Below are 50,925 nucleotides of genomic sequence, written 5' to 3' on the forward strand. Positions count from 1 at the left end.
AAAATAAAAAGTTAAAGAATAAGATAAAGACAAGTGGTCTCTGAGCTATTAGGAATTTATTACACTGGTTTTTATTACTATTAGAAAAATCTCTGCTTATGGTTTCATTATCTTAGGTAAAAGGATTCAAAAGAATAGTTGAAATAAGGGTGAAAGCAGCTTTCCTTAATGGGCAATAATATTGGTATAACATTCTGCTTAATAGTTTAAAATGCACAATGCTCTGAATCCTCATTAAACATACTTCTTTCTTCCTGCATCTATGTCTCCTTAAAAATAAAAAAACTCACAAATATGAGATGTTGAAAACCATGAGAATTTGAATTCTGTACATTTAGGATAAGGAATTTGTTTTTTTCTTATAACTAATAAAGGATTTACACAATCTCTTTAGACATTTATGTCTGTTGATATTTAAATATGAAATTTCAAGCTGGACATGGTGGCTCATGCCTGTAATCCCAGCTACTGACTCGGGAGGCTGAGGAAAAAGGATTGCTTGAGCCCAGGAGTTTAAGACCAAACTGAACAACATAGCAAAACCCTGTCTCTACAGAAAAAAAAAAAAAATGCATGTGGTGGCAAGCACCTGTAACCTGTAGTCCTAGCTACTTGAGAAGCTAAGGCAGAAGGACTGCTTGACCCTAGCAGTTCAAGGTTACAGTGTGCTATGATCATGCCAGTGCACTCCAGCCTGGGTGAAAGAGCAAATCCCTGGGAAAGAGGGAGGGAAGAAGGAAGGGACACTGGATTCTATAGAGTATAAGGCTGAGTTCCAATCCCAACTCTGCCTTTAACCAGCTGTACGGATCACAAGCAAATCCCTTTCCTTCCACAGGCCCATTCATTCAATACTAAAATAAGTGGACTGACCTAAGTGAGTTTTACAGTCCCTTTTAGCCATAATATCCTAAGATTTTAAGTTGTAAACTTCAACTGCTACCCCCTACATTAAAAGTTGGGTTTTAGCCCAGGCGCAGTGGCTCACGCCTGTAATCCTAGCTAGCACTCTGGGAGGCCGAGGTGGGCAGATTGCTCAAGGTCAGGAGTTCGAAACCAGCCTGAGCAACAGCGAGACCCCGAGACCCTGTCTCTACTATAAATAGAAAGAAATTAATTGGTCAACTAATATATATAGAAAAAATTAGCTGGGCATGGTGGCGCATGCCTATAGTCCCAGCTACTCGGGAGGCTGGGGCAGAAGGATTGCTTGAGCCCAGGAGTTTGAGGTTGCTGTGAGCTAGGCTGACGCCACAGCACTCACTCTAGCCTGGGCAACAAAGGGAGACTCTGTCTCAAAAAAAAAAGTCAGTTTTTATGCAGAAATTCATAAGCTGATTCTAAAACTCATATAAAAATGCAAGATGAGTGACAGGTACACCAAAAGCCCAGACTTCACCACTATACAATATGCAAGTGTAATGAAATTCAACTTGTACCCCCTGAATCTATTAAAATTTTAAAAACAAAAAAAATGGCTGGGCGTGGTGGCTCACGCCTGTAATCCTAGCACTTTGGGAGGCCAAGGCGGGCAGATTGCTCAAGGTCAGGAGTTCGAAACCAGCCTGAGCGAAACCCCGTCTCTACCAAAAATAGAAAGAAATTAATTGACCAACTAAAAATATACAAAAAATTAGCCGGGCATGGTGGTGCATGCCTGTAGTCCCAGCTACTCGGGAGGCTGAGGCAGTAGGATCGCTGAGCCCCGGAGATTGAGGTTGCTGTGAGCCAAGCTGATGCCACGGCACTCACTCTAGCCTGGGCAACAAAGTGAGACTCTGTCTCAAAAAAAAAAAAAAAAAAAAAAAATATATATATATATATAAGGAACCCAAGACAGCCAAAAACAATCCGGAAAGAGAACAAAGTTGGAGAACTCATACTTCCTGATTTCAAAACTTATTACAAAGCTACAATAATCAAGACAGTATAGTACTAGCATAAAGATAGAAATATAGATCAATGTAACAGAATTGTGAGTCCACGAACAAACCCAAACATTTATGGGCAACTAATTTTCAACAAGGGTGGCAGGACAATTCATTGGGGAAATATAGTCTTGTCAACAAATGATGCTGGAACAACTAGGTATCCACATACAAAAGAAAGAAATTGTACCCCTACCTCACAGCATATACAAAAATTAATTCAAAATGAATCAAAGACCTAATGGTAAGAGTTAAAACTATAAAACTGTTAGAAAAAAAAATTGGCATAAAATTTCATGACTTTGGATGAAGGAATAGTTTCTAACACATGAAACTAATAGTATAAGGAACCAAGGGGGGTTAAAAACCAAATAAACTGAATAATAAACTCTGGGAGGCCCAGGCAGGAGGATCTCTCAAAGTCAGGAGTTCGAAACCAGCCTGAGCAAGAGCAAGACCCCGTCTCTACTAAAAATAGAAAGAAATTAATTGGCCAACTAAAAATATATAGAAAAATTAGCTGGGCATGGTGACACATGCCTGTAGTCCCACCTACTACAAAGGCTGAGGCAGAAGGATTGCTTGAGCCCAGGAGTTTGAGGTTGCTGTGAGCTAGGCTGAAGCCACAGCACTCTAGCCTAGGCAACAGAGTGAGACAATGTCTCAAAAAAAAAAAAAAAAAACAGACATTACTCCAAAGAAGATATACAAATAGTCAATAAGGACATAAAAAGATGCTCAACATCATTAGTCATTAAAGAAAGGCAAATCAAAACCTCAATGAGTGGCCGGGCGAGGTGGCTCACGCCCGTAATCCTAGCTCTCTGGGAGGCCGAGGTGGTTAAGATTGCTCAAGGTCAGGAGTTCAAAAACAGCCTGAGCAAGAGCGAGACCCCGTCTCTACTATAAATAGAAAGAAATTAATTGGCCAACTGATATATATATAAAAAAATTAGCTGGGCATGGTGGTGCATGCCTGTAGTCCCAGCTACTTGGGAGGCTGAGGCAGAAGGATAGCTCGAGCCCAGGAGTTTGAGGTTGCTGTGAGCTAGGCTGATGCCACGGCACTCACTCTAGCCTGGACAACAAAGCGAGACTCTGTCTCAAAAAAAAAAAAAAAAAAAAAAAACCAAACCTCAATGAGATACCTCTTTACTCTCATTAGGATGACTATAAAGCAGCATTCTTTATAATAGCCAAAAATTGGAAACAACCCAAATGTCTATGAATGGACAACTAGATAAACAAAATGTGGTATATCCATACAATGGAATATTACACTGATACATGCTACAACATCAATGAACTTTGAAAACATTATGCTAAGTGAACAAAGTCAGACGTAGAAGACTATATATTTATACCATTCCATTTTTATGAAATGTCCAGAAAAAGCAAATTCAGGGAGACAGAAAGTAGATTAATGGTTGTCAGGGGCTAGAAAGAAGGGAGAATGAGGAGTGACTGCTAATGTGTATAGGCAATATAGGGTTTCTTTTGGGGGTGATAAAACTGTTTTGGAATTATATAGTTGTAGTGGTCGTACAACTCTGTGAATATACCAAAACCAATGAATTGCATATTTTAAAAGTGAATTTTATGTTATGTGAATTGTATGTCTATTAAAAAAAAAGGTGACTTGCCCACCTTAGAAAATTGACTTCCTTACCTGTTTCAGGCCACAGAGATTCATGAAAATACAGAAATGTTTGCAATGATATCTGACATTAATAATCTCACTGTAACAAACACTACAATAAAATTTCTTTTTAACCAAATAATTCGCTAATCAGCTGATAGTCTATATGTTGTGCTTATTCTTGCTTCTAAACAATAAAGGTCTGAAAGTTCCTCTGAGTTCATGATTTCTTTCATAGTCATTTTTAAAATTTATATTTTTCTTAAGCTAAGTCTTCATGTTAGAAATTTTAGTAATATTGTCATCTAGAAACAGGTACAAGTATTACTCCTGCAATGACATTATTTAGCATAGCCATCTTCAAGCAGTACTTTAAATTTTAATTCCTGCTCACAGGACAATAAAAAGGCTAGGCAAGAAACAATTTTTCAATATTGCTAGTACAATGTAATATGTATAACCAGATGCTTTAAGCCATGAAACAAATGCAGATTTTCTTGCCTCTGGAATATAAATGGGATTATAGGCTTATTCCATATATTAATAAGGGTTTAAGTGAAATTTTTTCAAAGCACTAAAAAGAAAACATACTTTTTATATTCATCTTTTGTAACGTTTTATATATCTGCTTTTCAGTATCAGAAGGCTGTTAACTTTGCATTAGCACTATAATCCACAAGAGAGGCTTTGTAAGCATTTGAAATAGAATAAAATATTAATTCTAGTCTGATATCACTGGGTTGTAACATACGTAGTTCTATATAAGTTAAACAAGAAGATTGATCCTTCTAAAAATGCTAAATGTAAAAAGGAAGCCTATATACTTGCAAAATAAACACCAAAGTCTGCCATGATTCAGGTACTTTCTAAAAAGTCATCAACAAATTACAATAAAGCGACATGGTTTTCATTACTTAGTTCAATAAAAATTCCATGTATTGTTTCTACTCTTGAAGACAAGTGGTTTATATCAAGGTGGTTAGCCACAAGAAAGACATGAACACAGAAAGGATAACCTTATCCAACTTCAGCATTATTTTTGTAGTAATGTGTACAAAATCCAACTACTACTTGGGTAATCTTAAGAGAGCACAAGCCTAAGAGATGAAAACATTTACACCTTTTAATTAAATTATATTGTTACCTTATAAAAAACATGAGGTTCAATATTTGTAGTCTTAAAAACTGAGCACTAAACAGTTTCCAATATAGTAACCTAGCTGATGGTTAAGATGTGTCTAAAATGTATGCTATGCCGAGCCCTTAACACTTTAACACATCACAGAGTTCTTTTGAATTATGTACATTCAAATGATGATATAATTCAAATTGAAAAACAAAATCATAATAAAACAAGAAATAGGAGAAAGAAAAACTGAGTTCTGAACCAAATGTGTACTACCTTACTCTAGAGTGAATCATTAGGAAATATAAGCATGGAACAGATGTGCTCCATGTCAAAACAATCACATATTCAAATTAGAAGAGTCATAGCATGTATTTTGTTGTTGTTTTTTTAAATAAGTGTCAAAAACCTGTTGTTTCTGCTTCGTTTTTTTGTAGCATGATTTTTCTAAATAATTCTCACTTTTCATTCCAGAAAATATAAGAAACAGTTTGCAAAAACTCATGCAAACATATTTCTCTAAGGCCATGAACTGGTTTGCGAAGTTGCATTGTTTTATTCAAGTAAAAAGCCCTTCTAGAATAAGGGGTCTCCAAAGGAAACTGATCGCCTTCCATTCTTGGGCCTGTACACTTGCTAGGAGCGCTATCACTCTGAAACCGAAAAGCTATATAATGCTCATTCGAGCATTAGCAAAATGTTCTCTATTAATATTTACATTTTAAAAATCTAACACATGTAAGTTTTTCTGGCAGATTCTTTTCATATGTTACAAAACAAAACAGTAAAAGCTTAGAATAAGATAAGAATCCTTTTTTCTTAGAAAGGTCAAGCAGATACTTCTTGACATCATGTCCTTTACACAATGGCATATTGTTCATATAAAAGGTCTCTTATCCTATAAAAATCTTGACAAAGGCAGCCTTCTAATCCGATGCGTCCAGTTTCCGTCTAGAAACCAAGTTAAAAAAATTCTTTAGTACATTTTCTATTCATTAATAAATATGCAGATATAATAACCAAAATATATGAAATAGATTACTTTATGATTAGTCAGGAAATGGGTTGCTCTGGCTCACAGAATATTTAAGTCATGAATTTTACATAGACACATAAATGTCAGAGGATTCAAATAACAAAAATTTCCAATAAAATTATATATCACTGCTTATAGAGCCTTCAATAAGACTTTTATAAGCCTCCAAGGTCATCATTATGAATATAAATTATCGATCTTCAGTTTTATGAAATTACCAATCAAGTATTACAGAATTCAAAATGACAAAACATCAGAAGTATGTATTCTGTTCAGCTCCTAGTAAAAACACACTTACTCTACGGACTGCTACTTGATTGTTGCAAACAAGCACACCTCCTACAAATTCAGCTTGAATCCCCTCCCGTAAAAGAACTTGCTTGAAGTCTGATAGTCTTGGTTCATTCATAAAAACTGACTGATGTCCAGGAACCTTAGATAAGGGCAAAGGGGAAAGAATAACTTCAAATAAAACACCAGACACACAGGTCTACTAAATAAAGTAAAACACCACACGATCTCTAAGATATCTTCTATTATTCCCTGAAGTCCTTTGACAGATTTCAAGACTATAAATCACATGCCAACTTGTTATTCTGAATTTTACCCCATTACTTAACATTACAAAGCCCTTCACATTTTCTGAATGTTTCACAATCAATTTTATTAGTCATGCTTCACAATAACAGAGAGATGCTTGGTAATGTTATGCTCTTCACTCACCCACTTGCCTAAGGGGGTCAACTAGAGTGCCAGCAGGCAGAACTGAACCAAAAAATTCATTTTCCAGATCCCAGTCCTTTGCTTAGTTCAGAGGATAATTCTTCCCTAATCCCATTTCCACTGTCCCTTCATCCTTAGAGGAACTGCAACAGATGCCACAGGTTTTATAATCAGAAAGGAAAGTGGTTCTTGCCTAATGCTGCTCTTTTGAAATTGCTTAGAAAAGCACTAGCTTTAGCACAGAGAGAAAAAAGATGCTAATTCCTCCTCCCAATTTCAAGAGTAGTACTAGCAGGGAATCCAAAGAGACAGGAGGTTATCTCTCTATCCTCAATTTCATAGAGGGCTGAAGACATCAGTTTATGTGCATGTAGGACTCTTACAGTTTTAATATTGTTTTAAGTTTAATAACCTAGAGTATTTGTTAATTAACTAGATACTGCTTGAGAACATGTAAATACTAGACTAAAATTGTATCTATATTTAACAAAAGATTTCTAACTATAACAAAACCAAAAGTGATTTGAACAGAATTGACAATATACACAAATGGAGTGCAACAGTAAGGCATTCTTAGAAAATTATAAATCTCCTGATTAGAAGCAGGTAGGTGAGCCTCACAATCATCAAACTTAATATTTAAAAATTCATACTGAAAAAAGGTCACAATTATGTACCTTAAAAGATTTGCTAAAGGTTTCCTGTACATTGTTATCATTCCCTACACATACAGAATTGCTGCACACAAAGATGCACACAAACATGTCTTCAGTGATCTTTTTTAAAAACTCCCAAATCAGCCTAAATGTGATACATACTTTAAAAACACAAAACGAAAACTAGAAGGATGACAAATTAAGAAAGAGAATAAGCACATGCTTTTTAAATGTTTTACCTCATGGGGTGGCAAGGGTTCCAAAGTCGGAATGATTTCACTTTCTTCACCTGTTTCTTTCTCATCATCTCCAAACAGACTTTTCATGGCCTTTTGTTGTGCTATAACGCTAGAATCTGAAGGGGCATCTACTTGCATTTCTGAGTCTTCTCCATCATCCTTCAGTTCTCCTTCTTCTAAAATAACGCCTGTGTCCACTTTGGAAACTCTCATGTCCAAAACACCGTCTATCCAAGCTAATTCAGCATCTTTTGCCTTACAAAACTGAAGGGAGCTGACAAGAGAGTCCTTTAATCTCACCTAGATATGCAAACGGGAGGGAAAGAAATAAAACCCACAGAATATAGATTAACAAATTAAATATAACCAATTATTATCTTTTTCTAGCTCTGGTAATGTGATTAAAATTTGAAAATCTTTCATTCATCGGATCCTCACAATGACCAAGACCTAATTACCTGTAAGATCATTAAGGCCCCTGTCTACCTGCCAAAGTAGAGGTTCTTAATCCTGACTACACATTGGAATCACATGGCAATTAAAAAAAAAAAAACAATGAATGCCAGGGCCTTCTCTCCACTGTTTCTAATATAACCAGTGAGATTAATACCAGAGCACTGGTATTAATACCAGAGCACTGATTAATACCAGAGCCAGTTCCTCTGGCTCCCAGAAAAGCTTCCCAGGTGATTTCTCCTGTGCAGCCGAAGCTGAGAATCACTGCTAAGACTCATTCTCTAGCACTTGGAGTACTGAACTGCTTTTACTTTTCCAATATACCATAGTTCCACACCTCCATATTCTTGAAATGTTGCTTCCTCTTGCTCTGCCCAGAATAATTTTTCTGCCTGGTAAGTTCCAACCCATTTCTTCCAGATATAGACATCACTTCTGTTTTAAATAGACACCATCTCCTTTTACTTGATAAGAGTTCATCTCTCCACTGTGCTAGTCCTGAATTCTATACCTATTTCCACTTGTTTCAATTAGGAGTAGAAACTTAACATCTGTGAATTTTTCTGGAACCTTTGAATTCTTTAATACTCACCATTCCCCTCACCTCTGTACTTTTGCAAATATTGTTCCATCTGCATGGAACACTCTTTCCCCTTCTCTTTCCTACTCTATGCACCTGACAACCCATCTAAACAACTGTTAGGATTCAGCTTAATTATCACTTCTTCCAGGAAACCTTTTTTAAACCTCTAAATGTGAGTTGGGTTCCTCCCCTTTACACTCTCATAGCATCCTAAACTTCTCTCTCATGGGTATGATAATGTGATAAATGCTATTTCCTTTTTATAAGCCCCACAGATTATTACGTCTGCTTGGGCAGGGGGCCGTGTCTGTCTCACTCATCCCTGTATTCCTAATGTATCTGTCCTAATCTGCAACAAAAAGTATTTATTTCTACTCAGTGCCAACTGCCAGCATATTTACCTGATAGATGTGTGTTTCACTAGTGGCATCAACTGTTTCATGTAGCTTTGGCATGTACACTTTAATATCTTTTCCACCAAACGCACGGCAGCACTCTGCCAGATCTTGACTGGCCTCTGGTGGGCCATGGACAATGATCAACTGTCGTGGTTTCATCTGATTAATGATTTTTTTAATGGAATCCCCATCAGAGCGTCCTTCATAGTCTATGTAAGTAACCCTGGCTCTGTAATTAGACATGATTATTCAAGATTACTTTTCTGACAACTCTAAAAAAAAAAAAATGGCTTTTATCATCAGGAAAAAAATGTATATGATATACAAAATGAAGATTTGAGAAATATACATGTATTATATTGTTAATATGTATTATTTAGGCCTTAGGTATGCCCAAAAATATATTATTTAGGTCTTAGCTATAATTGGACAAACCACTTAGCTCTCTGATGACAAAAAAAATTCCAAAATGATCATTTACTGGTATTACTAACTATACTAAGTAGAAGAGGGGGGAAGGTTTCTTAACTACTTTAGATCACAGAAGTATTTTCTAGACATTAGGGCACTAGAGATGTTTAAGTCAAGGAGTATATTTTATAAAACAAGCAGTTACTCAAAAAATTAAACTGGGCTAGGCACAGCAGCTCACACCTGTAATCCTAGCACTTTGGGAGGCCAAGGCGGCAGTATCACTTGGCCAGGACTTTGAGACCAGACTGAGCAAGAGTAAGATCCCCATCTCTACCAAAAAATAGAAAAATTAGCCAGGAGTGGTGGCACACACCAGTCCCAGTTACTCAGGAAGTTGAGGCAGGAGGATCGCTTAAACCCATGAGTTTGAGGTTGCAGTGAGCTATGACGACACCATTGTACTCTGGCCCAGGTGACACGGTGAGACTGTCTCAAAAACAAAAATTAAACTGTAAGTTGCACTATTCTCTATCACCAGCTTATGGGCTTACTAAAAAGGCCAGAAATAATATTTCTTCATATAAATGAACAATTTAATGTTCAACTCCTACTACTAATTCAATTACTTTGGCATTCAAACATCATTAATGAAAATACTACCACACTTCACAAGTCTCTTCATGGAGAAATTTTAAAAGCACAAACTTACTACAGAATATTTGGAAATTTCACTTTTGAAACTATGTAAATTATGTAATTCAAGTGATTGAAACTTAATTTTATAATTTATTCTCAAACTGCAACAAAAGCACTTACTTTATTTCAATAGACTCTGTTGCAGAAATACACTTAGTGGGAACATCAGATAAATCCTGATCCATGGGTTCATCTCCATTTGTCAAACCAGATTCTAATTTGCTTTTTTCTTCTTCAGTAGCTTGAAGTTCTGGCACCAAGAAATCCTCTGGTCTAAATAATAAGTCTCTAATTAGAAGTAGCAAAAAGCAAGCTAATATTATATAACATGTATAGCTAGCTAGTAGGTGGCATAATTTTTAGACATGTATTTCAAGATTTAAACATACATCTGATCCATAGCCAATGCAATTTTATAATATCAATTATCAGATGACTGCCTATGTCATGTTTTTCATAATCACCGAAGTGATTCTTTAAAGTGTGTTCTTTGAAACACACCATGTGCACTGGTGAAAGGCTCCTAGACAGGTCATTAGAAGACCTTAGTGGCTATCACAAGTACTATTGAAACCTAGCTCTGTATTTTTTTCAATAATTCTTTTTCTCAATTTCTGTAGTTTTCTTTGCCAAATCCCAATAAATCTCAGAACTCCTCTGACGTCCTTAAGATCCCCAGTTATTTCCTTCCTACCAAAGAAAGCAGATGACTTTCCATTTGTACATTACCAAGAAGATTGAGATATAAAATATCATTAATTCCCTCATAAGCCTTTATCTTTATTTCAATGTACTATTAACACATCTGTCTTTCCATTTTTACTTCCAATATTAGAAAAAGTTCTAGTCTAGTTTAAATTTTTTAAAAAAAACCACACACTTTTAAAATATTCTCTCTCTGACTCCTGTATTTGTCAAAGCCCCACTCCCAAATCCACTCACACTCCTTTCTGAAAATCCAGGCCTCTATTCCCAAACACCCAGATTGTTATAGCAGCTTCTTAGCCCCTGGAGTCCAATATCTCCAACTGTAATCTACATAACAACAGCAGCAGTAGCAACCACTTAAAGTACATTTAGTATGAGTCAGGCTCTAGGCTAAGTGCCTTATAAACATAACCTCAATTAATTCTTATCCCCATTTTTCAGATAATGAAATTGAAGCTAAAGATCATTGCCCATGCTAAACAGATTGGCCACTCATTAAGTGGAAAGGTAAGCAAAATCACCAAAGTTAAGTTGTTATGTTTCCTCTCTATTGTTTTGGAGGGTCAAGTAAACAGTGGAATTTTCCTAATTAAACTCAAGAATGATCTAATTCCACTATATGCTCAAGATAGCATTATGGAAGTACAAAAAAAAGACCTGTGTTGGGAGCCAGGAAAAGTTTCCACTATTTAGTGAGGCCAGATTCAGCACCTGGAAACCTGAGAGGGGAAGATGGAACAGAACCAAAGGAAAAACATGTGCAAAGGCATGACAGAGAAACCAAGCAGAAGGAAACAGAAAGGCTGATACCACCAGAGTGGACAAAGCACACTGCTATATATAGAAACATATAGAAAATGGGGAGAAACCAGATTGTGAAAGATAGCCCACATTATGCTAAAGCATTTGACATTACCAGGGAAGCAACGAGAACCCTAAAGGATTTTTACACAGGCCAGTAGTGTTTTCAAAATTGTAATTAGAATATATGATTTCAGTTGTTTGTCTAATAGAAGATACAGATTTTCTATGGTTCCATTCATGCTATCTCACATTCCTCTTTATCTCACATATCTCATAACACACATGTGTATTATTTGAGATATAACCCATTTCCCAAATGTAATATTACCAACCATCAAAGTTCTTCCTATCCTTTGTGTAAGGGATGTTCCCTGCCTTTCTTAAGTGGGGGAAAAAGTCTTGATCATCTTTCTAAACATTTCACACAACTAAATAATAAAACTACCAGTTTTCCCTTAATATTAATTCTCTAGATGTTTCTCAACATTTCTATTTTTGCATTTCAAACTATAAGTCTTCTATATCTTTCAGGCCAAGGCACTTAGAAACTGACAAAGTGCATAGTGACCAGAAAGACCAAATTCACTGAGCCGAAATGGTAACACAGATATTACCTCCAATTTGTAAGAAAGAAAAGTTTGTTTTGCTCACGTACTTGATAATCTCTCCATATTCATCCCATTTAATTCTTTCTTCTGGGGCAGGAAACATAGGATAAGACTTTTTTGCCTGTTTGAAGAAACTTCCTTTCCGACTACCTTCACCTTTCATCATCAAGTCATGCTTTGTCTTATGAGCTGATGGCTGGTCAATATCTTCCTCAATGTCGCTCTCATCACTGGAATCTATATCTGCCCTAGGAGGATTTTGGAATAGATCAAGGTCATAAAGTCCAAAAAAGATTTTGAATTAATATTTATAAAATTATAACTGAATATTCAAAATTATTAATTCAATAACAATCCAAATAATATATAATTATGTGCTGCATAACATCTCAATGACAAATCACACATATTAAGACAAAGGTGGTTGCATAAGATTATAATACTGTATTTTTTTTTACTGTGCCTTTTGTATGTTTAGACACAAAAGATGTCTGTAACAAAAGTGATGAAGTCCTAAGAAAATTTAAATGTTTTCAACTAAACATTTAAGTCATACATTCTTCTCAAATTACATACATAATTTATAATCTGAAAATGACTCACTCTTTTGACTGCTCAAGTTTTTTAGCAGCTTCTTTCTTTAGTTTTTCTTTTTCCAAGTATTCCTCAAGTTCTTTCCCTTCAAGCTTCACACGTTTCCTCAACTACAAAAAAGAGATAAGAAAGACCTGAGATAAGGAAGACCAAGAGAAGAACAGGTTTTGAGTAGGGGAATAGAAAATAGTAAAAATTGTTTTGCATGTGATCATGTAGAGGGAAGACTGATAACAGAGAGAGAGGAATAACTGCAGAAGAAATATCCTAAGAAGGTGAGCAGAGACAGAATCCTCAGCATAAATATTACTTATTTTTTTAAACTAACATTTCATGTTTTGGCTACTTCTCATTTCTTTAGGATACTTCTGAATGCCATTTACTGGTTTTTTTTCTTTTTCTTTTTTTAGAGACAGAGTCTCACTCTGTTGCCCCAGCTAGAGTACAGTGGCATCATCATAGCTCACTGTAACCTCAAACTCCTGGGCTCAAGTGATCCTCCTGCCTCAGCCTCCTGGGTAACTGGGACTACAGGCATGAGTCACCACACCTGGCTAATTTTTCTATTTTTTGTAGACATGGGTCTCGATCTTGCTCAGGCTGGTCTTGATCTCCTAAGCTCAAGCAATCCTTCCAGAGTGCTAGGATTACAGATGTGAGCCACTGTACCTGGCCCACTTTTAATATTCTTTTATTAACTCCTCAAATGGCTTATCAGCCCTAAAGGACTTTTCTAGTAATTAAAGTTTTCAAATTCAGTATTTCATATCTGATGAAACTGTTTCAAGTATTTTTTTTTTATTTTTATTTTTAGTTTTATGTTTCAAGTATTTTTAAGCTATTAGATAACCCAAAAGACAGTATTTTACTGTGGTATGCCTGCTCTGCATCTTTGCTCAACAATTCTGTATTTATAGAAAATATCTATTAGATTTTTAGTTACTAATATTATGCTTTTTTAAAGTAGAGTTATAAGACAAAGACACCCTTACCACTTAGCTTTTAACAACCTAATGTTCCTTAAAATGGCTGCTACAAAGATAAAATGAAAAGCAGTCATCTAAAACTTTGCACAACTCTGGTAGTTAGTAACCATCCCATTCAGCATCAACCGCTATAAACTTCTATAATACTAGTTTTGGGAAACTGATAGATTTAATGGACTGGTTATTAAGCAAATGATCTTTTGATATATTGGTCATTTAACTAGTTGTCTTGCACCTGTAACTAGAGATAAGGCAGCAAATGTAGTACGAAATATATTTAGTGGTGGGAAGGTAAAGGAATTCCTGTCTCACTTCTACTTCTCTGTTAAGTTTGAGACAAGGTCATGTGCTATGAATGGGGGCTGAGAATGAGAGGAAAAACAATGCATAAAACTGCCTTATGGGAGAGTGAGAAAGGGAATACCCTATGGAATGTGAGTGCTAGTGTAGGGTGCCCTTTTGAGATGTGAATTCATAAAGGTGAAGGGAAACCTGTCCACACAGTAGTGTTTAACTTCAGTAATATAAAGCTGCTTATTAAGTACAGGCACAGACTAAGCACATGGTTTAACTAGGGTCAAGGTTTTTCCAGGTAGGTAGAATAAACAGAAAGAAAGGTAAGAGAGTTAAAAGTGTTTGCAAAATTATGATTATTGATGGGTCACTATCTCTAAGCTAGAAGGATGATGGATAGTAAAAGGTGAAGTTCATGAACTGAAAGTACCAACATGACCAAAGGGTTGTTGGCATGGGAGTAATAGAGAAAGTCAGCTGTAAGATCAGAGTGGGGTGTTTGAGGTAGAGCTGGAGACTGTTCAGCCATATCATAAAAAGGTTCTGGGTATGAGCATAGGAGTAGACACCATGGTAGTGGGAATGGATGGCTAAGGTAAAGTGGAGAAAAAGATAATTGAAAAATAAGCTGTCAAGAAACTGAGAGAACCAAGGGATTGGACAGATCACATACACAGATGTTAAGCTGAGAATGGAATCCTAAGTACCAGTGGACAGGAAGGTTGTGAATCAGAGTCTAACACACCAGTGAATGACAGAGAATGAACAGGAGGTCAGTAAATGGCAGAAACAAGGAGGGGTCAGCATATCATCAGGTCTGATGGCATGAACTGCAAAGGGAAGAGAAATTGCTTGAAAGTTGCAATACACAACAAGAAGACACTACCCCACTCAAAGTACACGAAACATGAAAAAAAAAGTGCCTACTTTAGTGGGCTACCGGGAAAAGAACATGATTAAGAAACATCCAGATTTAAATTAAGGAAAAGACAGGAAAGGAACTTTCCAGAGAGACTGAAAAAACAATGTATATGTTTACCCTCTGGGTTAAATTCCATAGGATACCATGGAAGAGTTCAAGAATGAGAATTTCCAGTTAACGGTCTTTGAAACTCATTCTATCAGTGGCTCTCTACCATTATTCTAATAAAAATACTGGAACGACTTTAAGGTTTATTTTTGACCACTGATTTTTATACATCATACACAACATATCCCTAAACAGTTTTAAGATAAAATTCATATCCAAGTGCTTACCTCTATTTCTGTAATTTTTTCAGAAGGATTATCAATTAGGAAACGTGCTAAAGTCCCAGGAGTAGTTCTGTAAGTTAGAATGATTGAGTTTTTAGGGTCCTGACACCACTGAATAAAGAGATCCCTTGAAAATCCACATTCCAAGTCAGGCTGGCTTGCAAGTACAACTTTGGGGCTAGGTACTCGAGCCAAGTCAGAAAGACCATGACATAAAGAGAGATGGCGAAACTGAAATGGATTATTTCTTTTGTCTTCAAAACATCTCATCAATTTATCACTCATCCATTCTACCTAATAGGGGAAGAAAAGATTAATTAGAAAATGTTATATTGCCACTTCAATATATTTTCGAATAGCCAACGAATTCAAGTTCTATTTTAAGTCTTTTCCCCCCATTGGTTGCTTATAGTTTGGACAAGCATTTTATTTTCTGTTTCTTTTCCCCATTAGAGCCTCCCACTCCAGTTATCTCCCTAAAAATCCAATTTGCATTATATTTCACTTATAAGTTATCTTAAACCTTTTTTTAAAAATCAGCGTACATGGTCTAAATGATTATCTTACTCCCAGAGATTGCTAATTCAAGGGAAAGAGTTTATTTAAAAGAAGAAGAATAATAGGCTGGGCACAGTGATTCACGCCTGTAATCGTAGCACTCTGGGAGGCCAAGGCAGAAGGATTGCTTGAGGTGAGGAGTTCAAGACCAGCCTGAGCAAAAGCAAGATCCCATCTCTACAAAAAAAATAAAAATTAGCCGGGCGTGGTAGAGCAAGCCCATAGTCCCGGCTACTTGGGAGGCTGAGGCAGGAGGACTGCTTGAGCCTAGGAGTTTGAGGCTGTGGTGAGCTAATATGGTGCCACTGTACTCCAGCTGTGGCAACAGAGCAAAGCTCTGTCTTAAATAAATAAATGAATAAATCCCAAACAATGAATTCGGACACTTATTCCTATGAGGTAGATTCTATTCTTGTCCCCATTTTACAAATTGACAAACTAAGAATTAGATGAGAAGCAACTTGCCCAATCTTCAAAATGGGGATAAAAATAGAAACTATTTTATAGGGTATATAAGGATTAAATGAAGTAATACACGTAAAGCACACAGAACAGTAAACAGTTAATGGTTAGTATTACTAACAACCTCTTCAACAGGAAAATGAAATTCAAAGAGAAATTCAGACACCATATTCCATACACCCAATAACTATACAAACTTCTGTATTACAAATGATAACATGAAAACAAACCTGGGACTTAGAAAACTCCACCACATTATAACTGACATTATTTAGGAGTGCCAATGAGTAAACACCCAATCCTGCATCTTTAGTTCTCCAAATCTGATCAAGAAGTTGAGCAAGTTCCAAAACTCTGCCTGCTGTGTCCACTGCTATTAATACATTTCCATCACCTCGTAGTGTTTCCAGGACATTTGCTAGAAAACAAGATATAAAATCCCTATAGAACATAACAATACTCTGCTACAAAATTAAAGCTTACTTTACCTCCCTACTTTTACTATAAAGACTATAATTTATAAATAAGCAATTACTAAGCCAGATACAAACTGAAAGAATTTTGTTTAAGTCATCACAACTACTTTTGATTCTCTTGAATATATTTTTATCTTCATAGGAATAAGAATGCCTTTAACTCAATTTTCTTTCAACTGAATTTTCTTCCAATTTTTTTTCCGTCAATTTTCTTCACTGAAAAATTATACATCAGTAGTCCTCCACACTTTACACAACATAATACACATAGAAAATTATATTTGTATCACTGGGAAAACTGAATGACTAGGCCAAATGCAACCAGCCTGGGGTTTCCAGGCCAACCTGGTCTCACACCTCTGAGAACTTTCTTGTGATGAATTCCTGATTTTATACACACACTTACACACACACACACACAAATCATATATAGTCATCCCTCACTATCCACTAAGTATTGGTTCCAAGACCCCTCATAGATACCAAAATCCACAGACACTCAAGTCCCTTACATAAAATGGCATAGTATTTGCATATAACCTATGTACATCCTCTTATATACTTTAAATCATCTCCAGATTACTTATAATACCTAATACAATGTAAATGCTATGAAAATAGTTGTTATACCATATTTTTATTTGTATTGTTTTTATTTTTCTCAAATATTTTCAATCGCAGTTGGTTGAATCCTCGGATGTAGAACTGTGAATACTGACGGCTGACTATATATAATACTTATTTTGGATGTATGTATGCCTGTACGAGAATATAGAAATCATACTCCCATCCAACAGGGCATCTTTATAGATTTCCTTGCTCTAGATGAAAGTCTGCTTGGAAATATCTGATAAAACCAAACTCTAGCAAAAACCAAAAAAACCGAGAGCTTCTGAAAATTAGTGTAACAGAGTATACTAGTTACACTTTTTTAGTAGATAGACTACTTTAAGGCAGCAGTTGCCTTAAAAGTGGACTCCAATTTTCCCTATTGAAATCCCATATATCTTATTTTTTAAAAGAAATTTAAGAAGCAGCAGTTTGAGTCAAAGCAGAAGCAAGCAGTAATGGCCCAGAGGCACCTCTTCAGAACCAAGACTACTGAATTAATGTAAAACACCCAACATCAAAATTAGTAGACTGTTTGCACTCTCATTTATCTCTTTTGTTCATTTGTCTTTTAGAATATGTTTTTCTAACACATTTTTATGACAACTTTATATAGAGACATATACCAGTGAGTGCCAGGGAGAGCTAACTATGTGCTGGATGGTAGGGAGAAGCCAACTTTACACCTGTTACACAAAAGTTAAATTCACACTAACTAAAGTACCTTCCTGTACAAAATACTGATATGACCACATAACATTTAAAAAAAAATACTAGAGTTAGCCAACCTCTTATGACCAACAAAAGTGTTAAACAGAATAAACAGTAATTCATACTACCATGCACTTCACAGCTCATTAAAAATAACATTGTATAATACATACTCAGAAGTTGTTCATCTCTCTGTTTTCTTCTAGGCTGCACATATGTAGCATTAAATGAATCTGTGATAAGCAGGGAGGGTCTGCTTAACATTTCCAGGGAACATCCATTTAAGTGGCTATAACAAAGTTTAAGAAGAGGAATATTTTATATCACTTCAATTACTAAAAACTTCTCTTATTTAAAAAATAAGCAACTTCCTTTATAAGGTTTTTCCCCCACCCCTAACTATAAAAGCATACATGTTTCCCCCATCTAACATATAAAAGTATACCAAATAAGCAAATCTGGTAAATTCAAAAACATATAAAGGGGAAAATAAAAATCTTCCGGAGTACCATTACTCCGAAATGATTGATAGAATATTTTGGTATACATCCTTCTAAGAATATAACTTTGTTCTATGCATATATATGTACTTTAAAAGTTGACATCCCAGGTACACTCCTATATACTAAGTTCTATATCCTCATTTTTCCATGACATGAAAATTTTTTTCTAAACCAAATTTTTAATAATTATAAAAATTTCCTATTGTGTTTTATAATGTATTTATTTGACCATTCCCTTTATTGATAATTTAGGTCACTCCTTTTGCCATTAAAAATAATCTTTCAGGCCGGGCGTGGTGGCTCACGCCTGTAATCCTAGCACTCTGGGAGGCCGAGGCCGGTGGATTGCTCCAGGTCAGTTCGAAACCAGCCTGAGCAAGAGCAAGACCCCGTCTCTACTAAAAATAGAAAGAAATTAATTGGCCAACTAATATATATATAAAAAATTAGCCGGGCATAGTGACACATGCCTGTAGTCCCAGCTACTCGGGAGGCTGAGGCAGTAGGATCGCTTGAGCCCAGGAGATTGAGGTTGCTGTGAGCTAGACTGACGCCACGGCACTCACTCCAGCCTGGGCAACAAAGCGAGACTGTCTCAAAAAAAAAAAATAGTAATATTAAAAAAAAAAAAATAGTAATAATCTTTCAAAGAACATTTTTACAAAAAGCTTCACTTGCATTTCTGCTTATTTCTTTAGTTCACATTCCTAGAAATGTATTTACTGTAATATACAGTATTGCTAAACAGCTTTCCAGAAAGAGTTAACCTTTTACAGAAAAGTTCAACTAGAAAGACTGACCAACTTACTACATATTTCCCAGAAGAATATCACCATTTAAAAAAAAATCATTATTTAAATTTTCTTTTTGACTTTATACCTTTTGTCCATTTTACAACTGATATCTTTTCAATTAATTGATAAATGGCTGGTGTCAGATACATGTAAGTCTTTGGCCAACTTGCTACAAATATTTTCCCTAATTTATTTACTTTTAAATTTAGCTTATTGTTTTGGAAATTTTGAACTTGTATGTAATCAAATCTATCAGATTTCTCCTTTGTAACTTGGCCCATTATCTTTATGCTTATAAAGTCTTTTCCAAATTAGAGATCAGACTCACCAATTCTATTTAATTCTAATCCATTTGAAATTTATTTGCTATATGGCAAAAAAATAATTTTTTTTACCCCAAATGGCTGAATTCCCCAATACCATTTACTCAAATAACCATCCTTTCCTCAATACTCTATGATTATTATAAGAATCTAAAATTCAAGTTATTAGTGTTAAGTATTTCTTAATATAAAGATCTCAAAGCTACTGTAATCTAATACAATACAGCTATGAAATTAATGTACTAATATAACAAGAGAAGCCTATATGAGACTAAACACCAAAAAAATTTTTTTTTGTTTTTTTCTGTTGTTGTTTTGTTTTTTGTTTTTTTTTTTCTTCAAAAAATTTTATAGTAATGTTCTAAGTACCAAATGAAGTATGTAAAATTATGGCTTGTGTCCCCTTTTAAAACAAATCTGACTTTTCACAGGGTCGCTGTATTAGAAGATGGTAACTACTGACTTTACAAAGCAAAAAGCCCACCAACAGAGTTCTGCTAAGTAGCAGGTCAAGAGTATATAAAAATAACTTGGTATATAAAATTCATCTCCTTTGTAACATATACAAGGAGATACATTTTATAGAGTATATACTTAAGCATAAATTTTAAAAATCTCTTTGTCTTATACCAAACTTTTCCCTTTACTATACAAATAATTAACTTTGAAAATATTCACTATTTGATGATTTCTAGTTAAAAAAACCCAACTCTAACTTTTCCTCTGAAGAATGAAATAATAACAATTACATTTCCTTTAGCTTTTGTCTTGATATACCTACATCTCCCTCTTGTGGTTGAAGTCAACTGCATAAACAATTTCTTCTTCTCCATCTTTGACTATTTTCCATATTGTTCCACCTATCATATGACCAGCTGGCAGAGGTGTGATAGACAAGCCATGTCCTTTACCTATATCAACAAGATAATGACAATAATCAGATTTCTTTCACGACTCTGAAGAAAGGTTATTTATTTCTAAGCTATTTTAATAGGTAATCCTATATATGCAATAATACAAAACTCCAAAGTAAAAATGCATACAGTGAAATGCAAGTCTCACTCTCCTGTCCCCCAGCTAATTCATTCCCTCACTGGAGGCAAACACTCTTGTCATTTTATTACGTATCCTTGCAGAGATTTATGCTTATAAATAGAAGGCTAGAAATTGGACTGAAAAGCTAGCACACTAAATTACTTAGTATAAACTAATAAATTTTAATATTTATATTGTATACACAATTATCAAGTGATTCCATTTTTGCTAACCTCTAAACTGACAGAATAATAATTCAAATTTCATTATGGTAAAGAATTTATCCTACAGAAAAATTAAGTACAAGCAAAACTGTTAAGACCATTGTTACTTCTGGGCTAAATTTTCAAGAGTCCATTACACCATCATTTTTTCAATGCCAGGATTCATTTTTATGAAAACCTCTAATACAATTCTCTCTATAGATGATAAATATACCTTCCTAACCTAATCAAATAATAAACTTTTCAATGTCTGATTCTAAAATTCAGTCATTTTCTACTCTGCTGCCATAGCACTTGACTTACTTCAATCACTGCACTTACCCATCTCAGCTGTTCTGTCTCCTTAATGTAACTATAAGCTCTGAGAAGTAGGATCTGGCTACATTAGTTTTTGTTCATTACATACAGTAAACTAAATAAGCCTTTCCCAAGTTAATATGAAAAGGCCTATGCTATTAATATTTTGTTAGTATTTAGTTTGAAATATTTTAAAAGTAAAATGGGGCTGGGCGTGGTGGCTCAAGCCTGTAATCCTAGCACTCTGGGAGGCTGAGGTGGGCAGATTCGAGGTCAGGAGTTTGAAACCAGCTGAGCAAGAGCAAGACCCTGTCTCTACTATAAATAGAAATAAATTAATCGGCCAACTAATATATATAGAAAAAATTAGCCGGGCATGGTGGCACATGCTTGTAGTACCAGCTACTTGGGAGGCTGAGGCAGCAGCATTGTTTGAGCCCAGGAGTTTGAGGTTGCTGTGAGTTAGGCTGATGCCACGGCACTCACTCTAGCCTGGGCAACAAAGCGAGACTCTGTCTCAAAAAAAAAAAATTAAAATGGAAGTTCAGAGTTCCGTATCAAGGCAGAATATGCTAATTTTTCATTCTTCAGACCACAGTGCCTATAATTTTTACTGGGAATTCTCCTCAGTATTTTTCAAGTTAGATCCCATTAGTTCAACATTTTATACTACTGAAAACATTTTTTACCTTTCAAATTCACAATTTGAGAGAATTTTAGCTGCTGAATTTTATCAAATGCTGCATCCACATCATCTAATGTAAAGAGTGTAAAGTCTTCTGTATTGTGTCGAGACTAAAAGAAAACCACATATTCAAGTGATTACAGAGGCTGAGACGTTAACAAAAACAACACATATAAAAGGTTAAAAGTAATCAATGAAGGAATGTTTAAAAGAATTTTCTTAATTGCTTAAATTACCTGATAAAGATCATACATGAACATCTGTCCCATTTTATAAACAGGAATGGTTGCATAGATAGCACAGTTCAGACCCAACTTCCCGACAGCATACGGGAGGGCGCCAAGATGGAGAGGATCAGGGTGAGACAATAGCACTGCATCGATCTGGTGAACATGTCTAGAAGAACAAAATCAAAAGGATGACTTTCTCAAACCTTGTTTTTGAGGGTAAACACAAGATATTCAAAATTATTCACCAATTCTGGATTGAGGACTATGCTTGGGTGGAAGAGCAAACGTAACAGCTAAAATTATGACACCTAATTATGACACTGAATTTCAATTATTACTACTTCCATTCAGCATACATATCATAATTATGGTATAAGTTACACCTAAATATATGGTGTCTAGACACATTTAAAAAAGAAAAGAAGGGATGGTATGGTGGCTCACACCCATAATCCTAGCACTCTGGGAGGCCAAGGCAGAAAGATCACTTGGGGTCAGGAGTTTGAGACAAGCCTGAGCAACAGCAAGACCGTCTCTACCAAAAATGGAAAAAATTGGCCAGGAGGGGTGGTGCACACCTGTAGTTGCACCTGCTCAGGAAGCTGAGACAGGAGGATTGCTTGAGCCTAGGAGTTTAAGGTTGCAGTGAGCCATGATCATGCCATTGCCCTCTATCCAGGGCAACAGAAGGAGAGTGTCTTTAAAAAAAACCAAAAAACCAGTAGACAACACAATTAAGGTGATTGATTTTGAATAGATATCTCTATACTATTAATTTAAGTTCAAGAACTCAGCTTGGAATTTCAAACATTGTTAAAAAGAGAATTTATTTTTTCAGACAGGGTCTTGCTATGTTGTCCCATGCTGGTCTCAAATTTCTGGGCTCAAGTGATCTTCCCACTTCAGCCTCCTAAATGGCTGGGAATACAGGCACAAGCCTCCATACTAGACTAAGGATAGAATATTTAAATGGCCACATATTATGGATATTCACCAGATTTTTAGCATGGTGACTGGAAGCATATTCATTATAATAAAACTTCAATTCATCAGGGAAGCATACGATATTATTATCAAAAGAAATTAACAAGATGCATTGGGTTTAATTTTTGGCTTCAAGTTTTTTTGTTGTTTTTTTTTTGAGATAGAGTCTCACTCTGTTGCCTGGGCTAGAGTGCACTGGTGTCAGCCTAGTTCACAGTAACTTCAAACTCCTGGACTCAAGCAATCCTCCTGCCTCAGCCTCCCGGGTAGCTGGAACTATAGGCATGAGCCATCATGCCTGGCTAATATTTTTTTGTATGTGTATTTTTTAGTTGTCCAGCTAATTTCTTTCAATTTTTTTTAGTAGAGACGGGGTCTTGCTCTTGCTCAGGCTGGTCTCAAACTCCTGAGCTCAAAGGATCCACCCACCTAGGCCTTCCAGAGTGCTAGGATTACAGGTGTGAGCCACCACGACCAGCCTGGCTTCAAGTTTTTTAAATATTTAAGTCCTCTTTCCTTCCATAGTTAGTATAATACTGCAAACATAACTGAATTTTTTAGATGGACTAGAATCCTTTTGTATTTCATGGTCATTATTCTGAGAACAAATTCACAGTGTTTAGCATCAAAAGAGGTATTAATAGAAAGTAAGCTAATGTGATCCAACTATCAAACTTTCACATGGAAGACGTTTCCTCTCCTCAAATTATTATGTAGTCTTGCTCTTTCCTAAAATTAGGGTACAAAAATATCTACTGAAATCCACTAGCCAAGTAACATCTTAAGATTTTGCTGAATTTCAAGAAACAAAGCTTATAAGTCAATCAAAACTTTACAAGATAAAATGGTCACTATTTAGTTTTTTGGCATAAACTAAATTAGTGCAAAAAAGCAACACTGTGTAACATCAAAATGGTATTACATTGTAGAATTGTATTAAGTTGACTTAATAAAAGCCTAGAAATATGAAATGTAACTTACTTCCTCAGGGAATCTATAATATCCATAGAAAAGTGCTCATCCCAGCCACAGTCCAATAAAAATCTAAACTCATCAACTTGGAGAAGATAGCAAAGAGCAGATTCTTCTTGGACCCCAGAGAGGGTAGTCAATTTGATAATAGATGTCATTTTTTTGGTCCAGTAGTAACAAACTAAAAGGTTCTTTAAAAAGAAATGAAAGCATAATTAAAAATAAAAGCACAGTTTAACATATATAACAGACAAATTAAAATTATTTCAAATTTTAAGTACACAGAAATTCCATAAACATGGAAAGCAAACATTTTAATGACCCATTGCCAAGTTAAAAAATATAGACATAATCTTACATTCCCTTGTTTATTATACAATGGTCCCCCAGTAGGGTGTAATGAAAAGTAGTGGACTTTGTATTAAAACAGACCTAGATTTGAATCTACTCCTATGAGATTTGGGGCAATTAACCTTTCCTCACCTATGTATCCCAGTATATAGAACATTATTATTATACATGTAAAAAGGATGTTACCCTTCAAAGTGAATTTTTTCTTCCTTTATCTTGCTCTATGATGGCACTGATTACACAGCATTACAATGATTCGTTTACACGTCTCTCTGTTAGATCAGTGGTCTTTAAATAAACAGTCCCCCTTGAAAATCTGATAAAAAGCTATGGACCCTCCCAATTCTCAAAACACCAAAAAACAAAAACAACAACAAAACCCCAAAAAGGACATATACACATAGAAATTCACATATTTTTCAAGAGGGTTAATGTTTTTTTTTTTTTTTTGAGACAGTCTCGCTTTGTTGCCCAGGCTAGAGTGAGTGCCGTGGCATCAACCTAGCTCACAGCAACCTCAAACTCCTGGGCTCAAACAATCCTACTGCCTCAGCCTCCCGAGTAGCTGGACTACAGGCATGCGCCACCATGCCCGGCTAATTTTTTTCTATATGTATTAGTTGGCCAATTAATTTCTTTCTATTTATAGTAGAGACGGGGTCTCACTCTTGCTCAGGCTGGTTTCGAACTCCTGACCTCGAGCAATCCACCCGCCTCGGCCTCCCAGAGTGCTAGGATTACAGGCGGGAGCCACCGCGCCCGGCCTAAGAGGGTTAATGTTAAGAACCCTTGAACTAGAATGTGAGGGAATGAAAAATAGAGATAGTTATCTTATGTTTATAATTCCTAAAACAGAACCTGACACACAGTAGGTGCTCAACATATATCTGATGAAATATATGTTGAGATGCCGCCCACTAATTTCAAGAAAAATATAACATGAACACATCTATTAGGATTTAGGACCCGGAATTGTATGCTATTAAACAAATGTTATAAAAAATATTCATTAACAAAGTTCAACTCCACAGAAATATTTCAGATTTTAGCTCCTTAAAATAAATTAGCCTTTTCTGGCTAACTATGCAGGTAGGAGAGGCCACCGAATTACCTGATGATCTCTCACCATCTGCCCAAGGTCATCAATAAACTAAGGTAAACTGTGTACCTTTCAAAAGAGGCTGACAGGAGGCTAATCCCACCACATTCCCCATGCTTGTTTACCTAGGTTACAGCCCAAAATCCAAGAGTCCTAGGTTATCAATCATTGATACATACATCTCCTAGTTATACTCAATGCCTACCTCTTCTCCCTCCCAAATCCTCAGTATGCTCTCTGGAACTACAATTATGTTCACTGGTAACTTCAACTGCTTCTCTGCAAATTCTCTTTACCTGCTTGTCTTCACAGATACCTGGCTGTTCCCTAATGATACTATTTCTCCTGCAGCCTTTGAAGGGTCTTGGGGTTTTTTTGTTGTTGTTTTTAAGTCTCTTCTACCCTCTATACCTCAAAAGCAGGAAGTATGTGTTCCTTGCTCCTCAATACAGTTTCCAAACCAGGTCTTCTTCCTCTTTTAAATACCTCAGTTCCGTTAAAGCTCATGCCACCTAGCAGTTCACTATCACACTTCCACATTTCCTTCTTCCTCACTGTGGCATCCATTAACCTGTCCTCGTTCACTGAGGACTTTAGCTCCTGACCAGGTCTTCCTCTCAATAACTTCAATGTTGACCTCTCAGTTCCTTGACTTCCTCAATTCCAATAATCTTCATTTCACTTCAGCCACCCCCGCCACGGTTACACCCTAGACCTTCTACACCTTATCACTACCAGTACCTGCACCACTTTCAAAATTTCACCTTCAAGCACCCCACTCTATCACTACTACCTTACTTACTCTGGCATTCCCAACGCAAAAATCCTTTGGCCTCACCAGTATCTCTAATCCACTGATCACTTTTTCACTATCCATCAACCCCCTCTTGTCTCCACTCAGATCCTTGCCTTCCATCCATGATCCATCATTATTATCTGGCAAACACTCAAATATCTTGTTCCTCTAGTCCTTCTCTGTATTAGCCTGGCAAAACCCCCAACTCCAATTAACTATACACTCTGTCTATTCCAACAGCTGAATGTTGCCAGATAAAAAACCAAAATCACACAATTGTGCTATTTGCTCTTCAAATTCATAGTCAAAGATCTCAAAGAGACACAAAGACAGATCAATCCTACTTTTCTTAGAAGGTTGCCTCTCAATCTCTGAGACTACTATGTCACAACTCTTCTTTTCTGCTCAGGCATCACCATCACCCACCCTACCCTCTACCCTACTCTCAGCTGATAATCTCACCTCATTCTTCAATCAGAAAATAAAAGTAGACAGTAATTCCTCATTTTCCAGATACTACATCTATTAACCTATCTGCATGTACACTGTTGTGCCTCCTATTATATGGAATAAAGAGCCCTGTTTCCATGTAAGGCCAATCCCTGTGTATGGTGTTGATCCCATTCTCATTTACCTTCTAAAAAGACTTAACTTTTTCAGTCATTCCCTCTTTCCCCTGCATCAATGTATCACTGACGTACCATTCCCATGAGTACACAGAGATACTCCAGAATTTCCCAACTTATAAGAACCCTCTTTTTTTTTTTTTTTTTTGAGACAGAGTCTTGCTCTGTCACTTGGGCTAGAGTGCTCTAGTGTCAGCCTAGCTCACAGCAACCTCAAACTTCTGGGCTCAAGCCACCCTGCTCCCTCAGCCTCCCAAGTAGCTGAGACTACAGGCACATGCCACCACACCTACCTAATTTTTTCTATTTTTAGTAGAGATGGGGTCTTGCTCTTGCTCAAGCTATTCTCAAACTCCTGACCTTGAGTGATCCTCCCACCTCAGCCTCTGAGTGCTAGGATTACAGGCTGAGCCACCGCACCCAGCCCAAGAACCTCCTCTTAATCGTACAACCACTGCATCATTTGTTTCCCTTTCACAAAAAAATTTCTCAGAATATTTTTCTCCAAAAGTTTCTCTACTTCCTCACCTCTCATTCACACTACCAAATCTGAGAAGCCAGAGAACTGTCCATTAGCTTAAATTGTATAGAGGCTTATCAATGACTTTTATAAACAAACTTCCAGTAATATGGTTTGGTACCATCCCACTGTATTTCTCAACTTTCCTTCTATCTCCACTATTACCAAGATCTCTAACTAGTTTGCATATTTACCCTGCCTCTAATTTATTCTCTCAGAGATATTCTCTGACCACCCTAAAGTCCTTCTCCACTGCATTTATCTTCTATGACATCATTCTATTTTCTTCAAAATACCTACTGCTGTCTATAATTGCTATCTATGTACATTCTTTGGCTGCCCCCTTTTCTCCTCCTGACCCCCACACAAGAATGTGGAGTCCAAGAAGGTAAAGACCTTGTCTATTTTGCTCACAGTAACATTCCAAAGCCTCCATAGTGCCTAACACATCATGGTGGTCAATAAGTGTTTCTTGAATGAGCCCTTAGCACACCATTAACAGCTACTGATCTACATGTAGTTCCCCTTGCTTGAGTGAGCTCTGAGTGCAGACTAGGCTTAATCCATTTTTGTATCCTCAGAACATTAGCACAAGCTCTGCACATAGTGGTTGTTCAATAAATGTTGAGAAGTTAAAATTTAATATATACGGACTTAATGTGCTCTTATCTGAGGTATGAGAAGTACAAAGACATTAATTATCTACTTGATGAAAATGTTTATAAATACAATCTGGAAATGACATAGGAAATTCTCCTTGCAAAAAGCTTCCTGTGCCACAATTATATTAATGGCCTAAGAAAAAACTCTTTCTACTCAAAGCTTCCTTAATTCCCACTTTCTTCATTTAGATTATGAAGTGAAAATACAAAGTATCTTGCAGTTAGAACTGAATGAGTTCATGTTAAAACTTTTTTGCAGACAGACCAAGATATCAACAGATGAAAAGATAGTTTTACTACATTTGCTCATAATAAAGCTGTATCTTTATTAAACATTCATTACTTACTGATATCTCAGTCGTATATATGATGAAACACCATGAATTTAGAGGAGTTCTTTATAAATCTAAAAAGTAAATAAGAACCTCATCAATGTGGTATAATAATTTAGTTCTGTTTATAATTATGGTGTATAACATATAGCCCTTTAAAAAAATTTGTCATAATTTTAGGAAGCTTAAGCTTACATAAAATACAGGAACAAAATAATAAAAGACATAAAAATAATGAACAAAACTGGCTATAATCAGGGCTCAACTATACAGATCAGGAAACAGGATTTTAAAAATTGACATTAGCTTATGTTATTGAGAATCACAGAAGAGGTGAGATCTAAGATTATTCATTAAGGATTGGAAAGACCTGGCTGGGTAGCCACAGAGAAAAGGTATTCAAAACAGAGGAATAACATGAGCAAAAGCACAAAACACAACTTATAGTGTACCAGTGAAAACACTAGGCTGGCATACTTCCATAATGGCAAAAAATGAAAGAAAAAGACCTAATGAACATAAAGGGGCCAAATAATTAAGGGCTTTAGAAACTCTAGACCTAGTTCTACAAGCAAAAGAGAAACATTTTAAGATTAATTACCAAGTAGAGTGGCATGATACAGGTATTTCTATATGTTAGGAAAAGTAGCTGCTGTGTATGATTGATTGGATTAGAAGATAAAGCAGGGAGATAAAGAGGGAGGGTATTTGGCAGACCACTTCGTCCCCTCAACTTTGTTGGTTCTATTTGGGGACTAAATATCTTTAGGCTCAAATACATTTTATAATGCTGTGACATCAATTGATTAGTTGTTATCTAAGTAACCAAGGCTTGAAACTTCATGCTTATTCTTCCCTTTACTTATTCTGGGGCAGTCCATTATCAGCTCTTGATCCTTCTTTCCTGAGAAGGCCTTGCACATGTAACATTCCCTTTCTATTCCTATTGCCAGTACTTTAATGCAGAGCCTCATTACCTTACGTTTGGGTTTCTCAGTTTCTCTGCCTCCAGCCTTTCCTCCCTTCATCTCAACCTAAATACTTACTGCTGCCAGATCAATCTTCAGAAACACCCTTGCACACATTACTCCTTGCTCAGATATCTTTGAAGTCTTCTTCGAGGAAAAAACAAAAAACAACTGAATGCCTTAACTGGCAAAGGAGGTCTCCAAAAAGCAACCCTGACATCACTGCTCAATGTCTCAGGGCCCAAGCTCATATTCCACTTCCTTACAAATCCCATCATTAGTGTAAACTACAAAAGCTTCTGTCAACAGAAAAATATCACATGCCACAAATGTATTACAGCTTCAAATTTTTTCAAAGCCACATTGAAAAGCAAAAAAAGGTGAGATTAATTTTAATATATTTTATTTAACCCAATATATCAAAAATATATCATTTCAAAATGTAATCATTAAAAATGAGATATTGTACATTCTGTTTTCCATACTAAGTCTTCAAAAATCCAGTGTATTTTATATTTACAGCACATCTCAATTAGAACTAACCACATTTCAAGTGCTCAATAGCTACATGTGGCTAGTGGGTACTGTAATAGCACAGGTCTAGACTTTAAAATCAATGCTTTAGACTGCTGAGCATTGCATTCCGCCACTCCTAAAGTGCAGGTTGGCACCATTCTATTTTATGTACATGTCTCAAAATAGATTTTGATGGCATCACCAACCATTTAGTCTTCCCGACTAAAAACTGAAGTCGCCCTCTTACCAAATTGGCAGCCACCAGTTGAATCCTATTTGACATTTACTTAATATCTCTCTTGACACAGTTTACTGTCCTACCTCAATAGAGGCACTCATTGCCTTACCTGAAGGACTCCCAATTTCCTTTCATCTAGTTTTCCTGTTCCCAGTTGATCTTCCATACAGCTGTCAGAGACCATCCTAAAAAGCAAATATCCTCCTGCCCCCTCCATGCATGAGTAGCCACTGGCTTCCTGCTAACTCCTGAAAATCTAAACTCCTTAGGTGGAAAAAGGTAATCTCAACATACTCTCGCTTACCAATCATGAAATAATGACTCACCTTGCATTAAATAATGCTCAAGCACATTTATTTTCCCACTCTCCTTAAGTATGCTAAAGCTTCTTAAAGCTCTGTATCCCTGTACTGCATCCAGGAACCAACTTCTTTTGATCCTTAACCCAACTCAAATATCTACACATTTATGAAGCTTTTTCCTTGCCCCCAGGCAAAGTTGGTTATTTTTGTGTTACAAAGGAGGCACAAAGAATATTTATGGAATGGATGATGAAGGTACAGAGGAGAGGAAGTAATCCTCTTTGTATCTCCAATAGTGCCAAGGCAATATAAATGGATACTGAAGGGATGAACTCTACTCAAACCGTAAGTTCCTTCAGAGCATTTATTTTGACAGATACTAACTGCACTGCTTTATCTCAAATATCTATCAGTTACTTGTTCTCTCAATAAAGATCGTGCGTACTAATGACAACTAAGGGGAACTATGCAAAATCCAAGGGGAAATGAAGGAGTCTGGGGTAGCCCTGGAGCTCACTGAGTGGGAAGTGTGGGGGGGAGGGGAGTAGCCGATTCATAACAGGGTCAAAGGCGTGAAAAAAATCAAAAATTGGGGATGGAGATAAATGATAGTTCAGGTTCGCCTGGTCACAGGAGGCCAGACTTACTTGCTGGGGTTACAGCCAGTCTGACCTATTGTTTTCTGAAGAGCTAGTAAATAGTACGAAGTCAAAACGAATGACGTCTTGGGAAACAGCAGTGATAGCGGGAGCGCTCCGGGGCGATGGCGGGAAGGGCAGAGCGCCAAGGCAATTTTAACAAAGCGTGGCACACCGTCCGAAAGGTATTTGGAGTCGATGAACTAAAAGGACGCCTACTTTGAGCCCAGAATTTAGTAGCCTCGTGGTCTCTCAACCCCAGACCCCGAGCGGCTAGGCTGAGGACGCCGTAGCCACGAGGCGAAGGAGCCGAAGCTGGAGTCGGATGAAGTCCTCCAGCGGCAAAAGAGTGAAAGGCCGGAGGGAAACACCAGAGAGGAAGGAAGGAGGGCAGGGGAGTACACCGAACGGACTGCCACAAAGCAGCGGGAGTTTTAGGCCCATGGAGAAGTCACTTCTCTTTCCCTCGCTGAGCACTTCTGCCAGGAACGACCGGGACAGTCGCAACCAAAACCGCGGGAGCACGTCCGCAGGGGAGACCGGGTCGGAGTCGGAGGCCGCCTCTCCCGCGGGGCCGGAAGCGCCCCCTCCCCCATCCAAAGGCGCTCTCCTTTTCCCACCCCACTTGCCTCGTCAGGCCTCCCCCAACGCCGTCCACTGCCCTTCCCAACCCCTAGTCGAATCCGGGTTCGGGAGAGAGAAAAGCTGGTGTTCACTCAGCAGCACTCCTGACGACAGGCCGGCAGGACCCCTCACTGGCGGCCGCCATTTTGAAGCTGGAGGCGAAGTGGCGAGGCGGGGAAGACCGGGGATGATACCATTTTCGGAGGGGGGGGCCGGGGAAGCTGCGGGAGAGCGACGGCGCCCACGCCAACAACTCTCGTCACTTTGGACCGACGTTTTATTCAAAAATTACTCTTAATTTTTTGAAGCTAAATACATGAGAAGAATCAACTACTGTAAGGAAGAAGAGGTATCATTTGCCGGCGCCACCCCTCTCCTCCGTGCGGGCGCGGCGAATGGCGGGTCCCGAGGTCGCAGTTTCCGCTGGCGCTGGTGGCCGAGCTCCTTGCTGCCCTTGGTCCCGGGCTCCTTGTTGACATCGGGGTCGCAGGTGGGTCTGGGGATCCAGGGTGGCCGCGGGGCCGCCGATCGCGGTTGTGGAAGCAGGCAGGGTTCCAGGAAAGGCCTTGATGGTGTGTGTATGTGTGGAAGGGTGGTCTGAGTCTTCCCCGGGGCTTCCGAGCGAAGGTGACAGGACAAAGGGAAAAGGGGTTTTCTTTGGGTGGTCAACTGGGTTCCCGTTTCCTGCTGGGCAAAGGGTACTCTGAGGCTGTCATAACTGGAAAACGTCTTTAGAGAAGACCCGGTGACCGCCCCCAGGCGGACTGGAGAGGAGACTGGTCGGGATCTCACTCCTAGCCTGCACCAGGGAAGGGGCTGCTTCTCTGCCACCATCTCACATTTGTCCAAGCCTCAGCGTTGTCTCCTCCCTAACCTCACCCTCTTCAGAAATCTCAAACTTTTTTGAACCGAACATTCCCCCAAACATGCACTTACACCCTTTTGCTTTTTAAAAATGTAATACTTAAATTTGTGCTTGTTTCAAGGGTTTATGTATCATTGAGACTTCAAAGAGTTCCACACCTCAAGGAATTCAATTCCTTCATGCACCCAGCACCGATTTTATAGGTTGACACTTTTTGAGCAATACTAATAAAGTGCTGCGGGAAACAATTGGTATCTACATATTTCCAATGAGATTTTGGAGTGACTTACAAAAATGAGATACACAACAGATACGGTTTTCTTTTTAGTAGTTAAGGGGCAAGGGCATGGGGCTAAAGAAAAAGTAATATTAGAAAGAATAGGATACAAAATTAAAAATTATAAAAAATGAAGTCAATATAAGGGTTTACCTCTATATTTATTATGAAAGACCATAATGCACAGGTAAAGAGCTTGGCCCATGCCGGTTGCAGTGGCTCATGCCTGTAATCCCAGTTTACACGGAATTCCAGCATTTTGAGAGGTCTAGGCGAGAGGATCACGAGGTCAGGAGTTGAAACCTGCGTGGGCAACATAGCCAGACGCCCTTCCCCCACCCCTTGCCTTTACAAAATAAAAAACTTAGCCAGGTGTAGTGGCACTCCCCTGTAGTCCTAAGCTGCTAGGGAGGCCAAGAGTTGCAGGCTGCAGTGAGCTATGATTACAGCCACTGGAATTCAGCCTGGGTGACAGAGCAAGACCCTCTCTCTAAAAATAAAAATAAAAAAAAGTAAAAAAGAGCTTGGACCTAGGAGCCAGAGACTGCCTGGGTTCTAATTGCAGGTCTGCCACTTAACTGCATCTGTGACCTTATGCGAATTACTTTACCACAATCGTCCCTGGATTTCCTCATCTGAAAATAATATGCCTGTTGCATTGTGGACATATTAGTATTACTGATGATGATACATATAAAGTATTGTGAGGATTATATGAATTGGTGATTATGAAAAGCAGTAAGAACTGTGCCTGACGTTGCTTTGAGATTCTACTCTTACTAGAGGAAGGCAAAAATTTGAATCATTTTGGTATCGAAGGATACATGATTGGGTATGTATTGAGTTTATAAAACAAAACCCAATTTGTAAGGAATATCAAAGCTACTCCTGGTTCCGATGTAAAAGCAAAATTTTTCTTAAGGGTCTTCATATAAAGACGACACTAATAGTAATATGTACGGTGCTCTCATGGGCACCCATGTGGATATCACTCCCTAAAGCAGTTAGTCCTTTTCTCCTACTAACATTCTTCTCTCATCCAAAACCTAGGCTTGCCTCAACAGAGCCTGCCTCCCTACCATTCGCCTATAAGATAAAGATCTCTTAGCATCTTGGGCTCATGACCAAGAGCTGGTCTACCCGCCCCCCCTTGCCCTTTTATCCATTACCCAGCTAATAATTCTAGTTCACTTCTTTTTTTTTTTTTCTTTTTTTTTTTTGAGACAGAGTCTCACTCTGTTGCCCAGACTAGAGTGCCGTGGGGTCAGCCTAGCTCACAGCAACCTCAAACTCCTGGGTTCCAGCAATCCTTCCAGCAAGTCTCCCAAGTTGCTGGGACTACAGGCATGCGCCACCATGCCCGGATAATTTTTTTCTATATATATTTTTAGTTGGCCAATTAATTTCTCTCTATTTTTAGTAGAGACGGGGTCTCGCTCTTGCCCAGCCTGGTTTCAAACTCCTGACCTTGAGCCATCCTCCTGCCTCGGCCTCCCAGAGAGCTAGGATTACAGGCGCCAGCCTCTTATGTCCATAAATCTTAGTCCTTCCTGGTTGTCCACTCACAGTAAGGCATACAGGACAAATTATGCTGAGTACACTGTCGCAAAGACCATTAAATATAGATTGTACATTTGTAGTATGAAATGCCTCTAGGACTAAGATTTATCATTTTACCTCTTAGGGATGGAATCACAGTTCCTTCATGGTGGTTGAGTCCAACTCTGTGTTCCAACTGTACAGAATCCCTTTATCTATCAGCCCCATTTCCTTACTTCTGGAGTCTCTGTAAGATCCTATATGTAGCAAGCCCCACAGGGGCTCATCTCACCTCTTCTGCTCTGAACGAACCAATTCCTTAGCTTCTGGCCCTGTTGAAACAATGCCAACAGTAATGGCTTATAGCCCACAGGTGGCCATGGGCTTGCTTAAGACAGTCTTGGGCTGGGAATCAGCAAGTACTTTTTTGTCAGTGATTAAATACAAAAACGGTATGTAACAGTCAGCTGTGCTAAGGGTAGAACTGACCTCTCAAGAAATTTGAGGATCCTAATAAGGACGGGTGGCAAAATAGAAGACCCCTGAATTCGCTGAACTTGAACACAGAAGGTCATATGAACACAGAGACATACTGTCTAGTATTTTGCAGCTTGGTACTTTCAAAGTTATCTTATTTAAAGCACTCATTGTTATCCCCGTACTTATCTGGCTCAAATTTATAAGGCAAGTAAGCAGCTAACTGGGCTGGTGCTCAGTATCACAAAAAGTACTTAAAGATCTAAATGCAGCCTGTAATCCTAGCTCTTGGGAGGCCGAGGCGGGTGGATTGCTCAAGGTCAGGAGTTCAAAACCAGCCTGAGCAAGAGCGAGACCCCGTCTCTACTATAAATAGAAAGAAATTAATTGGCCAACTGATATATATATAAAAAATTAGCCGGGCATGGTGGCACATGCCTGTAGTCCCAGCTACTCGGGAGGCTGAGGCAGAAGGATCACTCAAGCCCAGGAGTTTGAGGTTGCTGTGAGCTAGGCTGACGCCACGGCACTCACTCTAGCCTGGACAACAAAGCGAGACTCTGTCTCAAAAAAAAAAAAAAAAAAAAGATCTAAATGCAAATAATGTTACTTAATGAAGACACCATCTTCTAGGAAATAAAGTAAAATTGGTTACACTTACATTTTTACGCCCAAGAACTATTTGCATAAAAATCAGCAGGAGGAGTTCTTTCAACTACAGATTTTTCCAGCCTCACCCTGGAGGTAAGGCCCAGGAGTCCTTGTTTTGAAAAAGGTTCCCCCAGGTGATTTTGATGTACAGTCAAGTTTGAGAACTCCAGCTGTAGACAATAGACTAAAACCCGAAACTGATAACTGAATTGTAAATTATATATTTAAATATTTCATTTACTTACATCATAATTTTCTAGATCAGTGATGTTCAGACTAGAACCTGCTTGTGTGCAATATTACACTTTGAAACACAGTATCTGTATTGTTTGACTTTAAATTTCGTGGCCATTTCCTAACCCAGTGGATAGTGGGTGTTTAATTAAAGTTTCAGAAATAAAGCCTTAGAATCCTGTAAGCATGTGAACTACCGTCAGAAGGAGGGGCAGGAATTCAGTCTACAAAGTCCTAGCAGCTTAGTGCTAAGAACTTTTGTTGGCAGTAATGTGCTGATTCTCTTTCTAGGGTGTTGTCATATGTCTTCCCAGCCAGTGTATATAATACATTCATTAGATTCATGTGAACACAGGTGTATTATGATTTTATCTGTATGTACTTTTTACAGAAAATTCGCAATTCAACTATGTTTTTGTTGAATCGATGCAAATTTGTTATTTTCCACATGATAAAACCTACAGGTTCAGCATCCTGTCCCTAATATGAAAGTTTGAAATCTGAAATGCTCCAAAATCTGGAACTGTTTGAGCACAGATGTGTGGAAAATCCCATATCTAACTTCATTGACAGGTATAAAATTACCTTCAGGCTAAGGTGTATATGAAACATAAATGAATTTTGTGTTTAGAGGGTCCCATCCCCAAGATAGCTCATTATGCATCTGTAGATATTACAGAATCTGAAAAAATCTGAAAAATTTCTGGTCCCAAGCATTTTGGATAAGGGATACTGAACCTGTAATTCTAGTCCTCCTCTTCTGCCTTTTGGAAACTCTTAGAACTTAAAATCTCTTAAAACAACATAAATACCAGTTCAGGGAGGGGTCTCAGAGAGAGGCAGTGTGATAGAAGGAGCCAGAGCTTTGGAGCAAACCTGAATTTGAATTCCAGCTCTGTGTTTAATTGCTATTTGGGTTAAGCTGTTTTCTTACCTGTAAAATGGGGATAATAATAGTTATTTCACATGATATATAGAAATATATGATGGCCCTGATACCTAGTAGTCATTCCATAAAAGTAAATTCCCTTCTCCCATTATCTTTCGTAGAATTATTTAATTGATAATTAAGGTCTCCTGTGACATTATTGAATATGGTTATTTTTTTCTTTCTCTTGTATCTTTTAATTTCCTTTCAAAAATTAGTTTTCAATAATTAGAGCTTTATGTGTAAAGAATTGCACTTCTGACAAAGTAGTATTGTTAAGTTTGGGCACTGAGAGAGGTCCTAAAAATATTGTGCACATGTAAAAGTTCTAAATCAATACAAAGAAAGTGAAAACAATCAGCTTTAAAGGTCTGCATGAACCTGAAGTGGGAGGATCGTTTGAGGCCATGAGTTTGAGACCAGCCTGGGCAACGTAGCAAGACCCCCATCTCTACAAAAAGTTAAAAAATTATCTAGGCGTGCTGGCCATGCCTGGAGTCCCAGCTACTGGGAAGGCTAAGGCAGGAGGTTCTCTTAGGCCCAGGAGTTTGAGGTTGCAATGACCTCTGGTGATGCCACTGCACTCTAGCCTGGGAAAATAGAGCAAGACCCTGTCGCAAAAAAAGAAAAGAAAAAAACAGTATAAACCCTTTTCATAGTTTCTGTGGCTGTCTAAAAAAAAAGAATCAGCTTTTGCAGGTAGAATTTTTAATACTCTCTCCATTTCTCTGTTCTATATCATTATTGGACCACCAGTGAAGCTAGAAATAAAATTAATAAATAGACTTTAGTGCAGTATAATCTTTATACTAATCATTGTCACCTATATAATCTTCACCATTTAGATTTAAGTACTATACTATATTCTAATGACAGGCAAATTTAAAGAGGCTTATTTTGCTTTTTTTTTTTTTTTTTTTTTTTTTTTAAGATAGAGTCTCGCTTTGTTGCCTAGGCTAGAGTGAGTGCCATGGCATAGGTTAGCTCACAGCAACCTCAAACTCCTGAGCTCAAGCAGTCCTTCTGCCCCAGCCTCCCGAGTAGCTGGGACTACAGATATATGTGCTACCATGCCTGGCTAAGTTTTTCTATGTATTTTTAGTTGTGCAGCTAATTTCTTCCTATTTTTAGTAGAGATAGGGTCTCACTCTTGCTCAGGGTCTTGAACTCCTGACCTTGAGCAATCCTCCTACCTCAACCTCCCAGAGTGCTAGGATTACAGGTGTGAGCCACCATGCCTGGCCTGCTTTTAACATCTTACATCCATGGCTATCTTCTTGTTTCAGATGCAATTATAAAAGATTTGAAACACTTTTTTTAATTATATTTCTCATAATCCTTTTTTTTTTTTTTTTCAGCAATCATGGTGAACTTACTTCAGTTTGTGCGTGACCATTGGGTTCATGTTCTTGTCCCTATGGGATATGTCATTGGATGCTATCTAGACAGAAAGAATGATGAAAAGCTAACTGCCTTCCGGAATAAAAGTGTCTTATATAGAAGGTCAGTTTGTGCATTTTTTTAAACCAGCAATTGGCCAGCTTTTGGGAATATTCTTTTTAATATCATCTATGCCAAAAAATAAACAGAAGGGATAACTTTTCCCCTGAGGACTTAGATTCAAGTGATACCATTTTATACTCTTGTTTGTTATTTAATCCTTGGATAAAACTGTCATGATTACTTTTGGAATGGAAACGGTCTTCACTTTATGAACAGGCTATTTCAGATCTTTGAAAGTCTTCATTTTTTTAAAATGAAGTGTATTTTAATATAGAAACAAAGGGTTTTTTTTGTTTTGTTTTGTTTTTTGTTTTTTTGAGACAAAGTCTCACTCTATTGCCCAGGCTAGAGTGAGTGCTGTAGTATCAGGCTAGCTCACAGCAACCTCAAACTCCTGGGCTCAAGCGATCCTCCCGCCTCAGCCTCTTGAAGTAGCTGGGACTGCAGGCATGCATCATCATGCCCAGCTAACTTTTTTTTTTTTTTTTTTTTTTGAGACAGAGTCTCACTTTGTTGCCCAGGCTAGAGTGAGTGCCGTGGCGTCAGCCTGGCTCACAGCAACCTCAATCTCCTGGGCTCAGCGATCCTGCTGCCTCAGCCTCCCGAGTAGCTGGGACTACAGGCATGTGCCACCATGCCCGGCTAATTTTTTTTTGTATATATATTTTTAGTTGGTCAATTAATTTCTTTCTATTTTTGGTAGAGACGGGGTCTCGCTCAGGCTGGTTTTGAACTCCTGACCTTGAGCAATCCGCCCGCCTCGGCCTCCCAAAGTGCTAGGATTACCAGCTAACTTTTTATATACATTTTAGTTGGCCAGTTAATTTCTTTCTATTTTTTAGTAGAGATGGGTCTTGCTCTTGCTCAGGCTGGTTTCGAACTCCTGACCTTGAGCGATCCGCCCACCCCGGCCTCCCAGAGTGCTAGGATTAGGATTACAGGCATGAGCCACCGTGCCTGGCCTAGAAACAAAGTTTTAAACCAACTGACCAAAGCCTACCCTATGTACAGCTTTCATATAGATTATCCTATACTATCTTAAGCTATGATGTACCTGCGATAAATGGTAATAATAATGGCTTGGTACTGTGTTCTCGGCAACAGAGCTGCCTGCTCTGATCATCTCCCTAGAGATGGCTCCTCTGGCAACAGAGTTATAGTTAGCAAGGCAGAATATCTGCCTGTGGGTATGGAGCTGTGTTAGAGGAAGCTCAGGGGGCAAGAGAATTGAACAGCATCCATAATCAGTATGTAGAGCTGGTTCACAAGTCAGGGATGTCAAGAAAGATAAAATGAGCTGGAAGGGGTCTAGAAAACATTAAATGAACTCTTTGAGTAGATAATAGCTTTCATATAAAGATAAAATAAGAAATTATATTGCTTTTTTTGTATTTTTTTTAGTTGACACATAATAATTGTACATGGGGAGGGTACGTAGTAATGTTTTGATACCTATAATGTATACTCATCAGGTCAGGGTAATTAGCATATCCATCTTCTCCAACATTATCATTTATTTGTATTACGAGCATTCAACATCCTCCTCCTAGCTATTTGAACTATAATATAATAATGGTCATCCTACGGTTGTATGGAACACTAGAACTTATTCCTCCTATCTAGCTGAAATTACAGTTCTTTAATCTAGAAAAATGAAAATTTTGGTAAAAGTTTAAAATCATGAAAGAATGGAATGACTATGAAAATATTTAATGGGTCTGTTTAATAGAATATAAAACATTGATCTTCACAAATCTTGGTTGTAAAAAATAACAAAAATATAAAATATTCAATTCATATTCTTCTGACTTCCTCTTTTATTGCTTCATCAAAGTTATTTACATTTTTTCCATTTCTTCCTTTTTTGTTTCTACTCAGGGAATTGAGACCCAATGAAGAAGTTACCTGGAAGTAAAAACTGGCTGAATTACAGAATGTTCGCATTTTTAAAGTTATGAGAGAAATAAAAACATGTTTATTATTTAAGAATTTGAAGAGTGATTCTTTTTTATACTAAGGTAATCTTTCAAGTAACAAGTATACTTAGCTTAAAAAATAATTCTTGGAGGCCGGGGGTGGTGGCTCACGCCTGTAATCCTAGCTGTCTGGGAGGCCGATGCGGGCGGATTGCTCGAGGTCAGGAGTTGGAAACCAGCCTGAGCAAGAGCGAGACCCCATCTCTACTATAAATAGAAAGAAATTAATTGGCTAACTAATATATATATATATAAAATTAGCCAGGCATGGTGGCGCATGCCTGTAGTCCCAGCTACTTGGGAGGCTGAGGCAGAAGGATTGCTTGAGCCAGGAGATTGAGGTTGCTGTGAGCTAGGCTGACGCCATGGCACTCACTCTAGCCTAGGCAACAAAGCGAGACTCTGTCTCAAAAAAAAATAATAATAATAATAATTCTTGGCTGGGCGCCGTGGCTCACGCCTGTAATCCTAGCTCTCTGGGAGGCTGAGGCGGGCAGATCCTTTGAGCTCAGGAGTTCAAAACCAACCTGAGCAAGAGCGAGACCCCGTCTCTACTATAATAGAAAGAAATTAATTGGCCAACTAATATATATATAGAAATAATTAGCCGGGCATGGTGGCACATGCCTGTAGTCCCAGCTACTCGGGAGGCTGAGGCAGAAGGATTGCTTGAGCCCAGGAGTTTGAGGTTGCTGTGAGCCAGGCTGACGCCACGGCACTCACTCTAGCCTGGGCAACAAAGTAAGACTCTGTCTCAAAAAAAAAAAATAATAATAATAATAATAATAATTCTTGGAGTCAGGCAAACTGTTTTATTTTATTTTATTTTATTTTTTTGAGACAGAGTCTCACTCTGTTGCCCAGGCCAGAGTGCCATGGCGTCAGCCTAGCTCACAGCAACCTCTATGTATTTTTAGTTGGCCAATTAATTTCTTTCTATTTTTAGTAGAGACAGGGTCTCACTCTTGCTCTGGTTTCGAGCTCCTGACCTTGAGCTGTCCTCCTGCCTCAGCCTCACAGACAGCTAGGATTACAGGTGTAAGCCACCGCACCTGGCCTGGAGTCGGGTGAACTATTTTTAAAAATCAGTAAATTGTACTTTACCAAAATGTAAAATTTTTTCTCTTCAAAAAACATTAATGCATTTTAATCCAGTGCATTAATGTAAACATTAATGCAACCATAGACTGGGAGAAAATATTTCTAAAACATATATAGCAAAGAACTTACATCTAGACTATGTAAAGAATCTGGCTGAGCACCATAATCCTAGCACTCTGGGAGGCCAAGTCAGGAGGATCACTACTTGAGGTCAGGAATTCAAGATTAGCCTGAGCAAAAGCAAGACTCCATCTCTACTAAAAATAGAAAGAATTAGCCTGTCATGGTGATGTGAGCCTGTAGTACCTGCTACTATGGAGGCTGAGGCAGGAGGATCACTTGAGCCCAGGAATTTGAGGTTGCTGTGAGCTAGGCTGATGCTACAGCACCTAGCCGGGGCAACAGAGTGAGACTCTGTCTCAAATAAAAAAAAAAAAAAAAAAATCCTTATAGCTTAATAAGATAACAAACAACCTAATTTTTAAATGGGTAAAAGATTTTAACAGACACTTTACCAAAAAAGATACAAGGATGGCAAAGCAAATGAAAACATGCTCAATATCAGTGGTTACTAGGAAAATGCAAATTAACAGCACAATGACATACTACTACATACCTATCAGAATGGTTAAAATGAAAGACACTGACCTTGCCAGCTGCTGGCAAGGATGTAGAGCAACTGGAACTCACTGCTGGCAGAAATGTAAAAAGTTGCCACCAATGGTTGTATCACTTTGGAAATAAATTTAACAGTTTTAAATTAAACATACAACTACCACCTTACCCAGCCATCCTCATCTGAGGTATTTTACCAAAGAGAATGAAAGCATATGTCCACACAAAGGCTTACATGAATGTTTATAACACAGTAACAGCCAAAAACTAGAGATAACAAATGTCCATCAAAAAAATGAATGAATAAATTATGTTGAATCCATATCATGGAATACTACCCAGCAATAAATATAAAAGAAATGGTCAGTCATGCATGGTGGGTTTTGCCTGTAATCACAGTAATTTGGGAAGCCAAGGGGGGAAGATCACTTGAGGCCAGGAGTTTGAGGTTACAGTGAGCTACGATCACGCCACTGTACTCCAGCCTGGGTGACAGAATGAGACCCTGTCTCAAAAAAACAAAAAAGGAATAATCTATTGATACACAACATGGATAAATTTCAAATTAACTGTGTTGAACGAAAGAAGCCAGATCCAAAAAGAACATACACTATACGATTCCATTTATATAAACAGTTGTAAACTGCAAACAATAGTAATAGCGGTTGCCTGGGAAATCAGGGGTCCAGAAAGGTGTTGGAGGAAAGAATTATAAAGGGGCACAAGGGAACTTAGGTATAATATGTTCATTTTATTTTTTATATATATGCATATATTTTATTAATAATATATGTGTGTATATATAGGCAAATGCTTACAAACTGAGTGGGAAAGACCTCAGAGCAAGGCTGTGAAATTGGGTGGGTGACTGCTTAATCTAATCATTGATAGTTAAATAAAGTGATTGTGTAGCAGTGTGTGTGCGTATCTTACTTGGGAAATGAAAAACAACTCAGAGAAGAAAGACTAAAAATATTAGAAGTAAAGAAAGACTAAAAATATTAGAAGAAAAAGAGTGTTACAGTGGCCTTGAATCTCCCAATTTTCTTTTTCTTTTCTTTTCTTTTTTTCCAAGACAGTCTTGCTTTGTTGCCCAGGCTAAAGTGAGTGCCGTGGCGTCAGCCTAGCTCACAGCAACCTCAAACTCCTGGGCTTAAGCAATCCTACTGCCTCAGCCTCCCAAGTAGCTGGGACTACTGGAATGTGCCACCATGCCCAGCTTATTTTTTTATATATATTAGTTGGCCAATTAATTTCTTTCTATTTATAGTAGAGACGGGGTCTCGCTCTTGCTCAGGCTGTTTTCGGACTCCTGACCTAGAGGGATCCACCGGCCTCAGCCTCCCAGAGTGTTAGGATTACAGGCGTGAGCCACCACGCCTGGCCTCTAATTTTCTAATAGCCGCTAAAGGTCAATCTTGAGCTCTCTCCACTCTTTGCTGCTAGTTTCTGTCCCAAACTAGCAGCAACCTGCTAGGACTCTTGTTTTCACAAACATGAGAAAAGAGCTGAAAAAAAGAAAATGAAATTTTTTTTTTTTTTTTTTTTTTGTGAGACAGTCTTGCTCTCTTGCCCAGGCTAGAGTCTAGAGTGCCGTGGCATCAGCCTAGCTCACAGCAACCTCCTGGGCTCAAGCGATCCTCCTGCCTCAGCCTCCAGAGTAACGGGCACTACAGGCACGCACCACCATGACAGGCTAATTTTTTCTATTTTTAGTTGTCCAGCTAATTTTTTCTATTTTTAGTAGAGACAGAGTCTTGCTTTTGCTCAGGCTGGTCTTGAATTTCTGACCTCAAGTGATCCTCCCGCCTCGGCCTCCCAGAGTGCTAGGATTACAGATGTAAGCCACCATGCCCAGCTGTTCATTTTCTTCATTGTGATGATGGTTTCACAGGTGTGTATATGTGTAATCTGTTATATGTATTAATAAGTTTGTCAAAATTTATCAAATTGTATACTCCTCCCCACGCGCCCCGTGCCACTTCTTTATTCTTTATGAACTTTAAACCCTGAAAGGGCAGGGATCAGCCTTGTTTACTCTTTATTTTTTAAATTTTATTGTAAAAACGTAACATGAAATCTACTATCAACAAAATGTAAAAGGTACAGTACGGTACTATTAACTATAGGCATAATGTTGTACAACACATCTCTGGATCTTGCATATTTGAAACTTTATGCCTATTGATTAGCAATTTCTCATTGTCTCTCTTTTCCCCCTGGCAACTACCATTCTACTCTGATTCTAAGAGTTTGTCTATTTTATTAATAGATACTTCACAGAATACTGCATGGAATCATGCAGTATTTGTCCTTCTGTGACTGCTGATCATAGCTTATCATAATGTCTTCAAAGTTCACCCATGTTGTTACATATTGCAGTATTTCCTTCTTTTCTTTTTTTTGTTGCCCAGGCTAGAGTGAGTGCCATGGCATCAGCCTAGCTCACAGCAACCTCAAACTCCTGAGCTCAAGCAATCCTGCTGCCTCAGCCTCCCAAGTAGCTGGGACTACAGGCATGTGCCACCATGCCCGGCTAATTTTTTCTGTATATGTTAGTTGGCCAATTAATTTCTTTCCATTTATAGTAGAGACGGGATCTCGCTCTTGCTTAGGCTGGTTTCGAACTCCTGAGCTTGAGCAATCCGTCCGCCTTGGCCTCCCAGAATGCTAGGATTATAGGCGTGAGCCACCGTGCCCGGCCAGGATTTCCTTCTTTTCTAAGACTGAATAATATTTCAGTGTGTGTGTGTGTGTGTGTGTGTGTGTGTGTGTGTGTGTGTGTATACACACATTTTTTTATTCATTCATCCATTGATGGACATTTAGGTTATTTCTACATTTTGGTTATTGTTAAGAACAAATGGTACAATTGAATTTGGGGGTTCATACACCTTTTTGAGATCCTGATTTCAATTCTTTTGGACAAATACCCAGAAGTGGGATTGCTAAATCATGTGATAGTTCTATTTTTAAGTTTTTGACTTTTTTCTTGTTAATAAGCATCCTAACAGGTATGAAGTGATACTGGGAGCTGTCCCAGACACGAGAGAGTTAAAGTGTGGTTGCTGCCCGGAACACTGGGGTCCTTGAGACATAGCACCTGGCTCTTTGACTCAGAGCTCTGACATTCTTGGCCTTTCTTCCAGCTCACGGAGGGTGCTGGAGATAGCAGTAGCAGTTATAGAAGGTCACTGAAGTAATCCTGTGCATACAGCCCTCGTAGCTTATAGCCCCAACCCAAGCCCTGCACACTCCTTTCCCAGAATTGTTAATTACGCTTGGGTGCTCTTTTCCTTGAACTGTCTGAGTGATCATAGTTGAGTATTTGTAGCTTTTTTGATATCAGAAAAACGTTAAATTGTAGATTAGAAAACTGCTTAAGCGAGGGAAAGGGCTATCAAAGTGACGTAAGGTTGAAAGAAACAAGAACTGTTTTGTTTTCTGGTTTAATGAAGACATGTACCACCTATTCCAATGCATTTCGCTTCTCCTTTGTTCTTATCTGTATAAATATAGCAACTGAAATAAACGAGTCACGGCAGTCACTAAGGACTCTGTCCTCCCGCCCCCATCTTTTTGTTGTCTCTTCATTTCTCAGCCTCGCCCCCTAATTCCAGGTGCCGCATGTCGCCGGCTGGCTCTGGCAAAGTGATCTCTTTATAGTTCAAATATTAGGTTAGTAAGTATGAAATGTCCCATTTCCTTAAGTACTAATGTTGACACTTTGATATCTCTGACATTTCACATTGACACTTTTTGTTTTATTTTTATTGTGAAGGCACATCCTCAGTCTTTTGAATGCATGTTTTGGCTTGTGATTATCTGTCAAAAATATTTTTAGAGCAATTTTTGTGAAAAAAAAGTCAAAAATTTGTGTTATTTTTGAACGAAGTGTGTGGAAAGGATGTGGCTAATGAACACACAGTATGTCAATGGCTTGAGAAGTTCCATTCTGGTGATTTTAATCTTCAAAATGAGCCACATGGGCCACCTGAGACCGAGATGGACAATGATAAGCTGAAAGCTGTCGTGGAAGCAAATCCATCTGAATCTACAGCGGAATTAGCAGCAAGGTTTGACATTACCATTCCAACAATATTGAACCATTTGAAACAAATCGGCAAGGTGAAGAGCTGAATGGATGGGTTCCACATGAATTAAACGAGCATCAGCAGAGAAATTGTCTTGAAGCTTGCCTTTCTTTGTTGTCACGACATAAAAGCAAACCATTTCTACACCATATTGTTACACGTGATGAAAAATGGATTCTTTTTGACAATCACAAGCGTTCAGCACAATGTTTAGATAAAGATGAAGTGCTGACACACAGTCCACACCAAATATTCATCAGAAAAAGCTAATGGGATCTGACCTGCACCTGAATGTTTATAGCAGCACAGTTTGCAATTGCAAAGAAGTGGAAACAACCCAAGTACCCATCAATAAGTGAGTGGATTAATAAAATGTGGTATATGTATGCCATGGAGTACTACTCAGCCATAAAAAATGGTGAACTAATACCTCTTGTATTAACCTGGATGGAACTAGAGACCATTCTTCTAAGTGAAGTATCACAAAGATGGAAAAACAAACATCACATGTACTGACCATTAAATTGGAACTAATTGAACAACACTTATGTGCACATGTGGAAATAAAACTTATCGGAAATCAAGCAGGTAGGAGTGGGGAGGAGGGGATGAGTAAATTCAAACCTAACGGGTCCAATGCACACTGTTTGGGTGATGGGCACCCTTAGAACTTTGACTCGAGTTGTGCAAAAGCAATTTATGTAGCCAAAACGTTTGTACCCCCATAATACTCTGAAATTTAAAAAAATAAAACAACAAAAAAGCTGGCTAGGCGCAGTGGTTCACGCCTATAATCCCAGCACTCTGCAAGGCTGAGGTGGGAAGATTGCTTGAGCTCAGAAGTTCAAGACCAGCCTGAGCACAAGCGAGACCCCCATCTCTACTATAAATAGAAAGAAATTAGCCAAACAACTAAAAAATAGAAAAAAATTAGCTGGACACAGAGGCGCATGCCTGTAGTCCGAGCTACCTGGGAGGCTGAGGCAGGAGGATCGCTTGAGCCCAGGAGTTTGAGGTTGCTGTGAGTTAGGCTGATGCCACGGCACTCTAGCCCAGGCAAGAGAGTGAGACTGTCTCAAAAAACAAAAACAAAAACAAAACCCTAATGGTGTCTGTTTGGTGGCCCAACGCTGGTATTATCTGCTACAGCTTCATGAAATGGTCAGTCAATTATAGCAGATGTCTACTACAACCAATTGGATGAAATGATGAGGATGCTTGCAATAAAGCATCCGAGACTGGTCAATAGAGACAGGCCAATCCTCTTGTAAGACAACACTCAACCACATGTTGCACAAACAATGCTGATCAAACTGCAGAAGCTGGACTTGGAAACTATGTCATCCGCCATATTCACCAGACCTTGCACCAACTGACTACCACTTCTTCCAGGCTTTGGACCACTTCTTGCAAGGAAAAATATCCCATTTTCAACAAGCTGTGGAAAACACCTTTTGCAATTTCATAGCCACTCACTCTCCAGGCTTCTTCACTGCTAGTCTAAACAAGCCACCATTGAGATGGCAAAACAGTGTTGATAGTTTAGGTGCATACTTTGATAAATTGTACTGCTTCCTGTTTGAGATATAATAAACTACACTTTGATTTGAAATCAGACATTGCATATTTCATGACCTAATAGTATACTTTAAAATTGTACAGGTATAGTATAATGGTTATACCTCAATAAAACTGTAAAGACTAAATACACACACACACACACACACACACACCCCATTTCAGGTACTGGTTATTGGGAGGATTCTAAAAACAACACCAGAGAAATAAATATCTCTACATAATGTTCCTTTACCTACAATATATGAAAGAGTATTGATGAATAACACTTGAAACTAAGTATTAGGAGCACAATATTTTTAGAAAGGACAAAAATAGCACTGATCAATAACACTAGGTTCTATTTCTTTTTGTTTGGTTTATTTTGAGCATATATGCTTTTTTGCATGCACTAAAACCCCTAAATCTTTGGTCTCCCTATGGAAAGTTTCAACATAATGCTATTGTGTACATTTCTTATGAAATATAAATTGCTAATGCCAAGATCTATGTAAGTAAGTTGTATTCTGTCTTGATTAAATATATTGCCAGCCAGGTGCAGTGGCACATGCCTATAGTCCCAGCTACTCAGGAGGCTTGAGATAGGAGGATCGCTTGAGCCCAGGAGTTTGAGGGTGTAGTGTGCCATGTTCTGTCTGTGAATGGCCGCTGCACTCCAGCCTGGGCAACGTAGTGAGACTCTGTCTCTAAAAAATAAATAAACATATTTCATCAAGTCCAACTACCTCTTCTTGGAAACCAAATTTTGTGAATTTGTTTTAGGTAAGATTGAATTTAGGCAAAGTAATATTACAATGAAACAATAATCCCTAGTTATCACTAATTCTTGTCAGAACTCAGGATGCTTAAATTAACACACCTTATAAATTTTAAAATGCCAGACATTTTAGAATTCTATTAAACCATTTGGTTTTAGGTAACAAAGTTAATACCAGTTTGAATTTAAAAGGTACACTGTTCAATAAGATGGAAATATCTCTGTGCAATCTCACTTGTAACATAAAATTTCAGTGAAGTAGATTAAAGCTGAGTTGCCCAAAGTGACATAGAAAGCCTACCAGAAGTGCATCTATTTGGTCCATTCTGTCTCCAGGAACTTTTTCCCAATTAGCTCTGTAATTTCTTTCTTTCTTTCTTTCTTTCTTTCTTTCTTTCTTTCTTTCTTTCTTTCTTTCTTTCTTTCTTTCCTTCCTTCCTTCCTTCCTTCCTTCCTTCCTTCCTTCCTTCCTTCCTTCCTTCCTTCCTTCCTTCCTTTCTTCTTCCTTAGACAGAGTCTCACTTCTGTTGCCTGGGCTAGAGTGCTGTGGCGTCAGCCTAGCTCACAGCAACCTCAAACTCCTGGACTCAAGCAATCCTGCTGCCTGAGCCTCCTGAGTAGCTGGGACTATAGGCGTGCGCCACCATGCCCGGCTAATTTTTTTATATATGTATATTTATATTTAGTTAGCCAATTAATTTCTTTATAGTAGAGACAGGGGGGTCTTGCTCTTGCTCAGGCTGGTCTTGAACCTGGACCTTGAGCAATCCACCTGCCTTAGCCTCCCAGAGTGCTAGGATTACAGGCGTGAGCCACTGCGTCCAGCTAGTAATTTCTTTCTACTGAATTATTCTTATACTTTTTTGTGCCAATCAATTACAAATAATTCATGCATTTATGCACTGTTTTGTACTAATACTTGACCTAAAGAGTAAGACTCTTCTGACCCTCAAAAGCTGAAAATTTAGTATATAAAATAATAATTCCAGTACGGTGTAATTGGTGCTTTAATATGGGCATGTGCAAGGTATAATGTTAATCACAAAGGACTTTTCCTTAGTGAACTTTCCAGAAGTCAAGGAAAGAAGGTGGTGTGACTAGAGTCTGGAGTAACTGGTGTAGAGGGAATTTAGGGAGAAAAATCGGGACAGGTGTTTGGCCCAGATCATAAGAGCTGTTTAAGCCAGCAATGGGATGGCAATGGGAAGCCACTGAATGATTTTTAAGTAAAGAGGGTTTGTGTACTTATTTAAGAATCTCTCCCAATATATGTGTCATGAAGGTGAGACTATTTGTCTTTTTGATGGTCATAGTCCCAGTGCCTGATACAGAGTAACACTCTATTCATTAGATGAAAGAAAAACTGGGGAGATTTGCATTTCTGAAAGATCACTGACAGCACTTTGAATTGGACATGCTGAGAGTGGAATCAAAAGACCAATTCAGAGACCCCTGGACTAGACTACACAAGACACCAAGAAGGTGTGAACTAAGTAGTAGCAAAGAAGAAAGAGGAGAGAGTTAGGAGTGGATACACAGCATTTGAGGACTGGTTGGACTGAGGGGTGAGGGAGTGGAATTGTGGGAAAGGAATAAAAAATGATTCCCAGATACTTGTTACTATGGTTCGAATGTTTGTCTCCCTGCAAAATTCATACGTTGAAATATAATCAATATAATCCCAATGTGTTGGTATTAAGAGGTAGCGCCCGCCTGGTGCGGTGGCTCACACCTGTAATCCTAACACTCTGGGAGGCCAATGTAGGAGGATCACTCAAGGTCAAGAGTTCGAAACCAGCCTGAGCAAGAGCCAGACCCCATCTCTACTAAAAATAAAAAGAAATTAATTGGCCAACTAAAAATATGTAGAAAAACTTAGCCGGGCATGGTGGCACATGCCTGTAGTCCCAGCTACTTGGGAGGCTCAGGCAGAAGGATTGCTTGAGCCCAGGAGTTTGAGGTTGCTGTGAGCTAGGCTGACTCCATGGCACTCTAGCCCAGGCAACAGAGTGAGACTCTGTCTCAAAAAAAAAAAAGAGGTAGGGCCTTTGAGAAGTGAATGGGATTAGTCCCCTTATCAGAGGCCTGAGGCAAATCATTTCCTCCCCTCAATGCCCCCCCACTGTCATGTGAGGACACAAAGAAGGTGCCATCTACAAGGAACAGGCCCTCACCAGCCACTAAATCTGCTGGAGCCTTGATCTTGGACTTCCAAGCCTCCAGAACTGTGAGAAACAAATTTCCCTTTATACATTACCCAGTACAAGATATTTTGTTATAGCACCCCTAATGGACTAAGGCACCTGGCTTCAGTAATTCATTTGAAAGACATCAACTACAACTGAAAAAAAAAAAGACAAAAAGTGGTTTAGCTGGGCACAGTGGCTCATGCCTATAATCCCAGAACTCTGGGAGGCCAACCATACATGGGAGAATCACTTGAGGTCAGGAGTTCGAGACCAGCCTGAGCAATAGCAAGACCCCTGTCTCTACTAAAAATAAAAAAGTTAGCCAGGCATAGTGGCATGTGCCTGTAATTCCTGCTACATAGGAGGCTGAGGCAGGAGGATTGCTTCAGCCCAGGAGTTTGAGGTTGCAGTGAGCTATGATGATACCACTGTACTCTAGCCAGGGTGACAGAACGAGACTCTGT

The 50,925-nt window shown here is 38.3% G+C and overlaps 2 protein-coding genes across 5 annotated transcripts; one reads left to right on the forward strand and one right to left on the reverse strand.

Annotated features, from left to right (window-relative positions):
• Nucleotides 1-4,471: 4,471 nt before the first annotated feature.
• Nucleotides 4,472-31,863, reverse strand: CPSF2 (cleavage and polyadenylation specific factor 2). Of its 4 annotated transcripts, none has more exons than XM_012773903.2 (16): nucleotides 31,683-31,863; nucleotides 28,407-28,465; nucleotides 24,015-24,196; nucleotides 22,056-22,215; nucleotides 21,824-21,929; nucleotides 20,360-20,489; nucleotides 18,132-18,247; nucleotides 16,393-16,580; nucleotides 15,146-15,436; nucleotides 12,618-12,718; nucleotides 12,062-12,262; nucleotides 10,015-10,167; nucleotides 8,788-9,013; nucleotides 7,348-7,647; nucleotides 6,028-6,162; nucleotides 4,472-5,644 (listed from the first exon to the last, which is right to left on the reverse strand). In XM_012773903.2, the coding sequence occupies exons 3-16, from the start codon at nucleotides 24,161-24,163 to the stop codon at nucleotides 5,552-5,554; spliced, it is 2,349 nt and encodes a 782-aa protein (XP_012629357.1). In that variant the 5' UTR covers nucleotides 24,164-24,196; nucleotides 28,407-28,465; nucleotides 31,683-31,863; the 3' UTR covers nucleotides 4,472-5,551. The 4 variants fall into 4 exon arrangements, with proteins under 4 accessions (XP_012629357.1, XP_012629359.1, XP_012629358.1 ...); XM_012773905.3 differs by lacking the exon at nucleotides 31,683-31,863 and adding an exon at nucleotides 31,063-31,636; XM_012773904.3 differs by lacking the exon at nucleotides 31,683-31,863 and adding an exon at nucleotides 30,223-31,034.
• A 145-nt stretch (nucleotides 31,864-32,008) lies between these two features.
• NDUFB1 (NADH:ubiquinone oxidoreductase subunit B1) lies at nucleotides 32,009-40,140 on the forward strand. The gene is made up of 3 exons (XM_076003758.1): nucleotides 32,009-32,167; nucleotides 38,007-38,151; nucleotides 40,030-40,140. Exons 2-3 carry the CDS (start codon nucleotides 38,012-38,014, stop codon nucleotides 40,064-40,066), a joined length of 177 nt encoding a protein of 58 aa, XP_075859873.1. The 5' UTR covers nucleotides 32,009-32,167; nucleotides 38,007-38,011; the 3' UTR covers nucleotides 40,067-40,140.
• Nucleotides 40,141-50,925: the final 10,785 nt, after the last annotated feature.

This window comes from Microcebus murinus, chromosome 6 (genome assembly GCF_040939455.1).
Source record: "Microcebus murinus isolate Inina chromosome 6, M.murinus_Inina_mat1.0, whole genome shotgun sequence".
In the NCBI taxonomy this organism is placed as follows: domain Eukaryota; kingdom Metazoa; phylum Chordata; class Mammalia; order Primates; family Cheirogaleidae; genus Microcebus; species Microcebus murinus.

Coding starts and splice junctions, on each gene's coding strand:
- NDUFB1 (XM_076003758.1), top strand. CDS start 38,012: ATGGTGAACTTACTTCAGTTTGTGCGTGACCATTGGGTTCATGTTCTT. Junction 38,152..40,029: donor AAAAGTGTCTTATATAGAAG/GTCAGTTTGTGC, acceptor GTTTCTACTCAG/GGAATTGAGACCCAATGAAG.
- CPSF2 (XM_012773906.3), bottom strand. CDS start 24,163: ATGACATCTATTATCAAATTGACTACCCTCTCTGGGGTCCAAGAAGAA. Junction 12,719..15,145: donor AAAAAATTACAGAAATAGAG/GTAAGCACTTGG, acceptor TCTTTTTTGTAG/TTGAGGAAACGTGTGAAGCT. Junction 12,263..12,617: donor AAACTTGAGCAGTCAAAAGA/GTGAGTCATTTT, acceptor AAATCCTCCTAG/GGCAGATATAGATTCCAGTG.